Here is a 67,939-nt window from a genome sequence, read left to right as displayed (position 1 = left end):
TCTTTGGAATGTGGGAGGAAACCCACGCAAGCACAGGGAGAACATACAAACTCCGCACAGGAAGTCCGGTAGCTGGATTTAAACCCACACAGGAGGTTCCCAAGACCTTAGAACTGTGCCGCACACGCGCTAACCACTGTGCCGCGGTGCTGCCCCAGCATGAATTGTATTTCTCTTAATGTGGCAGGATAAGGTGAGGCACCTATTGCTTAAACGATTACCTAAAAATATAAACACACTATTTACATGAAAAAGGCAAATATTTATTCAACAATTGCTCAAGTAAAAAATAAAAATACACTTTATACATAAAAATAGCCAATACAAACAAATGTGAAGCGAAATATAATATAAAATAATAAATTATATTCTTACACAGAAAATCACACACAATTATAAAGACTAAAGCAAATTTTTTTGTATAATGAAAAAACACAAACTTAAACCCGGCGTATCTGTCTTTCCTTGGTGCAAAATCATTGACCATATTGTCATAAGCAATCTACTCCCCTATTTCGTGATTAACGCTGATTACAGCATGGACAGTCACATCATAATCGATTTTGTATTACATATTTTATCCATTTCACACAATTCATAAAAATGTGCTGTAATTGACTTGTATTATTAAGCAGGGGAATATTAATAACACGGACCACTCACTGCAGACATAACGTCATCCTGTTTGGCTTACAATCACCAACAGGTGGCGACATTAATGTGTATGTCTCCAAACAATTACTGCAGTTTGTAGATAAAGCAACATCCACCCGTTGATCACTGTAGTGCTACATCATGTTTGCACTAACATGTCAGGTAATAAGTTATAGGTAATAAACCAGATACCTAAAGTAGATTTAACTATGTTTTCAATAAATTAAAGGCAGGGTTGGGTAGGGTTACTTTAAAAGACAAAAGAAAACTAAATATGAATAAAATGATGACTCACAACACGTGGTAAGCTTTCTTTCCTGGCTTTGATCTCTTTGATCTCCGGCAAAACTAACATAAAATGCGACGGAAACAAAATGAAAATAAATCCAAACAGCCTGCCAACATCCTTTTTGCCGTTCCATGTATTCCGTTACCCCCCAAGCCTGCACAAAAATTTAGTAATTGTATTCATATTTAGTTTCTTTTGTCTTTTATTAGCAAATTTGGTATTGGAGTAATCCAAAAGTAATTAAAAGTAATCCAGTTAAAGTAACCCTACCCAACCCCGATTAAAGGATTCCCATTCGATATGACTTGAAAAGGAGTTGTCAATAGTATACAGTATAAAACAATGCTGTTACACGACTGAGTTAAATTCTTTTTTTTACTATTAACCAGAGACAAGATTAGGTTCAGAGCATTGGGGAGGTGAGCACCCAGAGTGTGTGTCAGGTTCTTTTTTTTTCACTTGATAGTTACAGATTCCACCATTAGCTAGTGCATCTTCTTAAAGTTTTTGTTTGCCAAATATCTGACAAGCAAAGCAGAAACCAGCATTTTCGTTTGGGAAATATGCAATCCATTTAAAAGCTTGAAATAACTGTCCTTGGAAGGCTCTTTTTTGTGAACCAAACTGATCCATTATGTAGCCGGACAACTGTTGAGGACCACGGTATCTATCCCCTTGGCTTTGGGCTTGCAAGGCAGACTGATTCTCTCCCTGAGCTGCAACTGTCCCTCTGTTTTGTCCTTTTTTAATAGTACAGTGGAACCTCGGTTTTCGAACGCCTCTCATTTCGGACAAATCGGTGTCCGACCAAAAATTTCGAGAAATTCTTGCTTCGCTGTTCGGTCAAAAATTCGGAGTTCGAACGCCGGTAATGCGTGAGTGCGTACGCTAGAGTGCAATGCTGAGCGGTGTACGGGTGTAGATCGTGTTGATCGCCCCCACCCCTCGTGACTAACTGTTATCACGTGCGCACTTGCCTCTTTTTGCTTTCGCTTTTAATATCGGTGAACGGAGTGTTTTAGCCCCTAACTATGCCTCCGAAGAAGGTCGGTGCAAGCAGGACAAGTGAAAAATGAAAAGTTGTTCGTACAACTATTGCCTTTAAGAAAGACATAATAGCTAAATATGAAAGAGGTGTGCGAGTTTCCGATCTTGCTAGGGAATACAGCATGCGCCTTCTGCTGACCACCACAAAGGTAAGAAATCCTTTTCAGTATTATTTTCTTTATCTTTTTTTTTACACGTTCGTGTTAGCGTAATCTTTCGTACGGAAGATTACAATAACGCGAACGTACAATTAGCCTGGGTTAGCTTTGTGAATACGTTGAACATTCAGGTAAAAACTCAGGGTGTTGGAACTGAGCCCAAAATTCAGGGTTTTGGAACGGAGCCCCCTTCCCAATGAAGTGCTAGCCACTTGTGGTGCTAAATGACTTGTAAACGACCTGATTTTTATATTTTTACACGTTCATATTAGCGTAATCTTTCGTACGGAAGATCACGATAAAACAAACGTACGATTAGCCTCGGTTAGCTTCATGTTTACGTTAAACATTCATGGTAAACATTCAGGGTGTTGGAACGGATTAAAACGATTTACAATATTTTTAATGGGAAAAATGATTTTGGTGATTGAACAAATCGGTTCTCGAACAGGGTTCTGGAACGGATTATGGTCGAGAACCGAGGTTCCACTGTACAGGTATATGGTTTATAGATAATCCATAAAAGCGGGAGGATATTGTGTTCCTCAGATGAGGAGAAAATGCACTGACAACCATATACAAATTAGGAGGAGGTTTTGTGTACTTCTTCATAACTACTGTGTGTAATAGACTTTCACCTGAACATGGTGCTTTTTTTACAGAAAAAAAACGGTGAATGTACATGCTGGTGCTGGGAGGATGATTGCCTGCACATACGCAACAATTTAGCTAGGCTGATTATCGTTGCATTCCATTTAAAGCAGTTAAAATGGGGACTAATATCTGTTGACGATCACAAAGTAATTATATTGGATGGTAAAAATAGTTGTTCAACATAACCACTGTATAACATTCTCTCACCATAATACGCCGCATCCTCCACACTCTCGCTATGCCGCAAGTGACATTAGCCGAGCGAAAGAGGAGTGGGGAGGAGGTTGAGCGCGGTGCTAGGAATCGAATGGACTAAACCATTTTAAAGCAGTAAAGTATTTCCGATGCTGCCTTGTTCACATTTCTGTTTTATTTTCCTTTTTTTAAAAGTATCTAGATAGTTAGATAGACAGACACAGATAGACAGATACGTTATTCATCCTCGGAAGGGGAATTCACGTTTCCAGCAGTATCCTCATGTTGAAAAATACAATAAAGTAAGAGACATAGAATACTAAAATACCCAATATAACGTGTAGAATAAAAAGCATTTAACAATGTTCCAAATAATAGACACTGTAATAAAAATAAAGCAAAGTATGCAAATGTGAGGTTAGGGTTTAATGTGAGGTTAGGGTTTTTACCGTTTTTCATAATGTTTAAGCCTTTCCTGCCCTTTTAAAAGATCGTTTTGAGAATACTATAATGTTTGGGGGTGCTTGGGTTGAATCTGGGGGGGTGCCTAAAAAACGGGTCATAGCAGGAGACAAAACTGTATTTCTTTTATTAAAACATGTCTGGATCATAATTCAGGATTGGCCCTCACACTTGCACCTGAAGTGCTTTCATACATAAGAATGAGAGAAAACACAGGTCAAAACCTTACACAAGTACAGGTCGAACGCTTGTCTTCATAAACACAGGTCAAATACGCACACGGTACCAAAGTTTTCCCAAAAAAACTTACACAAGTACTCCAATGGATACATGCTTGCGGCTCGTAGCTCTCCAGCTAATCTTCTATTTATTGCCGTTCTCTTGTCTTTTTTGCTTTCACTTTTGGACACATGTGTGGCCAAAAACACTTACAGTAGGGACGAACTTATTCGGTTGGGTGAGCGTCTAAATTTCGACTTTTCGGGCACTTTTTATACCGCCTATGATATACCGAGCGAACTTCAAAGAGACCCGGCATCCTTGTGGACAGCTATTCCTCTTAATAAACGACGCCGACGGCGCCGTGAAGAAAGGAAACAGAAGCGTGGTTGCCGTGCAGGTAGATGTGTGAAGCGTGTGAAGTCCAAGCAGCAAGATGGACGCGAGGATGTAACTAATTCCACCATTCATTCCTCGCCGGACAACCGACGCTTTAAACTCAGCGCTCACGAACGGCCACAACGCCGGGAGCTTTTGAAGATCTCGACAAAGACTACAAAGAGTTCAGCTAAGTCAAATGATTCAGCAAAGCTGAAATTTGGTCTGTTAAATATTAGATCCCTTGCTCCAAAAGCCTTACTTGTTGATAACATTATTCGTGATTATAAACTTAACTGTATGGGTCTTTGTGAAACGTGGTTGCGCCCGGATGAGTACTTAGCGCTAAATTATGCCTCTCCCCCAGACTACGAGAGTAGTCATTTAGCGCGCACGTTGAAAAGGGATGGTGGTGTTGCGCTAATCTCTGAAAAATCGCTCAAATTTAATCCACGTACCTCTAATAATTACAAAACGTTTGAGGCTCTTGTGATGCGGTCCTCTCTATTGTCAATTGACGTAATAACTATCTATCGTGCACCTGGGCCATACACAACTTTCTTAGACGAATTTGCTGAACTTTTGTCTGAACTAGTAACCTATGCAGACAAAATTATAATTATGGGAGACTTTAACATTCATATGAACTCCCCACACAGTTCACTTACTATTGCGTTTAGTTCTCTAATTGATGCATTTGGTTTTAATCAATTGGTTGATTTGCCAACCCATAAAAATGGGAACACGCTAGACTTGATTCTGACTCGAGGAGTTTTAACCTCAAACATTATGGTGTTACCGTGTACTACCGTTATCTCGGATCATTATTTAGTGACATTTGAGGTGCTAACTAAATGTAGTGTTAAAAAAGCTGAGGGATTTAGCGGACGCAATATAAGCACTGGCATAGTTTCTGAGCTCTTTTGAACTCCTTCCTGGAGCAGTTGCGTCCTTTCCTAAATACAATGGCTCGATTGACTCACTCATGAATGAGTTCAATACCACCCTGACTAGTGTACTGGATTCAATAGCGCCCATAAAACTAAAATCACGTCCTAAAAGACGCACACCTTAGTTTACTGATGAAACTAGAACCCTTAAAAAAGAATGCAGGAAATGGGAGAGAAAATGGCGCGCTACCAAGCTTGAGGTTTTCCATAAAACCTGGTGTGACAGCTTGTTAAAGTATAAAGCGGCCCTTGCCTCTGCAAAATCGGCCTACCTTTCGAAGGTGATTGCATCTCAAAAGAACAACCCCAAAGCCCTTTTTGACACTGTAGCATCCCTTACAAGGCAACAGACTATCGCAGATAGTTCGACACACTCTGCTCAGGACTTAATGGTCTTCTTCACTAAGAAGATTCAATGCATACAGGAAGAAATTGCAAAAGATATTGTTAGTACCACACGTATTAAAGGACTGAAATTTACAGATGCACGACAGGGTGGCTGCCCTGGGAAAATGGCCGGTTTTAGTGAACTGTCACTTGATGATCTCAAACAAGTGGTGAATGCGGCCAAACCGACAACTTGCCAGTTCGACCCGCTCCCAGGTTCACTTATTAAAAGTCTTTTTAGCGTCCTTGGGCCTTCAGTTCTAAATATTATAAATACATCACTCTCCTCAGGTGTAGTTCCAGCAGCTTTTAAGTCTGCCGTTATTAAACCCACACTGAAACGACCCAACCTTGATCCAGAAATCTTAAGTAATTACAGACCTGTGTCAAACCTACCTTTCCTCTCTAAAGTACTCGAAAGAGTAGTGGCACAGCAGCTGAATGCTTTCATATCTGAGAATAACCTTTTTGAATCCATGCAATCAGGATTCAGGGCTAACCACTCTACTGAGACAGCTCTGATCAAGGTAACAAATGATCTCCTAATGTCAATGGATTCTGGCGCTTCATCACTTTTGCTGCTGCTGGATCTTAGTGCTGCTTTTGACACAGTGCGCCACAATATCCTACTAGAACGGTTGGAAAAATGGATTGGTCTCTCAGGAACCGTCCTCTCGTGGTTCAGATCCTACCTCTCAGATAGGACGCACTGTGTTAAATATGGTGAAACGACATCTGAGCCCTTTAATGTTACCTGCGGTGTTCCGCAGGGTTCAGTGCTCGGCCCCCTACTTTTCAACATTTACATGCTTCCATTAGGTGATATTATTCGCAAGTACAATATCAGCTTCCACTGCTACGCAGACGACACTCAACTATATCTTCCGTTGGAGGAATCTTCCACACTAAACTGTGGAAATTTGGAGGCCTGTCTCACTGAGATAAAAGAGTGGATGTCACTCAATTTCTTGCGTCTTAACTCTGAAAAGACCGAAATGTTAGTCATTGGTCCTTCTAAATGCCGTGACTTATTCTCAAAAACTGCTGTGAACATTGACAAATGTCACATCACACAGAGTGACTCAGTTAAAAATTTAGGTGTCATATTTGACCCTGATCTATCCTTTGAGATGCATGTAAAGCAAATTACTAGAACTGCCTTCTTCCATCTTCGCAACATTGCTAAAATCCGTTCAATACTGTCTCAGTCTGATGCGGAAACAATAATTCATGCATTTGTTACCTCCCGTCTCGATTACTGTAATGCACTACTCTCCGGTCTCCCGAAGTCCAGAATCAAGTCTCTTCAGCTAGTACAAAATGCCGCAGCGAGGCTTTTAACTAGGACAAAAAAGTACGATCACATAACACCGATTTTGGCTAACCTGCATTGGCTCCCAGTTAGCCAAACATGTGACTTCAAAGTTCTCTTAGTATTGTACAAAATCATACATGGACTTGCTCCCTCTTATCTTTCAGATCTGATCTGCCACTATGTCCCGGTCCGAAGCCTACGATCTGAGAGTGCTGGTCTTCTGATGACCCCGAGAGCAAAGAAGTCTTCTGCTGGTTCGAGAGCGTTCTCCATCCGGGCACCGGTGCTGTGGAATGCTCTTCCCCCTGAGATCCGATCTGCAACCTCAGTGGAAATGTTTAAATCTAAACTTAAAACTCACTTCTACTCCATTGCATACGAATAACCTACTCCTCTTGTCGGTTGAAAATAGTTTGTGTAATATAGTGTAACAATCTGTGAAGCCCTTTGAGACTCTTCGTGATTTAGGGCTATACAAATAAAAATGACTTGACTTGACTTGACTTGACTTTCAAACACACTGGTCAAACATTTGTGTTCATAAAACCAAGTCAAACACACTCAGAGTACTCAAATTGTCTCATAAATACATGTCAGAAGCTTACTTGGCAAAAGTGTTCATTCACTTTAGTATGACATGTTTTTGGCATTTAAAAAAGATTGAAAGAAAAAAATGTAAAAAAATGAAAATGTACAAAAGCTGATGGCAATATTTGCTTCCGCGCAACTCTGCTACCTAAGGTTGCTATGGCATCGCATCAAAACCCACACTAGAGATGGTAATTAGCTTACTGTGATCCTTTTTTAAGCCAATGTGCTGCCCCTTCCGTGTAATATTCACTCAAGCATGTGGCTTTGCTAACCAGCGCTAGCTGTATGTATGCCAGACAGAGCGAAAAGAGGCCTGAAATGCCCTCAGAAAGTCTTGTGCCATCTGCTCGGATTTCTTCGCCACTCAGAGGGAGTGGAGAACTCGGTAGGTGGGGGTCTGTTTAAGAAAAAAGGACCGCCTGCTCCCACAGAACAATGATTTTCATGTGTTATGCAGGACCAGGGTGGGTAGTTGAAAACATGTCTGTCTCACAGTTTTGGGACATTTCCCCAAAAAAACAAAGAAGACCAGATAATGAAAATTCTGTATCTGAGTCACATCAGGAGGCTTCTGTTAATGGCAAACAGAGAAACCAGTTCTATCTTTTTAATGTTTAAAAAAATGGCCTGGAGGGGAATAGACGCCACTAGGATGTACTTGCCCACAACACACCAGGAAGTGGTGCCCTATGACCCTGGCAGTTGAGCAATCTAAACGAATGTATAGATTTGTCCGCGGCACAGTTCTGGGGTCATGGGATAGAATCCTCTTGTGCAGAGTTTGCATGTTCTCCCCGTGTTAGCATGGTTTTCCTCCCGGTACTCCGGTTTCCTCCACATTCCAAAAATATGTATGTCAGGTTAATTGGCCGGTCCAAATTGTCCCTAGGTGTGAATGAGTGAGTGAGTTGTCTGTCTCTGTGTGCCCTGCAACTGGCTGGCAACTGGTTCAGGTTGTCCGACTGCCCACTGCCCGGAGATGGGCACCCCTGAGACATTTCTCGGAATAAGCGGTGCAGACGATGGATGGATGTATTTAAGGATGTAGTAAGATGTACTTAGTAACTTCAAGATCTAACCGCGAGAACCACCAGGAAAAGTATGTGCGTTTCTGTATGTGAAGTGAAACTTTGGAATCCAGATACAAAGGAACAATATCGTCAAAGTACGGATAGGAAGATAAAGATATTTAGAGATTACAACTATTTTATAGCAAATGGATGAATAACGCTGAAAGTTTACCTTAATATTATAAATATTATAGTATTATAGTATTATTGTTATTATCATAACTTATTCAATGTTATTATTGATATTGTTATTATTGTCATTAATATTAGTGTCTGAAAGATATTTCGTGATAAGTAGCATAAAGTTAATAGATGGGTAAAACTAATTAATAATCTGGTATTTTTATAACTAAAATAATGATATTGATGATGATGATGATGATGAATATTATAACTGCCGTGTGACTATTATTGTTATCATTATTAGTAGTATTATCGGTATCCAAATATTGTTGGAGCAGAAGCCTTGTACAGTCAACAGATGGGTCAAACTAATTATTAAGCTTATTATTATAACTATTATCATTACTATTATTTTTGTTCTTGTTATTTTTATTATTATCAACTATGGCTATCCTTATTGTTTTTGTTAAACGTTATCGTTATTATATTGCTGTCACCATTATTTTATGCAAATTCATTACAATCTAGATTTAAATTTATAAACAAAACAATCAGTTGAATGACTATGTTGGTGATGATGGTGAAAATTAAATGAAAGCTAAATAGAGGTATAATCACATAGATATAACTTTTAATAAGGACAAAAAACAGACATCTGAACAACTCATAGTTAGGACAGACCAGTGGGAGTTTTGATGCTGGAGGTATCTGGCTCAGGCTCCCATCTATTGTATTTTTAATGCACAGATCAATTAGCTATGGGTGATCAGTTGTCACCATGAGCAACAATGAGAAGTATTACGATTATAATAGATATTCTTATTACATAGTATACTGACAATATATGGAGACAATAATAATGATGATGATTACGATCGTGATGAAATGAATGTGCCTATCCAGAACCTATGAAAATATGTATATTTGTGAGGTGTTTGTTATATGTAAATACACAGGAGATCTAGCTGTAAGACACAATTCTTAAGGAAGTCGAAAGGGTAGGAATAAATAATCGTATGCTTTTTCGTAGTACTTTTTGGACATGTAACGTTAACATTGTTTTTGTTGTTTGACTTATTGTTTCGTTTTATTTTACTTTTCTCATGTTCTGTCATGATATGCTAATTGCCCTCATCTGTGCTCACTCGTTCAGCCCCAGCTGCCACTCGTTCCCTAATTAGTCCTCCGCCTATTTAGGCACGTCATTCTCATTTGCTCCTGGTCATTCCTTCCCGTTTTGATCCCGATCTGTTTGCTGCATAGATCCCCGTTCCAAGCTCCATTCTCCTGTCCCAGCTACCCGTATCCTGCCCGATTCTGTTTTCTGTATCGATTCTTGATCCAGGCTCCGTTCTTCTGTCCCGTCTCCCCTTATCCTGCCCGTTTTCTGTTTCCTATATCGATCCCCGATCCAAGCTCAGTTCTCCTGTCCCGGGTACCTGTATCCTGCCCGATTCCGTTTACTGTGTCGATCCCCGATCCCTGGCTTTCCGCTCGTCCCGGCTACCCGACTCGTTACGATCTCTGACCACGCTCTCTTCTCCCATCCCGGCTGCCCGACTTGTTCCGATCTCCAACCACGCTTCGTTCGCGAGGGCTTCTCGCTTTCCTGCCTAGCGAGCACCAGATCGCTGTCTTTTTCCTCTCGCCCTGACTTCCCCGATCCCTTAATAAAGCTTTGTGTGAAACGTTACGCATTTGGAGCCCCTGCTTGTCGTGAAGCTGAATAAATTAAGCTTCATTCATTCATTCATTCAGTTAAAGCTAAGCAATATATGAAGACACTGTTTTTAGGCACTCAGTTTGACAATATATATTTCAAACTTCAAAATGTAATAAGGGTTGCTCACAAACGTTTATTTTTCATGAAATGTGAGAAATCCATTGATAGATAAGATACAATTGTGATTAAAGAAATTGTCTATACAGAAAAATGTTGAATGTCATTAAAAAAATATTTTTATGGGGGAAGACTGGTAACAACTTAACATTTTGATTACTACATGTTATTCTCTTTTCATATACATTGTGTATACAGTAGTTTATATTTTTCTTATTTTCGTTTGGCGAGTCAGGCTAAAAAGCCTAATGGGCTGCACGTGGTTCATAGGCAGTAGTTTGCCCACCCCTGATTTCGAGGGTCTGTAAACTCTTATAATTCTTTTTTTTTTTTTTAAATGGATACTGTGTAAATTTTAAAAATGGATTATATATGTCAATTGTATACCATTTTAATGTAACACGGTTAACCATTACCAAACATTATATAATTACACGGGCAGCACGGTGGCGCAGTGGTTAGCGCGTATGCGACACAGTTCTGAGGTGATGAGATCGAACCTCCTGTGTAGAGTTTGTCCTGCGACTGGCTGGCAACCAGTTCAGGGTGTCCCCTGCCCACTGCCCGAAGACAGCTGGGATCGGCTCCAGCACGCCCGTGACCCTACTGAGGATGAGCGGTGCAGATGGTGGATGGATGGATGTTCTTCTCTTTTGATATACAGTAGTTTGTAGTTTTATTATTTTTGTTTTGGCGAGTCAGGTTAAAAAGCCTAATGGGCTGCACGTGGTTCATAGGCAGTAGTTTGCCCACCCCTGATTTCGAGGGTCTGTAAACTCATATAATTCATTTGAAAGAAAAACAATACTGTGTAAATTTTAAAAATGGATTATATTGTAAATTGTCTTCCTTTTTAATGTAACAACATTAACCATTACAAAACGTTATATGATTGCACAAAGAAAATAGAAAACAACAAGAAAATTGCATGTGTTCATCACTGAACCAAAACTAAGAAAATGTAAACGTACATCTTGACAAGAAGTCAAACAGGACGTATCAAAACAATATCGAGAGCAGTGTAACTTGTTTATTTCTGAATATCTATTTCTGAAAATACAAACTTATAGTTTTCAGAGTAAATCAAGAAAATGGATATGTGCCCCAGATAATAAACCCAAATAAAGAGGAAACTATATAAAGATACTTTATATGTCCAATTGATCCTGAGTGAAATAAACTAAAAACAAGAGATTTGGCTATAGAAAGGAAAGGAAATTTGCATTCTTTGATAAGAAATTGAGACACTGAATTGTCCAAAACAATCAGCACCTGCCTGTGGATTTGCAACCATATACCCAATGCACAATGGCAGCATTCAAATCGTGCCACAATCCTTCCCGATTGTGATAGAATTTTAGAGAGAGTCCACTGCGTGATAATTGAAATCCATCAAAGAGGTCCACAGAAAATGAATTATTTATTTAGATTGCAGTGTGTTACATCCGCTATTTAAATATTGATTCTGAATCACTTCTGTGCTTAAATAAATCATGAAAATCATTTCTGAATGAAAAGGTGAGGCCATACTTAGGCTAATTAAAGTGTGAAATCTTAATTAGCTGCCTGTCATTTATGCACTTATCCTAACCTCCTGGTTTATGCAACCTATGCTTTTGAGGTGTAGAGCCGTAAGTGATTCCATTCCGTGAATTCCTGTGGCCAAAATGACACAGTTGTATCCATCCATATATAGTGGATGCCACAGTTGTATCCACTCATACATAATGTAAATCCACGCTTCTGGCAAGCCACATACAAGCACAACTTGTAACGAGACGAGACGCAGAGCACTTCTGGAGCAAACAAACAAGGTACTTTGTACAACAACTGTCAAGAACCGGAACAGGATCAGGACCCAAATGTGTGATGTTTCTCACACAAGCTTTTATATTACAGGAAATGGGGAGTCATGCACGTTAGGCAGCGGTCTGGCGTGGAAAAACAGGAAGCCTGAGACCGATGAGATCGATACCAATTGCCCGAGCAGATATCGGACAGATGGAGTGGATACAGGACGGGATAGACAGGACTGATGATAAAACAGCATATCAAAATTAAACAGGACAAACTACATGGGAACAAAAACTGGAGAGAATAATAAACAGGACAAAAATAGACGGGAACGAAACTGAAAGCCAATATTAAACAGGACAAAATAAACGGGAACAATACTGGACAGGAAATACCAGACATGGGGACTTGAGACTTAGTGACTTGGACTCGAGTCGACTCGAGTCGCTGTTTTTATGACTTGTGACTTGACTTGGACTTGGCAATCTAAGACTCGGGACTTGACTTGTGACTTGACTTGCCCAAGAAAAAAATACTTGGGACTTACTTGGGACTTGAAGGTGAAGACTTGAGACTTACTTGAGACTTGCACATGTGTGACTTGGTCCCATGTCTGGGAAATACCAACAGGAAACGGGACAGAGTCAGAACCCAGGTCTTGCGGGGCAGAAGTTTGTCGGCGGACTTACAAAGGAAGAGTGAGAGCACTGAGCTTAAATAGACGGAAAGCCAATATGTCAACGAGCCGCAGCTGGCGCCACACGGGCGGGGCCAATTGGGTGCCAATGCAACCGTGACAACAACAGGGCCAACAACAATTATTAGGTGCTTCTAATAATTGGCCACCACCTCTTTGACTTGCTGACAAGTCCCTTAAAACACAAACTAACAAGTTCAGAGACAGTTTTGTTTCCCAGGAAAACAATCACCACCCATATTAGACTTAGTCCTCAAAAATTGTATCGGTTTTCCATAATGTGCCTCGAAAAAGAAATAGTCTTTACTCTGGATAGAATGTTGCCACTTTGAACACAACCTTAATAAATATGAGCTGCGTAATAGTTTTTATGTAAAGTTTTTTTTTTTCATGTCAACATCCATCCATGCATCCATTATCTGCACCGCTTATCCTCAGTAGGGTCGCAAGGGTGCTGGAGCCTATCCCAGCTATCTTCGGGCAGTAGGCAGGGGACACCCTGAACTGGTTGCCAGCCAGTCGCAGGGCACACTGGGACAGACAATTCGCTCGCTCATTCATATAATTTGGACCGGCCAATTAATCTGACATGCATGTTTTTGGAATGTGGGAGGAAACCGGAGTACCCGGAGGAAACCCACGCGAGCACGGGGAGAACATGCAAACTCCACACAGGAGGTTTGATCTCACGACTTCAGAACTGTGCCGCACACGCGCTAACCACTGCTCCACCGTGCTGCCCTCATGTAAACAAAAATTTTATATTTGAAAATTGTAGAGATTCTAAATGAATAATGGTGAGAGTTTTTCTAATATTTGCTGTTGGTAATCTCCAGAATATGATTTAATTTTTGGTGCCATTTTTGTTCAGTTGTTTTTAATAAATTACCGGTATCATGCTGACTAATGTCCACCTTGCTGAAAAATAGGAGTGCGCATACGTCACTAGCACAAACGTCACTAATCCGAATTTGCATCTTCTCTTTGGGGGAATGTGATAGAACAGTAAAGAACAGAGCATCTTCACCATAAATAGAAAACCTATTTGAGTACCGGTAAGTTAAAAATATTTAATTGGGCTAAATCATGCCTTATCTTGTGAACACTCATGTCCTTATTGGTAATAAAAGCTCGTGGCAATTCTCCCAAGTAAACATTTTTATACAAGGTCCAAATTCAAGGCCAAACTGACGCAACAAAACGTCAGACTTGACGTTCCTGAAACCCGGGCGATAGATAAGGGTGAACTGGAAACGACTCCCAGGAACATAGCCTACCGAGCCTGGCGGGATTTGAGCCGAAAAGCAGAGCGATAGTACGATAGGTTTCTATGGTCAGACATGACCACAAAAGGCTAAGAAGCCCCTACAGCCAATGCCTTCACCACTAAACCCCAGGACCACTGCCAACAACTCCCGATTCCTCGTGTCATCATTTCGTTCAGCGGGGGATAGTTGACGAGAAAAAAACATACATGGATGTATTCTTTGGTCCAAACCGGAGTGCCGCGAGAGGCCGGCAAAGACCCCTACCTCGGAAGCAGCAAAAAGGGAAATAGATTCATAATGATTGCCGGATACACAGAGAGGCAAAGGTTGGGTACCATGAGAGACACTAGAGAGCACTCTGCCGTCCAGAGCAAAAACTTTAGAGAGTGCAACACAAGGGATTTTCGATTGGAAAACAAAATGAATGTCAATAAAGTTGCCGTTTCTTGAACAGGAAAAGTAATTGAATCAGCAGAAAGAGTAAGTGGCCGAAGCACACGTCCAGTGGCGTGCTTGGTGGGCGTGTGGCTCACCAGCGCCCCCTGCAAGACTGGAGAGCCTGGTCTTTTAGGACAAATTGGACACTCAAAGAGAGTGTGGCATGCCTATCCACAGTAAATTCATAACCCTACCCTGAGAGGACGGCAGCGCTCTGCATGGGTTTATCCCCAGAGACGTGGTGGCGAGCAAAGCCTGATGAGCTGCCCTGGCCTCCGACGTAGAAGCCGGATAGAAGAAATGGCTATACGAGCTGAAAGAACTAAATCGTCAATTCGATCTGGGGCCGGATCTAGATTTTCTGTTTTTAGGCGGGCCTGATCACTAAATGAATTCCGACTTAAATTATAGCTTTGTTTTTCACTTTTAGGCATTTTCATTACGCTTACTTTTAGTAGCCTACCCTACGTATTATAATCACGGTTTAAGGTCAACGCCCTATCTCTAGATGGATGCATCTAGAACTAACTCGTTGAGTCTGCATGCTGGAAGTCAGCTGTTTTACACGTTTACGACCCTCTTGCGGCTTAGGGGGTATTTGTTTTACATTTATCTTTTAAATATCCTAACTTTTGACATAAATGACTTACAGATTCACTTTTTCTTTTGACATCGTATGGAGGACCAGATTAAATCATCCTACAGGCCTGGTCCGGCCCGTGGGCCTTATGCTTGACGTGTTTAATATGTACTGTATACAGTAGTTGTTTAATACAAAAATACAAAAGACGTTTTTCAAATATTTAGGACATAATTAGCCGAGGACAGCAAGACAATGAGATGAAGTTGTATACCGCTTGTAAAGCAAAGGAGGGTCTGGTCTAGACACTCGTCGCGGTCTTTCCCATCGCAGGTTTAACCTGATTTAACGAGCAAGCCCCCTCCCATCCCCACTACACATGCGCTTTCGTTCTGCAACGTCCCCCATAAGTCCCCCCCATCCTCCATCAGGATCTACTGATGGGAATTATTTATCTTTTAGAGACCCGGCTCTTCCGGCTCGGCTCACTCAAACAGGCTAGATCTTTTTTTTTCTTTACATTTTTTTAACCAATAATAACGAAACATTGTGTACATAAATAATTAATTTTCAAAATATATTATAGCACTATATTATTATAGCCTTTATCGTTTCAATATACTGACACCATTCATATTGACCGGTCACCGGTGCCAGAGAGAGAGAGAGAGGGAGAGAGAGAGAGAGATACACAGAGAGAGAGAGAGAGAGAGAGATAAGAGAACAAAAGAGAGAGGGAGAGAGGAAAACATAAAAAGATAGAAGCAAGAACAAGAGAGAGAAATCAAAATAGACACAAAGAAATAAAAAGATAAAGAAAGCAAAAAGAGGAAGAGAGAGAAACAGTAAGTTAAAAGGAAGAATGACAGATTGAGAGAAAAAGAGAAAGGGAGAGGGAGAGAGAAAGCGAGAGTGAGAGAGAGATAGAGAAAGAGAGGGGGAGAGAGAAATATACAGAAAGGGAGAGAGTGGGAGACAGAGGGATGGAGAGAGACAGAGAGGGAAAGAGAGCAAGAGGGAGAGAAAGAGTGTGAAGGCTTAAGAAAAAGAGCACGGAAAGAGAAATAGAGAAAGAGGGAGAGGAGGAAACAAAGAAAGATGGAAAAAAGATGAAGCAAGAATAAGATATTAAAAACAGAAACAAAGAGAGAAAAAGATAGGGATGAAGAAAGCAAGAAAGAGGAAGAGAAATAGAGAGTAAGTTAAAAATAAGAATGAAAGGAAATGAATGATCTGCATTTATATAGCGCTTTTCAAGTCAAGACTTCCCAAAGAATGACAGATAGAGTAGTAAAAGAGAAAGAGAGAGGGAGAGAGAGGGGTAGAGTGAGAGAGAGGGAAAGAAAGAGAGAGGGAGAGAGAAAGATATAGAGAGTGAGAGGGAGAAAGGTAGAGAGAGTAAGGGAGAGAGAAGTAAAAGAAAGAGAGAGACAGAGAGAGAGAGAGAGAGCGAGAGAGAGAGAGAGAGAGAGAGAGAGAAGGAGAGAGAGAAAGAGAGAGAGAGAGAGAGAGAGAGAGAGAGAGAGAGAGAGAGAGAGAGAGAGAGAGAGAGAGAGAGAGAGAGAGAGAGAGAGAGAGAGAGAGAGAGAGAGAGAGAGAGAGAGAGAGAATGAAAGAGAAAAATATAGAAATAAATAGAAAGAGAATAAGAGGGAGAGCATTTCGAGTGGAGCTGGCTCCTGCTTGATGTAGAGCTGGCTCTCGACTTTCACCTCAAAGAGCCGGCTTATAGAGTCCTTACGTCTATGAACGACACATCACTACTAGGGACCAAGGAGGGCTTCTCTGCACTCGTTTCAGCAGCGTGCGCTGGACAGCACCACAAAGAAGGATAGTTGACACAAATCTGACAGACCATTGACACAAACCCCTCATTTTTCGCCCGAACCAACATCACAAAACGGGACAAGATTTTTGTGGACTAACCGTCCAACAGCCTCAACCGGAGGACGCGAAAAATTACAAACCGAGGCTTCTCAATCGCCCCTTTTAAAACACAACTGACACGATGGAAGAAGACATGGACGAGGGGCAGACCCAAAAAGGTGAGTCGGCTCTTCTAAATTTTAATAAACGTGACTAGTGTTGTGTAAAGTTTGGAGGGAAGGGCAGCTGTCGTTTCACTTCTTTTGTCCGTTGAGTGGTCGCACTCGACTGGAGAGCGCACGTCTGCATGTCTTGTGTTTTGGCTTGGTAGAGGGGTGTGAACCGAGGGGGAATTGGAGGGGGATGCTGCGCTCAACTGCCTTTGTTTGCTTGATGAGGTTTCACACTGCAACCAGGGATGGCTACATTCAATTGAAGAATGGTATAACACAGTTCTTGAATCTTTACCGTAAACGAGTTTGCAACTCAGCATACCCACGCAGTGTCCTCTTAATTTTGAAACAAATATTTCCCCCTCGTGATTTAGAATCTAGTATCAATATTGCCACTCACACGCCCCTGCCCATCAATGCCCAGACCCAGCTTATCTCCGAATAGCGGAATGACGCTTTACAAAGGAAAAACAAAACTGACCAGATGATGAAAGTGCTGCATCTGAATAAGATCAGGAGGCTTCTCCTGCTACTGGTAATCATAGAAACCAGTGATATGTCTTTCATGTGGGGGAGCAAAAACACAAACCCAAAACATGGCTTGGAGAGAGATGGCCTCTGCCAGGCTGTACTTGCCCAAGACACACCACAGGAAATTGTGCCCCTTCAACCGAAGTAGTTGAGGGATCCATGAACCGTGAGTTTTACCCATTCAATTGAAATTAATTGAAATTGATCCAGTTCAACCCTTGCAAATAAATTCCCCATACCTGCTTAACCCTGCACACAATATGCAAGTTAACGCACAGTCTTAAAGAGACAGTGTGTATTCTTACTGTATTACTCTTTTTTTTCTGTACAAAAACAAAATTTAATTCTTACAAAGATCAACAATGATCTGCCATGGGAACGGATAACATTTTGCTATGCTCTTTTTTCATGTTTTAAGTAAAATGACAAAATAATAACTAAAGTTAGCAAAATTCTGTGTAAAATTTGTACCTATTTTGTAATTTTTTTAGAGTGAAATCTTAAACAAACACATCGAACAAAACATGCTACTAAATTTGCTTGAATTGAATGGTCTATACCAGGGGTCGGGAACCTATGGCTCGCGAGCCATATATGGCTCTTTCTATGAGTATCTGTGGCTCAGAGACCAATTTGATTGCATGCAAAATTTCTCCTTCTCGTTCAAAATCGGGTTTGTCTATCCTATTCAGGTACACGTAAAGCCAAACCAAAGCTAAACGTGAAGGAAACACTTCGCAGTATATATAGGGCACGTTTTTCACTACAATTTACAGTCAAGGTGTCACACAAAAAAAGGGGGAAAAAAACTCGTTTTGGCTGTACAACGCTACAGAATCCTTTATTTAAAAGTTCACTATATAATCTGTGTTCAGTGTTCAGATACTTTATGATGAATCCACAGAACTGTAAATACGCCAAAACACCGGAAGAGAACTTAGTCATTTGATTGGGTGAGTGGGAGGGATGGATGGAGCTATGCAAAAAGTACAAGCATTCCCTCCCATCTCTCGCCAAAGGTAAGCACATAAGGCTCCCTATTCTCAGAATGTTGTGACGTTTTTACAAAATAAATGCTTGCATCTGGTTTTGAAACCAATATGTAAGAAAAAAAGGGTCAAAAGGAGTTTAACCGATCTTGAGTAATTGCAAGAAAGAGACAAGTTTAAAGTGGTCTGTTTGTTGAATTTGGGACAGGGGCTCTGGCATTATTCTCTTTTCATAATTTTTATCAAATCATCAAAAATAAATGTGCTGAAGACTAAGCTTTTGTCTGGGGCGCGGGTTAAGCAATTTAGTAAATTTGTCTCATAATATATGGTGTGGCTCTTTCCCAAAATAAAATTAATATTTTTTGCTTTTATGGCTCTTTGAGTCAAAAAGGTTCCCGACCCCTGGTCTATACTGTCATTGTTATCAACATTTTAAAAAAATGTATGCAACAAGATAAGACATGGCACTCCAGAGTGTAAATGTAACAAATACTTAAAAGGGAGAAATAAGAACAAATACTGGCAGGATAAAAAGGCAATAAATATTTACAAAATAGTGACTTATAGCAATAGTGCAATGATTATTTTTTTTAATGTACATTGTAACAGCAGTAAAACGAAACAGTAAAATAACACCTAAGTAGCAATATATACATGGTTTCACATTTGTTTAGTGTGGTGATGGCCCAGGAGAAGAAAATTTCTCTAAGCCTATTAGTGTCAGGACCGAAACGGAGACAGGATCCACTTGCATTGAGTTTCTCAATTTTATTGGAGGAAAGAGAAAGGGCTGCGCCCACAATCCAATGTTCGCTGGACGCGGGAAGCAAGAGGCTCTGGTACTCTGATTGTGCTCCAAACGCGGAAGTGGATCTTCCGTGGCGAGCGATGGTGGAGTCAGGTACAAAAAAGCGAATCGGTAGCCGGGACAGGAGGGCAAAAACGTGGTCGGAGTCGTAAGCGAGTCGTAAGCCAGAATAGGCGAGAAGACATAGTCGGGGACAAAAAGAGGTTGAAAGCCGGGACGGGAGAGCAGACGTGGTCAGGATCAAAAACTGGTCTAAGCCGGGGACAGACGGGAGCAAAGAACAGGACAGGTGAGATTCAGGGTCGAAAAAAGGCTTGCCTAGTGTTCACTGAGATTCGCAGATGGACTGACCACAGGGGATTGACAGGACTGAGTTCAAATAGTGACAGAGAGCCAATCAGAGCCCGCAGCGGGTGGCGCCAAATTAGAGGGCAAAGCTGAGTCACATCAGTAATCATGACAGTTAGTCCTTGTTTTAACTTAACCTGTAGCCATGTAAAAAAGGTAGTGGTGACCGAGGTCAGTGTTTTATTATGTTGATGGCTCTGTAATGTAGTTTCAAGCCGGCAATGCCCTCCAGACTGGGTAGAGAGCAGCCAACGATCTTCTGGGCTGTGTGGATTACTCTCCGTATGTCTTTCCTGTCCGCTGGCGTGCTCCCAGCAAAACCACATTGACATTGTATGCCAGTATGCTCTCCACTGTGGGTTTGCAGAAGGCCCCTAGGAACTTCTACTCCAGGTTGTTCCACCTGAGAACCCTTCAGGAAGTGGAGTCACTGTGTACTACTTCATGAGCAGATCATTAGTATTAAAAAGATCAAAAAAATCTAAATTATCTGCTGCCACCTATGATATGGATAAATGTTACAGTCTCTCAACTGATTGTTGGAAAAAAAGTAAAGATACTGAACAATGGAAATTATTTTTTATTGAAATTTCGGCATTTCCTGTGGCACACTAGACAAGGTCTCACAAGTGTGCCCTGGCAAATCAAGGTTAGGCAAATCAATCATACTATTTCCAATATTTCATGATTTTAAATGTATCCCAATAAATCTTGAATTCAGTGGTTTGAATGTAAAGGTCTAATTTGCAGTTGGGGCTGAATATCAAACTAAGTTGGTAATGGTGGCATTGAAGCACACTGAACACCAGGTCTGAGTTATACCAGGAATTATTATTTATTTTTAATCAAAGTAATTTTAAGTCAGTTATTACTCTTCATACACGGAGTCCTTTGAAATCAAATAAAATTATCCAGACTTACAGCTAAAAATCATATAAGAACTGTACTGTATATGTGCAGTATTTGTTTAATTGCCCATCCTTAAAGCAAACTCGAGCAATCAAAAAGTTGAGCTGCTCTAGGTCAAAGAACAACTGCATAAAACCTTACTTGTAGCTACGTTATTGATTAAATGATGACTATTTGTGTATGACAGTAAAAATATATTATTTTTAGCGTTTCCCATATGATTGTAAAAAATTGTAGACATGGGTCTTGAGCCTTTTTTATCATTCCTGTAAATATAAATTTACCTATACATATTTGGGTTGATTGTTGAAACATATTTCTTTGGAAATAAGCATCTTTTATATCATAGGGAGCTACTAAGTAACAACTGGGCTATCTCGAGTTTTCTTACAGAATCCATACACTTTGGACTAGGTTTATATTTTAGGTTTACAATCCATATTCATATTTAGGCAATCGTATTACTGGATGATGTGATGTTTTAGATATTAATGCTTAACAGCACTATCACACCCATATGATGCTCAGTAGGGCATCGGAATATTTTGCGTCCTTATCGCACGTGACCAATTAGCAGGTTATTGGTGCGTATTAATTTTAAGGGCTTAACCTACACTAAAATTACTCGGTACACTAATGTGGCCAATCCACAAAATGAATGGCAATGTATAAAGGAAGACAGACTGTTCTTCCAGTGCGTTTTCAGGTTTTAAGATGAGAAGAATAAAAACAAGATCTGGAGTGAGCACTGTGAAGTTTTTATTACTTTTCAACAAATAAATAATACATACAACTGAATATTCTGGGCTTTTGAGATTAGAATTCTTTCACAAGTGCAGTTTCAAAATGGCTGAAAATTCATTTTCATACCAATGGGGAGAAAATGTAAGTTAGTGGAAACTTTCCAATGCACCAGCCTCACACCAATCTTTCGTCCAGACTTAATGGTGATTTGATTCAAAGCCTTCTTTCCAACAACAAATTAAAACACTACTTAGAACAATGTAGAGATGATATAATGACAAGATGAACTAATAAATTATAGCGACAAGTAAAAAAAAACAAGAAACTAGATGACTATATTGGAATATGTAATCATAGAGTTCATTAATTGTCACGATGACTCATGAATTTCACCTGTGGCCGCTCGTTTGGCGCCAGTCGCTGCGGCCTTCCCGATTGGTTCCCCGTCTTACTTTAGCTCAGTCCTTTCACTCGCCTGTGGTCAGTCCGTCAGCGCACCTCTGTTTCTACAAGGCAAGCACTTTGACTCAGACTCCTGTCGGTACCGCTTTTTGCACCCATTTCTCCACCCGTCCGTTCCTAATTTTCCTGTTTGTCTCCAGCTACGACCTGTTTTTTGACCCCGACCACGTTTGTTCTCCCGTCCGGCTTACGACACGTTTTTGATCCCAACCACGTTTTTGCTCTCTGTCCCGGCTATCAAACTGTTTTTCCGTCCTCGACATCACCATCTCCCGCCCTGGAAGATCCACTTCCGCATTCGCGGATTACTTCCCACGTCCAGAGAGCACCGGATCGCTGCCGCTGCCTTTCCACTTTATCTCAATAAACCTGTGAGAAACGTTATGCGATTGGGTCTACTCTTTGTTCTGGACGTGAAATTAATTACCACTAAAGATTAACTTAAATGAGTTACGGATGTATTGCTTTAAAATAATGAAACGTATACAGCTGGAAAACTTACACAAGTGTGACTAGACTGCAGTGACACATTTTAATATTCTAACATTTATCAATCAGTCAAGCCCTAAATGGAACAAAGAAAGATTATAGGCAGACAGTGAATCATTTTGAACATTGTTTCAATTTGTATTATCGTGTTTTCAAAAGAAAACTCGAATAAAACGGCACCGGGTGTGACGCCACAAGTAAGACCTCTTAGCACAAAAGCCATTTCCTTCAAGTCTTCACATGTTGTGACAGCTTCTGTGACACAAGCTGTGCTCTTAGGATATCTTTAGAAGCTCCATTCAGATTTTAAATGAACTGTTGCCACGGCCAGCAGCAGTCATTGCCATTGTCGTCATCAACCACTTACTCACAATATGCCAACCGAAGGTGGGAAGAAGAGAGTAAAAAAACAAAAGAAAAAGAAGAATGCCAAAGTAAAAGTTACACTAATTACGATCAGTGTTTTTTGGCATAGTCTGAATGTTCTCCTGCATTGCTATAAGCAAGGGAGGACCGGGTTATTTGTCTTTCTGGCATGTCATGATTCTAAAGTGTTCAGTGGGCTCGCATTGCTATCCTGCAAAGCCTTTGCCTTGAACACAAATGTTCACCGGACCAAAAAACATGTCCTCACGCAAACCGCCAGTGCAGTCGCTACACGAGTCACGGTTATTGTTTTCTTCGGGTGACGACCAACTTTTGTCTTCAAGGTTTTACTCTGGTTAAGTGGTCAGATTTCCCCCTATGGTCTGGTCCGAAGCTTTCGCTTTGAAAATGCTGGTCTACTAGTGATCCCAAGAGCAAATCAGAGAACTGCAGGTTCGAGACCGTTCTCCATTCGGGCCCCGGTGCAATATCTGTGTATTATTTGTTATTGCAACATCTGTTGCAACCTGGTCATCGTGGAGGGGGGATTACCTCACGTGCGGTCCCTTCTCAAGGTTTCTTCATTTTCCTCATGTTGAGGTTTTTGAGTTTTTCCTTGCCCTAATGTAGGTTTTAGATCAGGGGATGGTGTAATAATAGTCTCTGGTTTGCAATCATCTGTCATCTGTGCAGCCCTTTGAGACTCTGTGATTAAGGGCTATACGAATAAACACGACTTGACTAGATCTGGATGCTTGTCATCTAATTTATTTTAAAGGATAGTGGGACTTAATAAAAGGCTTAGCTAGGTTGTCCAATCAGATTTTTTAGGTATTGCAGTGTTTCCCATATAAGTTTGTGATACACTGGTGGGTGGGCGGTCTATGGGGGTCCGGGGGCATGCTACCCCGTCAGAATTTTTTTAAATCAAAATACATCAATCTTGTGGATTGATATGTAGCAAAAATACACAGCATGTCATTTGTGATCATTTATATAATGAGAAATCTAAAAAATACATTTTTAACTTCACATTTATATATATTCAAAAATATTATTATATATTTTTTGATAGCACACGATTATGAGGCTATGGTGGGACCAATTAAATCCCGGTGGTCCACCAAAATCTTCATATGTATGGGAAACACTGTATTAGTATGTTATTTAAGTGAGAGGGGGATCACCCATAAGCTAACACAGAATACCTATCGCGTATCTAAACTTATGATAGAGTGAACAATTGACTAAATCACATTATCTCCAAAATATAATTAGGGGTAGCAACATAAGCAAACTAATCAAAAGCTAAAAATTTATCACGCTAGCAAATTAACCAAAGATAAGATTCAGAAAAGAATGAGTGCAAAAAAAGAACAAATAATAGTAATCATTGTGTAAACTAATAAGAAACTAATTAACATTTAGCAAAACCATAAGAGTGAACCAACACACATGTAACCAACTTGGAAGTTAAACAAAAAATGACAAGTAAATGAATAAACAAAGTAATGAGTGTGGAAAACCTTGGGACTTGGAAGTGAGAGAAGAAAATAATGGGAGATGGAGACTACTAAATGAGTGAGACAAACAGAAGGCATTCTTAATATAATTACAGTAATCCCCCGGGATACATCGTTAATTCGTCCTGAAGTGGGTGGTGTAAAGTGAAATTGCTGTATGGGGATAGAAACCTATTGTAAAAAGCATCCTGAACCCTGGGACCCCAGATAAAAAAACAAAAACAAAACTAAATACCATATGGTAAGGAGTTCTTATATGAAATATAAGTTCATATGATTAAATCCTGGTCTGATGCTTTATTTACATGTTTGTATGTTAAAATAGAATTGTATTTACCTTTGGTGTGACGTTTTTTAGCTGGTGCATGAGTGTAAGTGGGTTGATGCAGAAGGATTGATAATAAAACTGATTATAAAACTTCCACACGTGATGATTGTCTACCCTAAGAAGACTTGATTGCTTTAATCACCTCCTAATTCTTATTAAGTGTATAAATCTTTGATTGGTTACTGCCATATTCTTTACAGAAGGTAATGATGCACGCCTTCTTCATGTCTTTATTATCTCAAGATTTGCTTCCATTGTTATCTTCTTCTACCCTTTTTGCAAGAGGGGGCGCATAGCTAAACAAATTAATGTTTGTTCCACACTTTTTAAATTGAACACAAAGAGAGAAAGGAAGTGTGTGCAAGGTAGTTGGGCCAATAGCATACCAGCATCTTTACAAAGCCGTGATGCCAACCAATAGGGGTCCAGCATCTTATAAAAGGGCAACCAAAAGTAGACCGGCATCTTTGCCTGTGTTCTTACTGCAAAATGTAATGCTCAATTTTGTTGGTAACATCCAATGTTTTGTGAGATTGTTCACATAGCATACTAAATGCGACTTGATCTTATTTTGTGACCGTTCCACAACTGTCACATATGCGCACATGGGAACACGTGACATAACACGAAATGCACTCATTTTTGCGAAAGTACTCATGGATGTTAACAGTGGAGCGTTGTCCCCCAAAAATTAATTAAATCCAAAACCTGAATGCTGTCTGTGTGGTGGGATTTGAATGTAAATATTGCTAACTGTCACGAGAGGACACTAACGCTTTAAGAATGAACCCGAGCGACATGTTGAGAATCCGCGATGTTGGCTGGTTCCGTGAGTTACCAAATAAATAAGTGTTCATCTTCCATTACTTTGTGATTTAATGTCATGGTTATGGATTTATCTGTTTCATTCCTGCCTGGTTGAAGGCAGAATAGTCACCGTTACTGCCTATAGATGATGTGCAGGTCGCACGAATGCGTCTCGACAGCAGTCGCATTCCAAAACATCTGGTATGTGTCGGATTTAAGACCACATATAAAAGTGGCTTGGGTCTGGTTTTAAAAAAAGCAGGTATGGGCTGTTCAGACGGACTTTAACAGATCGGATACAGATAGCGTCCGTGCAAAAAAATCAAGATTTCCCTGCTGTACGACTAGCCTTTCAGGACGTGAATTTGTCATTGATGACGTGTGGTGAGTAAAATGCCATTAGAGGAACCAAGAAGCATCTTATATCATACATCGTAAGGCTAGGGTGCTGTAACCCACGAATTTCCTGTAGTTAGTTTAGCAAGTTTAGTAAACCCCAAATGTACCTAAGCTTTTTAACTTTCGCTGCAATTTAATTTATGCCGTTAGCTTTTCTGAACTTTTGCAACTAACTAACTGCCTAAAAAGTAGTATTTTGACAAAAAAAATAAGTGACCGTGTGAAAAAGAGCATATTAATTATAAAAACCGACAATTAAACAAGCTGACGGTTTCTATCAATTTTGCCATTCTTATATATCCTAGACGTGTACTCCCGTGTGTCTACGGGATATTGGGAATGCCTTAGAGAATAAGGAAGGTTTAACACTATTTTGAGCCGACACCGTTTATTATTCAGCCAAATGGAAAAAGTGAGAAGCAAACACCTGTTAGTGCCTGCCGAGCCAAGAACCTTCTCTGCAAGACTCCATTTGCCCTTCTGTTCTGTCATTCATATTTAATTACACATCCAACAAGACAGGAACAGACCTCCACCAAGGCGCCATGATCCAGTTCAGTGTTAAACATGTGAACGAGTCACCAAATTAACAAATGACCACATGAGCAAGCAAGTGCACATACTAATGAACAAATGATTTAGGTTAAGAAACATAACAAAAATAGCATCAGCATGTGTTTACTTTTTTACAGTAGCTTGAAATGCTTTTAACAATATTTTGATAATGATCGCACAGTGAAGTAATTTGCTGTTGTTTATCGTAGTATGTTGTTGCATCCCTAATGTCCACACAGTATTATTTTATTTCAAAGTCATTTCGGTAAAATTTAATCAAAGATATTCGCCAAAACGTTTTCTTTTTTTGTAAGGTTTCATGTTACTGAAATGTGTCACTGCATATAGTCATAATTGTGTGAGTTTTCCAGTTATGTAATTTTTTGGCCACTTTTTACCACGGAGAAGGACCTCTTGGAGCGCATCTTCCAAAAGTAAGTTAAAGTCAGCTTCATTTAACTTTGTAAAGCATATTGTTTTATGAAATGTTTATTTTTTTGTACAAAACAATACAGGTTACTTGCACAAGCATTAAACATACTTATATAAACCTTATACATACAAAATATAGCACTAAAGCAACTTACGAACCAATTCAATCTTGTTTGTATGTAGGGCACCGTCTGTACAAATGAATATTAGCCATTATGAAAGTGCAAGTGAGCTTTACTCCTAAGCCCAGACTACTGTGTTTTATCTGTTTGATGTATTTTATTTTGATAACAACCTCAAACTGCTCACTCCAGCGCTTGTTTTTATGCATCTCGTCTGGCGACCCGGATGTAGTTTTCGTACGTGAATAAATAAAAAGTCAGCCCTCCTTCAAAAAAATGTATAAACGCATGTTTAAACCAATGACGTGGTGATGGTTTAGCTTTGTAATAAATCTAAATTTCCAATTTTTTAAAACCAATCGTTTTATCTGATGCCACATGTGCATAGTAGTTCATTACTTTTTTTAAAGCTGTGATGAATCCAGTCTTTTTAGTTCTGGCTAATTAGCTAAGCTATCCCCCTGTGAATGGGCTGATTTTTTTATGACTTTTTTTTATGTTCTGTCACGAGAACAAAAAGTCCTCAGATGTATCTTGATGTATGCCCATGCTTCTGGCAAGTCATATACGAGCACAACTTATGAACACGTGATATACACTCTCAGAATGAGGAGTAGGAAACTGCACTAGCGGTCACCAACTTTTTTGAAGCTAAAAGCTACTTGTTATAACTGAATGGCACGAAAGGCTAACGCTTTGATAAACATTTCTTAAATAACATGCCATTACTATGTTGTTACCAAGTTATTATTATGTTATTAGCAGTTTGTAATATTAGAGGATAAAATAGGCTCAGTCAACATTTAAACATCATGTCAGTTAGAGATCAAATTTCCTAGAAAATCATAATAACCCATGGTTTACTTTCCAAACTAGTCTGCGGGCTACTCAGGTGGTTTTATGGGATTAACAAAACCCCATGTTGGAGACTCCTGAACTACACAAAGTCATCGATTGGGGTGAAAGGCACCGATTAAATCTTTTTTAATGTAAAATGTTGAATACGGAAGCAGAATACTTTTTTCACATTAACATCGCTTTTGCTCGGCCCTTTCATATTATACAATGTTTTTGAGCTTTGCGTTTTATCCAGCTTGGTCCAGAAATCCAAATTCCCTATCTTAAACTGAATAATGCTAGTAACAGTAGTTGGTTATGTACGTCAAATTTATATTTCCAAATTGGTAGCCGAGGAGCAGCTTTGCTTGACAAGGAAACGGGACACAGAAGAAAACCATAACATAGTATGTTATGGTATGTAACATGGCTAAGAAAAAAACCTAATTGCGATTTTTCTGAGCAGTATTGCATTTTCTGTGCGATTTTCAATTTTTTTAAAAAGGTTTTGTTATTTTTGTAAGTACTTAACAATTGGATGCATGACCTACCAGTACATACATTCTTCCACGAGTGGAGATGATATTAGGAGCAGAAAAAATATATGTATACTAAACACATCATGTCAAAAACATGTTTTATGATGAATACCTGGAATATGTCAGCTGGTTTTTATTTTCAAAGATTTTGAAGAATAAGAACCCAAAGGGTCGTTTTTATACCTCTTATGCAGTAAAGGGTTAATACTTGTGACATAATTTAACCCGCCTGCGAGCCGTCAGACTGTTTAGACGCAAAGACTTGTCTGTATGAGGTCACCAGTCATGCCTAGACACACCCTTAAAAAATGAATAAAATACAAATTTTTAGTATTTCAGATGGTGATCAACTTTGACCTGGGACCAGGTAAGCATTCGTGGTATTGTCCCAGCTGATTTCAGCTAAGATGTCCATGCTACACTCTGCATGTGATAGCAAAATAAAATTCAGGCGAGAATAAAAACCTTCTATTTCTATGTGTTCCAACTTAGGTTACTCAATATTAGTAGCACTTGCAGTAATTGTTTCACTTGGGCACAAAACCAGAGAGTGCTGCCTTCAAAATAAACCAAAACCATCCAGATTCTCCAAATGGTTCAACAACAACATTTAATTTACTTTGGGTACGTCTTGGAGGTAAACACATGAAATCACATCGCAATGTCAATTAGATTTCGGTTACTCGTGCAGGCCTAGTATGTAATATACCTTATTTTCTAGACTATTAGGTGCACACAAAAAACCCAAAGTGGCCAACATTTGAAAGTGCGCCCACTGCCCTTCAACCCGATGCACTTTATATACTGAAACACATGGTGGATTGGAAATGCATACAGTATTTATTCGTGTGCATTACTACATGACGTTTTAATGATTAATCAATCAAAAACATCGCTGACCGAAGTCGCAAAACTTTGTACTTGTCACGGTTGTAGCGCCAACTGCTCATTGACAGATTGGCTTTTCGTCTATTTAGGCTCAGTGCTCTCATTTCTTCCATTGTCAGTCCGTCAACGAATCTCTGTCCCCCAAGACGTGAGTTCTGACTCAGTCCTGTTCTCTGTTGTTTTTTCCTGTACGGTATTGGTCCTGTTCATTTTGTCCTGTTTAATATCGGTTTTCAGTTTAGTTCCCATCTATTTTTGTCCTGTTTATTATTCTCTCCAGTTTTCGTTCCTGTATAGAGTTTCCTGTTTAATTTCGATATCCTTTTTCAATATCAATCCTGTCTGTCCCGTCCTGTCCGATATCGACCATATCTGTCCAATATCTGTTCGGGCAATTGGTGTCTATCTCGGTCTCTGGCTTCCTGTCTTTCCACCGGACCGCTGCCTAACGTGCATGACTCCCCATTTCCCGTAAAATAAAAGGCTTGTGTGAGAATGTCGCGCGTTTGGGTCCTGATCCTGCTCTGGTTCTTGACAGTACTGTGCATAACAGGAATGAGACCCAGGTCACAGTGGTGAGGGGAGACAAATACTAAACACTATATCACATACAGATAATTTACGTAAAGGCATTAGCTTTTATTCTATTATCAGACTATTTATATTCAGGGTCCCAAAGACGAATGTTAGAGAACAGAAAAAAGCAGAATGTCATCCTGAAAGAAATAAATGATACAACCAAAGTCCAATTCATTATCAGATACACCAAAGAGTTGTTTCCCTCGTTGCCTTTTTTTGCGTTTGTTTATATCTTACAGGACGACTTTCTGTTTTCTCAACCCGCCAACTGTCTTTAGCAACATAAGTAAAAATTGTGTGATAATGACATAATATTCAATATCTTTTCATATGCTATGTGTGTCACTGGTAGTATTTAGGATTCAGTGCTCTCATTGCCGCGACCAGGGTTAGTTTATCATTGCGTTTTGTAATTTGGGTCAAGTGTCAGGACCAGAACGGAGACAGGACCAACTTGCGTTGCGTTTCTCACAAGAAAGAGAAAGTATTGCGCCCATGATCCGGTGATTGCTGGACGCGGGAATACTCAGATACTCGGATTGTGCTCTGAATGCGGAAGTGGATCTTCCGTGGCGAGCAATGGCGTTGTCGGGGAGAGAAAACGGGTCAGTAGCCGGGACAGGAGAGCAAAAACGTAGTCGAGGTCGGAAGCAAGTCGCAAGCCAGAAAAGGAGGGATGACGTGGTCGGGGACAAAAAGAGGTCGAAAGCCGGAACGGGAGAGTAGACGTGGTCAGGATCAAAAACAGGTCGAAGCCGTGGGACAGACGGGAGCAAAAAACGGGACAGGAGAGAGTCAGGGTTGAAAAGGCTTGCCATGTGTTCACTGTGGTTCGCAGACGGACTGACAAAAGGGGACAGACAGGAGTGGGCACAAGTACTGATCGTGAGCCAATCAGAGTCCGAGGCAGTTGGCGCCTAGGGAGCGGGCACAGCTGAGACACATCAGTAATCATAACATCAAGGACATTTTTGGACTGATAAACGTTGCACTAGCATATAATGGGCAACGGTTTCACACAAATAAATACAGTATTTCTTACTGTAATCTTAATTCCATGCACTTTATAGTCCGGTGCACCCTATGTCTAAAAACGATATAACAAAAGACTATAAACTAGTGCGCCTTATAATGCAGAAAATACGTTAGTTGATTTTATCTTCTGTAAATTTCCGGCTTTAGTTGCTGGATAGTTGCAATCATACTGTCAAACTAGAAAGAAGTGGGGCGTCTTCCCTGCCCTTAACCGTGCATCCCCCTTCCCCTGAGGCGAGCGTGTTTTTCAGCTACCACCTCCTCTTTCTTTTCCTCCTCGCATGTTTAATCAACCACTATGGTCGCCATGACGACAGCAGCGCCAAATCTGCGCCGGGGCCTTGAGAGCCGTGACCCACTTAGTGTACGTCAACAAATTCAGTGGGACAATAAAGTGAGTGAAAGGCATTAGCCGCGTCGTGCGGCCCCCTCGGGCCCTGAAAGCACCGCACAGCCTTCGTTGCTTTTTTTTGTTTCATTTTTGTCTCTTGTCTTTCCGCTAGCGGCGGATAGATCTCAGAGTGACCGCCCAAGAGTTTATTAATTTAAATTTTTTGAGAAGACTTTAGTCCAGGACGTAGCAGCTAAGGCTATATGTAAAAACTAAAGTGCCTTGTAGTTTATAAGAATATATAACACTTAACTGAGTAAAAACACAATGGACGTTTTTTTAGAGCGTGGCCCAAAGACCAGCAAAGGGATCAACGATTGGTCGAATACTTGGTCAAATATTTTTTTTCATCTTAAATTTAGCATGAAGTTGATTTAATTATTGAAAAAAAAGGGTACAATGAAAAATACATTTTTTTGGAACACACTGCGGATCCGTACAAAAATTAAATCTAAAATCCTAAACCAATTCGGGGCAGTTCTTGGTCAGTAGAGACATTAATCCATAAATAAAACTCTCCTTTTTTTTAGGAACAGAAGAATAGATAATTTATTAAAATCAAGTAATCAATTTTCTTATACCTGTTAACGAAGAACGGACTTAATAGCAACATTACAACAGTATATAAAACAAATATTATGTACATTCGGTGGTCAATGACGACGATTTGTTGCATTCGTACACATTACAATGAATTCCAAATCTTTGACAAACAATGAAAAAACTGAAGGGATAAAACCAGCCACTCCAAGCAGCCGAATTCAATCTTCTATCGGAAACACCACCTTGATAGATGCATTTGCTTCTCATGTTCACGTTTCACCAAATCATGGTTCGCAACGCCAGGCTGTTCTGCTCGTGTGTTTTTAATTACTTTTTAATCATCATTTAAAGAAAAGAAAATATGAGTGAACAGTTGAAATTGTGTCTGATAATACCTGTAGGAATAAAATGTATCATTGTACATTTTGATTCAACACAATCACACACGGCAGCACGGCGGCGCAGTGGTTAGCGCTTGTGCGGCACAGTTCATGTCATGGGAACCTGTCGTGGGTTCAAATCCAGCTCCAGACTTCCTGTGCGGAGTTTGTATGTTCTCCCCGTGCTTGCGTGGGTTTCCTCCGGGCACTCTGGTTTCCTCCCACGTTCCAAAAACATGCATTTCAGGTGAATTGGCCGGTCCAAAATTGTCCCTAGGTGTGAATGAGCGAATGAGTTGTCTGTCCCTGTGTGCCCTGCGATTGGCTGGCAACCAGTTCAGGGTGTCCCCGGCCCACTGCCCGGAGATGGCTGGGATGGGCTCCAGCCCCCCGCGACCCTAATGAGGATAAGCGGTACGGCTAATGAGATGAGATGAGACAATCACACACAAAATTAGACTACAACAATTCTGATAAATGGATACATGTATGGTTCAATTTCAGGTACCGCGGCCTCCCTCTGTGGAGTTTGCATGCTCTGCATGTGTGGTTTTCCTGCTGGCACCTCGGTTTCCTCCCACATTCCAAAAACTTGCATTGGCCAGTTCAAATTGTCCCTAGGTGTTAATGAGTGAGTGAGTTGTCTGTCCATGTGTCCCCTGTGTAAGATTTTTGGGTTGTTTTGGTGTTTTTTTAGCTAGTTTGGCATTTTCCCTCATATCATATTCTAAGTATTGTCTTTGAAAGTAGCATGGTAATTTTGCTGTTGTTGCTGTTTATTTATGTATTTATTTTTTTCGTTATTGGTTTGGGAAACAAGTTGGAAGGGGAAAATATGCATTTTAAATGGGTTTTGACAAATGATTCATAAATGAACAAATTGTTATTTCTTTCAAGGGATGCAATTTATCCTGTCGCTTTATGTGTGGGGATAACCTTAACCCTCGCAATAACACTGATTGGATCAGTGTGTGTTAGTGTGTGTGTTGTGTCCCTTTTGCCTGTCGGGTGTGACACTGACAGATGGAGGAGAAGTGGTAGGTGGGAGGGAGTCATCCTCTCAGTATTAATGCAAAGCTGTCTTAACAGGACTATTGTGCTTTATCACGTTTGGCTTGGTTGCAATGTAGCGGTATGCCAAAAGTCATGTTTCAGTCTTGATTACCATAAATTGCGGACGACAAGCCTCTATTATATTGCTACATTTTAAACACTACAGCTTTAAATAAGATGTGGCTTAACATTTATTTTAAATAGCGTCACAGAGGAAAACCACAAGCTGCTCTTTTCCACAACGCAGGCGCTTAGAATACAAAACAGACATTAATCATATAATACATAACAGGAGCAAAACAAGAGGTTTAACTGTACTTTATTGAATATTTACAATATACTCACGATATTTCAACATGTTCACCTAAAAATCAAGACCTTAGTGTATACATCTGAATCAAACAGCTGTTGAAGTTATCTAAAATGCTACACATATCCTGCCATTTCATCGCCGTCAATGCCAGGTCTCTGAAGTTTCTTTCAAATCCTTGAGGAACAATAACAAACGAATGCAACTTGGTCCCATTCAGCGGACAACAACAATGACTTTCACGTCCGTGTTACAGACTGACACTATTTTCCACAGTATGGTCATCTAAAAATATAGGGCTCACATTTTACGTGACATTTGTGTTTGTTGTTGTAATCATCTGTTTGGTTGGTCGCATGATCCCAAAACCCATGACGGTGAAGAAATGAATAACAACACAGCTGAAAACAGTGTTAAATGGACACAGGGATTAAAAAGTAAGAACTGGACGTAAATTATTTAATTTCTATAGCTGGTTAATATTGCACAATGTTCACCAGTGTCATTTCACACACCAATTCAATGTTTAGTTTTTTTTTTTTTTTTTTTCATATCATACACTATTTGTCCCCTGTAAAATGTGGAACTGGAGTCGTCCAATTTCGTTGTCACAATATATCCCTTGTTGTAACAATGACAATAAAGGCATATTCTATTCTATTCTATTCTAAAAATTGTTTATTCATGTATCCCGTGTGCATATGCCAACTTTTCATTTTCATCACTCATTCTTTTCACCAGATCCACTTAAAATGTATGCAACCTGATCTACGTTTTCTGTCTCATTTTTCTCTACATTCCTTGCCTCCATCCTTTTTTTCTGTTCTTCTTTTTCCCACTTAACCTTTTGTTTGTATTTTGCATTGATACTTTAATAATTATTTAAATTTGAGGCATGTTATCTTTTTTTCCTTCAAAATGTTCCTTCATGAACTTCTTCATCATCCTTTCCTGCTTGTCTGCTTTCCTTCTGTGCCGACTCCCAACTCCTATAGAAATTTCCTTTTCTTCTGTTGGTTCTCTTTTACTTTCTCATTCCTTATCTCTTTACCTCAGGCCCAGTTAAAGTTTGCACTCGCTGTAACTTTCCCTTCTGCTTTTCACACCTTTTTCAGGAGGGTGAAACCTTTCCTTCGATGCCCACAGCTTGCATTTTTACCGAAATATTTTGCCTCCTGATTTCCTCCTACCTACTTTCTTTCTTCTATCGGTCCTACTTACTATTTTTTTTTTCTAACTTTAATCTCTGCAAATATCCCCTGTGCTGGGTTTTAAATTTGTTTTTCGGACCACTCAACCACATGACCCTGTTCAAATCATGCAGCCAATTGCCAAACCTTGACTAGGGATGCAAGAATAAATCGATAAGATCGATAAACAAATATTATTCAAAGCGTTGGCAACAAATTTTATCATCGATTTAGAACATGAATTAGATGCAAATAAGAGGGTATTGTAGTGCCTAGTAACGTTTAGAGGACATCTTTATAATGGCTCTTTGATCAAGCAAAGGGCAGGTCGAGAACGTATTTTGATGCACGAATAAATGAATGAACGGCTTTTATTGGCATTATACAAGTATAATAAAATTGGAGTGCTCTTCCTTCCAGTGCAATTAAAACCAAATAGAAAGAAAAACATGTGCAAAGGGATAAAAATGCATGTTTTCCTCTTGATCTGACAAAGTACTTGCATTGTCTTCCGATGTTGCCTCTTTTTTGCACTTTATTAAAAAGGTATCATACATATATTTTTTTATGTATTTTTATTTTTTATTTATTGTTAAGATATCTGACAAACACTTAAATTTTATTATTGTTTTATAGAATATTCTGTTCTTATGTGCTCTGTTTTTCCATCCCTCCAAAAACGTAAATCATTATATTTGAATAAAAGTAAGATTAAAAATGTGTTTTTAAAAAACCTGATTCATCGATTAATCAAAAAAGTATTCGACCGATTAATTGATTATTCAAATAATCCTATATTGCAGCCCTAAAGGTGAATTAACTTCCTAAATTATAGCATTGTCTCCATTTTCCAACTAGTTGGTTGCTAGAGTGCAATGGTATTAACAGTCTACCCAATTGTGTCTCTTTTGTTGGAAAATACAGCAGTTTAGTAACTTAATTCAACCTTGATAGTCTTTAAAAACTAGTGAATTTGCTCAAAAATGGTATTAAACAACCCCCACACCTGATTCCTTTCCAGCCTCCTCATTGAACATTTGAGCTTTTTATCCATTCCTTAAGGTAACGTCATTCTCAGCATCAATAATAAATGCTGGATGCTCTAAGCGCACACTCGGCAGTCTGAACATTACTGATGCCGTATCCAGCAGCGGCGCCTTCGCTCACTATTTTACATTACTGCTTTACCACACTTGTCAAGCATCAGTAGGTTATTGACGACGTGACACCATAGCCATTGATTTTTGGCAATACTGTAAAGCAATAAGAAGCTTCGAGCTCTCAGTCACAATATAAACTAAAGACAGTGTGACATAAAGTCTTATTAAACTTGCTGTGGCCGGGGCCAAAAGGTCATTTATTGGCCGGCCGGTAGTGGTAAATCGCAGCTTGACAGTTTTGCTCCACCTGAAACCTTCCATTTGCACCGTGTGACACTAAAAGTCTGCTCGGCATATAATTTTACTGCCGATGCGGCTCGCTTTGAAATAGCTAGAGCCCATGAGGTGATCACAATGCATCACAGAGATTTTTTTTTCATTTAACATGACGTCTACACTTAGCAACAAGATGGCAGACAATTGTGTCAGCCACCTTTAGGTACATGTTATGCAAAATAGAAATCGATTTATCAATGAGTATTTGAGAAAAATTCATGTTTATATGATACACCAGCTTGGTGGCCTGAGGGTAGGGCGCCCAGCTCGAGACTGGTCGGCTGCTGGTTTGAGCCTCGGATGGGTCATACCTAAGACTTAAAAACATTGGTCCCCATTGCCTCCCTGCTTGGCGCTCGGCATTAGGGGTTGGAATTGGGGGGTTTGGTCACCTAATGACTCCCAACCAGATGTTGCACATCAAATTGGTTTCAAATGGACCCATGACAATCTCATTGTAAAAATGTGAATACCAATAAACTGACATTGAATAGTGCATGCATTTCTCCTTGCTATATAGATGAATACTGTATTTTTTATTTAAAAAAATTACGTAGTTTCTTTTACCACTAGGAGTCACTAAATAATACCCACTGTACCTTAAAAAACAGGATTTAAAATATTTTTAACTTGGAGAGGTTTGTATCTCATTGTGTTTGCATGAAGCATAACACAGGGATAGTGCTTTACTGAGTTTACTTTGAGCACTGGGCTACTAAATCTGATTTGTCAGTGGTCCATGGGCCAGAGGTTCCCCGTTGTCCTGTCTACACTGTACATAAAACTGAACAGAAAGTTTTATCATTTTGGAATAAAGCAGCATTTTGGACAATTCAGGCTACTTTCAAAATACAGTAATCCCTCACTACTTTGGACTTTGGTGATCGCTGGTTCACTTCTTTGCAGTTTTTGAATTAAATGGAACGGTCTCTACTTTCTTTCAATGCATTTTGCATTGTGTTTTGCAACAGACAGCAGACAGTCACGTAAAGTCAAGTCACGTTTATTTGTATAGCCCTTAATCTCAAGATGTCTCAAAGGACAGCATAGGATTACATTACACCATTGTGTGATCTCAAACCAACATATCACAAGGACAGGTTGTATGTGTGTGTGTTTGGTAGGCATGACTGCCTGTATGCATGACTGTGATAGGCTGGTGTATGGTGTCAGTCAAATAGCATGGCAGGCGCACAAGTCTATGAAGGCCACCAAAACAAACTGCAGAGCATGGCGGCAGCTAGCTATTAGCGTCTCGTTATATTAAAGAGAAAATAATCAATTAAATCAGACTCTGAAGAAAGCCAGAAGAATGCAAAGGAATGGTGATCACCAGCGGGTGCTTCAAGGATTATTACCAGGTTCAGGTAGCAACTGAGGTGGTATCGGGAAAGAAGGCAATTTTGAAGTTGCAGGTCCAGCCTCCCGCTATGGGTAGGCTAACAACTCTCTTAGGCTACCCCTGCCAAGCCTGTATCTCAGCAACACCAACAATGCTAGCGTGCAGCTAGTCAGCCCCTCTCTAAATCTCTTTCTTACACTGAAAGGAGAAGCCCTCCAATGTTGATATACTTTTGTATAACAACAATAAAGAAGATTTATTCTACTGCAATTCTGTGTTCCGTGTTCTTATCAGTAGATTTTTTTGTTGTTATTTTATCACAGTTGCATACTCTCAGTCGGTAAGGACGTCATCTCGAGGTAAGTTTGACCCAGTGTGGCTTTTATGAAGGGGTGCAGCTATCTTGACGATTTTCACGCTGCATGGGGGGTTCGGGCCCCCATTAACTGCCACAGTTGAGGAACTTCTGTTAAAGGCACTTATTTTGTTTTTATCTTAAATCAACAAACAGTCTACTGCTAGGATTTTATTAATGTATGTTTTGTGGCTAAGACAAGCAAGTCGTTACGATTTAGCAATTGTAAAGTGCTGTTGACACCATGAGCTGGTGTCAAGCAAATGCGATGGCGGGATTCATTTCCTGTGCGAGGCGCTATCAGCTGCCGGGGTCCATTATCAGTGTACCGCGATGAATTAACAAACGTGTCTATTGACTTCGGATACTTCCCCCAGCGGGATCAATCCGTGGAATACAAATGTCTTACTGATTCTTGCTGTCTAAAACATTCCTGGATTGTCAATCAAGGGAAACCGAGTCTCTTCATATAAAGTCATCTTTGTCCTCATCCAACTCCTCCTCTATTTCTCAACCTGTTTGGTAATTCTACTGAGGAGATGAACTGCATACCAAGTAGCTTCTGTTGGCCCTACTCCAGGTTGGCGTGGATGATTATCCTGCATGCCCACTGTATTCTGGCGCCTCCACTGTTGGGCTGCACTGTGCCTCTTTTGGTTGCTTTATTTTTAGATTTTTTTCCTCCAGGAAATGTATTCTGCTATGCCATAGCCTGAAAACTACAGCCCAAAATCATTACCATATCCATGTCAGACAAACACAAGGGCTCGCGGGATTGCATTGAAAAGTACAGTGGACCTCACAATCATGAGTCAAATTACAGTAATATTGATCAGGAATAGTTTCAGGATTAATGAAAGGAAATGACCTGAAATCGAGTGATATCAAACTTGTGTCACAGTCTGCTGTACATCATCACTCCTCATTGCTGTGATGAGTACTAGCACAGGGTGTGGTACGGTGCAGTATATGATTAATAATTTCATTTGCTGTATCACTGTACAAAATGACACGGTGTGGGAATATAACCTAATAAACAAAATACTTTGTCATTTGTGGCCGACTTGTTGTCGCTTGATTTAAGTGGACAGTGTGTAATATTTAGTGCCCCCTAATAGTACTAAAAACTTCCATGCAGCTAAAATATAACTGAACTTTAATACAAATATTAATTTTTATAAAAAAACATCATAGGTCGAGAAATTTGTATTTATTTTACATAGTGAAAGCCTAACCTAAGGTTGCTGCTATGTTTAGTTGGCAACTTTCTGCTACGCTGTGTTCTGTGGCACATTAGACAATACAGTGGCATTTAGTGCTAAAATCTTAACTCACCCCGGGGGTTTAAATCAATATTTTTTTCAATGAATGTTGTTTCGTTGCCAATAGCAAACGCTAGATAATACACATTGTCCATTTAAAAAAATTCTAAAGGACAACAAATTACCGTATTTTTCGCACAATAAGTGTCTCCGAAGTATAAGCCCTACCGGAAAAAGAAATGGTATTTAAGAAGGTTAATGAATGTATAAATTAAAATCGTAGTATGACTCACATTTTGGGGGGAAAATGTATTTGATCAAATCCAACACCACGTCATCTTGACAGGAAATTTAAAATTAAATCGAGAACAGGCCGAATGAGTCCATACGGTATACAAACACAACATGACTGACATGCCTGTTTATTTCAGTAACGACGTCACATATAAAATGTTATAGATTTCTCTAGCATAAACAACATGCTTACTAAACTACCAGCTCTACTCCAAATCATTAAATCAAATGAAATATTCATCATCTGTGTCACTTTTACCAGTGAACAACTTCTCCAACTCGGAAGAAATTATAAGCTGCTTTGCGTTCTCCTTCTGTTTCCAGAAATGTCCACCCACGTGAGGGCAAGCTTAAAATAATCAACACAGGCCTGGTAAACCCTCTTGTGGTTTAGTGTGAAAGTAACATGTGAAGTTATATACATTACTAGTCATAAAACAATAAACAGTAAACAGTATGTCACAAAAGTGAGTACACCACTCACGTTTTATTACAACTTTTAACAGAAAACCACTGAAAAAACATTGATTTGACACAATGAAAAAACTAGGTGAGAAGTACAAAGATGTTTGTGTCGTGCCTAAAGTCAAGCACGGTGTTGGGAATGTCATGGTTTGGGACTGGATGGGTGTAACTGGAGATGGGGAAATACATTTCATTGAGGAAAACATAAACTCAAGAATGTACTATAAAATACTGAAGCAAGGAATGATCCCCTCCCTCCAGAAACTGTGTTGCACAGCAATATTCCAGACTGACAATGACCCCAAATACAGTTCTAAAATGACCAAGGCTTTTCTAAATGGTCCAAGGGTAAAGGGGATGGAATGGCCAGGCATGTCTCCCAATCCAAACCCAATGAAACATATTTGGGGCATCCTCAAGCGGAAAATGGAGAAGCACAATGTCTCGAGCTTTGTCATGTTGTAATAGAGGAGTGGAAGAGCATTGCAATGGCAATTTGTGAAGCTGTTGAGAAATTCATGGCCAGGAGTGTTAAGGTGGTTCTGCAAAATGAAAGTGACCACACAAAACATTGAACTTCAGGAATTTTTAATTTAGGTGTACTCACTTTTGTTACCAGTGGTTAAGCTACCAACAGCTATATGTTAGGTTTTGAGGAGAAAAATCAAATTACACTAAGTTTCATTATGTCATTTTTCTTCAGTATTGTTCAATTAAACATTATGATAAAATCCCTGCAGACAAGTGAGGGGTGAACTCACTTTTGTGACATTCTGTGAATCGCACCCCTGCCTAAATTATGAAAAAAAGCTTGCGACTTATAGTCCGGAAACTACTGTATTGCCTCGGGACTCCTCCCACGTGCTTCAAGAAGACATATTGCAATTGAGGAAAATCGGTTCTTATCCATGCTTATAAGCCGACTCCCCCACATGTACCAAGAATATCCTGTGATTGATGAATCACGGGGTTGAAGGTCCTGGTTGGGAATATAAATCTTAGGCAGCAGTAAAAATGTCAATCTGCAAAATGAACAAAAGAACAAATTGAAATCAAAAAGCCAGAGAATACAGGAGAAGAACTGAGCTGGCCTTTGAACGGTGCCTGGCTTTAAATACTCTTGATGGTCATAGAATACACTTGTCAGGACTAGTATATCAGCCACAAAAGGAACTGTGGCCTACTTTTTCCGTCCACTGAATGGATTTTTTGTGTTTTGCACAGGCGCCCGCTGACAGAGCTTTAAATTTGGGGGATTGTAAATGGCCAAATTGTGTTATAACGACTGACAGAAGCTGCAGCATCCTCTTTTCTTTTAGTCCCTGTTGACGATCCCCCCTCTCTTACTATTCTTTTATCTATTTTTTAGGATGCATGGAGTGCTGCATCAAATGCCTTGGCGGGATCCCCTACCCGTCTCTCATTGCCACCATCTTGCTTTATGCCGGCGTGGCTCTGTTCTGTGGATGTGGCCACGAGGCTCTTTCTGGAACCGTCACCATTCTGCAGAATTACTTTGAGGTCGTGCGCAGTCCAATGGATGCATTGGACGTTTTTACCATGTAAGTACAAAAACATCACTTATTAGGTTAATGACCCCGCGACCCTAATGAGGATAAGCGGTACGGCTAATTAGATGAGATGAGATTAGGTTAATGAGAGGAGAGTAGAAAATGAAAAGAAATCTCTATTTATTTTTTTCATAAAGTGGCTGTACAAAATAGAATGATCTGGAGATGATGTATAGTAATCCTAAAAAATCTACCTGCATGTTGAAAGATTATTTAGTGCATTTTATTGACAAAATGTAATTTTTCAGCATGCAAACATAGTGTTGCTCAGCCTCATATTTCTTAAAGTAAAATCACAATTTACGGGCAGCACGGCGGCGCAGTGGTTAGCGCTTGTGCGGCACAGTTCATGTCATGGGAACCTGTCGTGGGTTCAAATCCAGCTCCAGACTTTCTGTGCGGAGTTTGTATGTTCTCCCCGTGCTTGCGTGGGTTTCCTCCGGGCACTCCGGTTTCCTCCCACATTCCAAAGACATGCATTTCAGGTGAATTGGCCGGTCCAAATTGTCCCTAGGTGTGAATGAGCGAATGAGTTGTCTGTCCCTGTGTGCCCTGCGATTGGCTGGCAACCAGTTCAGGGTGTCCCCTGCCCACTGCCCGATGATTGCTGGGATGGGCTCCAGCCCCCCCGCGACCCTACTGAGGATAAGCGGTACGGCTAATGAGATGAGATGTAAAATCACAATTTAAGGCAGGGGTGGGCAAACTAAAGCCCACGGACAAAATGTGGCCTGTGAGGCTTTTTCATCTGACCTGCCAAATGAAAATGTTGAATATAGTGGAAATGTGTATAAAATGGTTAAAAAAAAGTACAACTGATGAAAATGTGTTGGTTTGGTGCCACCCCTTTCCCCAGTGTCCCCGATATTTGAATAGCTGGCTACATTTGTCTTTACCTGCTATTTCTTATCATTTATGTCTTTTATTTATCAAGGTATTTATCAAATTTAAGGGGAAAAAACCCTCATAAGCTAGTTGTGTTGCATTTTGAGTTTTTCAATGCAGATTAGCAAATTTTTCCATTATCTGTACCGCTTATCTTCAGTAGGGTCGCAGGGGTACTGGAGCCTATCCCAGCTATCTTCGGGCAGTGGGCAGGTGACACCCTGAACTGGTTACCATCCAGCCACAGGGCACGGAGACACAGACAATTCATTCTCTTATTCACACCTAGGGACCATTTGGACCAGACAATTAACCGGACATGCATGTTTTTGGAATGTTGGAGGAAACCCACGCAAGCACGAGGGGACATGTAAACTCTGCACAGAAAGGGTGGTAGCTGGATTTGAACCCATAACCTCAGAACTGTGCCACACACATGCTAACCACTGTGTTGCTGTGCCGCCCCATAAACATTTATGCTACACTTAAAAAAAAGACAAACTTGCCCAAAACACACCAAAGGAGATGGTGCCCCAATGACTCTAGTGGTTAAGGGATACAACCAACCGACCGACCGACCGACCGACCGACCGACCGACCGACCCACCAACCCACCAACCAACCCACCAACCAACCCACCAACCCACCAACCAACCAACCAACCAACCAACCAACCAACCAACCATCCAACCAAACAACCAAAAACCCCTTTGGTTCAATTCTAAATTTTGAGATCTTGAACTTTACGAGCATATCATACCTTTGTTTTGTTCTAGGATCGACATCATCAAGTACGTTATCTACGGCGTGGCCTCTGCCTTTTTCGTCTATGGGATACTGCTGATGGTGGAGGGTTTTTTCACCAGTGGAGCCATCAAAGACCTCTACGGAGACTTCAAGATCACAACCTGCGGACGCTGCGTCAGCGCTTGGGTGGGTCATGGCATACAACCATTTAATTTATATCAATAAACATGATTCTAATCAAAATAAACCAAATATAACTGTTTTTGGAAGGAAATAACAGCAAGAAATGTGAAATGTCAAGGGCTGATACATGGCCCACTCCCCAGGTGGCCGCTTATCCGACAGCGCACCGTTCTTGATACAAAAACGTACAGATCTGTGCTAATAACATCGCTAACTGGATAAAGTTCACAACTCATCCTTCGGATCTCTGAGAATATGAACGCAAATGAAGCAAATACACAATATTGGTATTAGACGTGTTCCGGCTCTGTAATTACTTTGCGACCCAAATCATTCAATTACCAAGACGAGACAATAATGGAAAATGTCACGTTGAGGAGTCGGCACGTAACGAGATTATGTGGGCCGTGAAATTAGTTTGCCCATCTGCGTCTTCTCGGCTTCAGAGGCGGTGCATGGTCTGATTGTCCTATCCAATTTCTCTCTTTGTTTTTGTTTACAACGTTGCAATTACCCCATACATAATGCTAATAAACATTTTGTGTTTTTTGCAAATGCTTTGCATCATTCTGCCTATCTTGTAATTTTATTGTTACGTTTATTACAAATCAAAATTCCTAGGTAGCCAAAAGTTTTTTTTTTTTTTTTTTTTTTTTTTTTTTTTTTTTTTTTGCGAAAAGCAAACTTTTATTCCTGCAATAATATGCACTTGGTTTTCAGATTCAAATGGTGCTCACATGCAGTGACGTGCAGTGAGGTGTGTGTCTGGTCATATTTACAAGTAAATTAACCTGCATCTTAATTATCATTTGTTTAGCAGAGCGAGAAAGAAAAATATAAACTGTAACATAGAAAAAAAAAATGTTTTATTGTCTCAGCTTAACTTTAGTTTATGGTTTAGTTGACACTCCAAATGAGGACAGAAGAAATCAATGCGTTTTAAACTTGCAAGGAGAACCTTGACAGAGCCCAAAACCTCAGATAATAAATCCCAACCATCTAAAAGCCCTCTCCTGAGCCTTTTCTCCTTATAAAATCTCCTTAGTTACAAAGGCAGATCCAGCCGACAGTTGTGGATGCAGCAACGTGATTGGTTGATAGTGACAATTATGTTAATAATTCATAATATTTAAAAAAAACACTGGCGTGCAATAATAATCAAAACAACAAACTAGCATTCCCATGCAATCTCCTTTGCAGGTGTCCAATATAAAATCAAAATTGATTTATCACTTATAACTAAGGTCTATGCAAAAAAATCGTCAATAAATAGGTAACCCTCCATTATTAAAAAAAAAAAGTCCATGGAGCGAGAAAGAAATAACTGAAAGGCTTGACTTTCTGTCAGCTAGCTAATACTAACTCTAGTTTTATGGTTTGGGGCTGAGGTGTGAACCAAATCAGAGTCCTTGGTCTCACTATCACCCACTGCCATGAGGCATGAGAATTGCGCACCTCACTCGCCACTTGCAGACACTCAACACAGAAATGTGTTACATACTTATTGAGTTATTCAACATTCATAATATAATGTGAAATTTCAGCGATTTTTAAAAAGAAAATCTAAAAATTGTGAATGTAGGTTTTATGAGAAATAACTTTAACACTGGGTAAATGTAACCATTTAATATATTTTCTATTTTATATTTCCATTAAACAAGTGAGGCTGTGCCTCCACCGTTGTCACTGTTCATATGTAAATACCAACATTATTGTTGTGAGGTAAATACTGAACTAATTTCTGCCACTATAGAGCATATTTGTGTGTTTGTTTGGACTCTGTTTTGTATCTTCAGTTGTGATTATTCATTTGTGAGATGAAAAATGTAGAAAATAAAATAAAAATCCATGAGTATACTGGCTGACACAAAATAGAAATTAATGCAAAAAAATTATCAAGTGATTGATCGTTTGGGGGGTTTGTCTAAAGACTAATAGTTCTGTTAAATATGTTTGTTGTTTTGTGCAAATAGGACCAGGTATTTGCATACTAAGCAAGAAAACCGTAATGTGTTTCAGTTCATCATGCTGACTTATATCTTCATGCTGGCCTGGTTGGGCGTGACGGCCTTTACCTCCCTGCCCGTCTTCATCTACTTCAACATCTGGAGCATTTGCCAAAATGCCACCGTGCTGGAGGGCACCACGCTTTGCCTGGACCCTCGCCAATACGGTAATGCTGGACAACATCATTCTCAAATTCTATTAGCTTCAATGGCACGCGATATTTATAGTGCAATACCGTTTACATTTCAGGTATTGTGGCTATTAATGAAGCAAAAACAGTGTGTGCCGGATCCGAGAAGTTCTACAAGATGTGCGAATCAAATGAGGTAAGTATGACTGATTTTCGCGTAATTAAAAAGCATCAGCCTATTAAATAATACAGAAAACATATCTCATAGTATATCACCAAAGTCAGTGTGTACTAAGAATGCTTAGTATGATCACCTTATTTTCTGCTGTCATATCTTATTTTTTATTTCAATATCTCATCTCATCTCATTAGCCGTACCGCTTATCCTCATTAGGGCCGCGGGGGGGCTGGAGCTTATCCCAGCCATCTCCGGGCAGTGGACAGGGGAACCCTGAACTGGTTGCCAGCCAATCGCAGTTGTCCTATGGACAATTTGGACCGGCCAATTCACCTGAAATGCATGTTTTTGGAACGTGGGAGGAAACCGGAGTGCCCGGAGGAGACCCACCCAAGCAATGGTTGTCTGTCTCTGTGTCCCCTGCGACTGGCTGGCAACCAGTTCAGGGTGTCCCTTGCCCACTGCCTGAGGACAGCTGAGATGGGCTCCAGCACCCCCGCGACCCTACTGTAGACAAGCGGTGCAGATGATGGAGGGATAAATTTAATTGGACCAATCGCTGAAGTATACCTAATGCACCCAGGAAAAACATTTTAACCGGTGTTGAGAAGATGTAAAAAAATGGCAAGGTTTCATCCTCAAGACGCCTTTATTTGGTTGAACTATGAGTTTTTTAATTAATTAAAAAGATGACTTTTTGGGGAACTAAACGGGGGTTTTATTGCAAAAGGTAAACACGGCAATGACTGTTTTTGGAAAAATTTGGACGAAGTGAATGGGTTAAATACAACCTGATACATTCACTTAACTACAATGAAACAAATATTTAGTTTATAACAAAAAAGCCAAATGGAAAAATACTAAAGTGTTCCAAGAGACATTGCTTAAAAAAACACTATTATTTCATACCCATTTTTAAAATAGTACCTTAAAGCACTGATGCCAAAGTCACCGGCCCTATCTGGCCTGCGAGAAGGATTTTTGTTCGGCCACTGAGATGATCTTGACTCATTATGGTATCATACACCACTAAACGTGTATTTGTATTCACTGTACTTTCCCTTGCAACTGATTCTAGTTCAGCAAATGACATGAAATTGCTTTTGCTATTTTTTTCATTGATGTGATTTCAGACAACTTTATCCGGAATATAAAATATAGGCTATTGATATTGTGTCAAAACCAGAACAGGAGGAGGACCCAGATGCGTAACGTTTTCACACAAGCTTTATTTTACGGAAATGGGGCAGTAGTGCGCTTGAACACAGATGCCAGTGATTCGCCGATCGCTGGGCGAAAGGAGTAAGACAGAAGTCCGGCGTGGAAAAAACAGGTAGCCAGAGGCCGACGAGATCGGTACCAGAAACAGTAGCAGATACCGGACAGACGGGGTCGATACTGGAGACTGGAGTCAGATATCAAATAGGATGAGAAAGACGGGATCGATACCCGATACTGGAGACTGGAGTCAGATATCAAACAGGACGAGATAGACGGGGATCAGTACCGGACAAAACATACGTCTCGCGGGTGCAGAGGTTCGGTGACGGACTGACAACGGGTGAGCGAGAGCACTGAGCTTAAATAGGAGGGAAGCCAATCAGGCAACGAGCCGCAGCTGGCGCGAAACAGGCAGGGCCAATTAAGGGCAATGGGCAACCATGACATTTTGCCTGAATAATACCTACTTTTTTCATTTGAAATTCATATAATGGCTATTTTTATATCAAGAAAATGTGTCTTTTGTGCGTGTTGAAAATTAAAGATTATTGACGGAGGTGTAACAGAGTTGAAATTTGATTGTTTTGAATGTTTTTTTGAATTCTCACAAAATCTGTGTTTTTGTTGTATTACTGTTAATATTCCGGTACCTCATTCAGTTGTTAAGTCATGGGCGTCTGCGACTGTTCTTTTCGTTTGGCACTTTATGGGCTTCAGCGCTTGCCGTAGCTTAAATAAGTTTGTAAGCGTTGAAGATAATTGCAGTCGTGAACAGAAGCCCCTGACTTTTGTATTGTTTTGTTTATTGAATGCAGGCAATAAACCCAGAGATTGTGAAACCTTGTGTCGTGCATGAAAGAGGGTCGCTACAGAGGCATAAGAAAATATTGTGATATTTAACCTCAATATCTTTGTTAGCTTTTCAGTAGGTTCAATTAGGTTGACTAGACGTATGTGTCATCTGAAATGTTTTCAACATTTGTTTAGTCCTGCCCTCTGTTTGTAGCTCAATTTTTTTATTCCATCCATTACAAAAAAAAAGAACCATGATTTAATTTTTGTCTCCCTCCTTGGCTTGAAAGAAAAGGGCAATGCAGAATAATGTTAAATACATGGATTCATTGATGCAAAACATTACATGTGTGTTTTTTCTGTTTGTTTTTGTGTCAGCTGGACATGACATTCCACCTGTTCATCTGCGCCCTCGCCGGAGCAGGAGCTGCCGTCATCGCTATGGTGAGATTCAAACAGACATTCATTCAGGACGTTTTCCATTTCGCTCACCGTCACAGATGGTTTTCAGAGAAAGACCTAGACTAATGGTCACAAAAACATAGGCGGGATACTTGTAAATGAACAAAAATGGACAGTTTAAAGTTTTCCTGACTTGCTGTAATTGTCTCACAGGGGAAGCCCACACAATTAATGGATAAGGAACAAACTACCTGGGACTGACTGAAATGTTAATGTATCTACTGTATACCTATTTATCTTTACTATATTTTTAATGGAGGTAAATAAGGGGCAAACATGTTTGTTGTGGCGGCTGGGCAATAATTAGGGCAGAAGACGACCGTTAATCTGCGTGAAGCGTTTTTGCGCAATGAAATGTCTGCCTTCTCTTCCTTTCTTTTGAACGGGTGGGGAGGCACAACGACGTCGTCATGGAAACAGTGAGAAGAAAAGAGACGTGGTAGTCACAAACTGGCCTGTTATATAAAAGTGATTTCTGAGAAACTATTCTTTTGGCAGGAGAAATGTGCATTAATTATGGGGACTGTAAATTGTTAATAAATAGGGATTGGATTTGCGGGAATTCATTATAAAAGTAAAGTGTACAACGTATAACTTACGTATTTCGAATCCAACTCCACAAAAAAATAAATGTAATCGTCCATTCGCCAGAATAACTTAATAAAGATGTGAAAAAATAGATTATAAATGGTCTTGTTTGTGAAATAACAGTCACTGCGGTCCAATATTTCACTCGGCTCTGCGTTGCTATGGAAACACCCACGATCACAGCCGATAAAAGACTGCCACCTGTAGGATCCTGTTGGAAACAATAAAAGTTTCAAATGTAGTCAGTTCCTTGAAGTTTTACTGCATAAAGTTTGCAAAATGAGTTGAACAATTACTTTTTATCTTTTAAATGTAGGTAAAGCAACTTTCTGGAATAGAATAAAGTAGTAGAAATTGAATTGAAATGGTCTACCAGTGTAGTGGGAAAGATAACACTTTGTAAGGGTTAGAGCTTAGAAACGTATTTATTTACCGTCACACGCTTTATTTTTAAAAAAATTATACTTTGTTTTAAAATCTCTCAGGATAAAAAAGAGACTACACTACGAACTAAAATCTCCCAAATTCACAATTGCTTAGTCAAAAGTGAAGTCATGTTCATTTGCATAGCCCTTAATCACAAGGAGTCTTAAAGGGCTGCACAAACCACAGACTATTACAGAACACAGACTATTATGACACCATCCCCTGATCTAAAACCTACACAAGGGAAAGGGAAAACCCAAATCCTCAGGATGAGGGAAATGAAGAAACCTTGAGAAAGAACCGCACCCCATTTCAGACTGAAAATAAAAAAGGGAAAGTTGTCTGTAAGGGCCGCCGCTTCCAGGGCAAGCGGAATTTGGAGTATTTTTTCACCGAAATCGGAAACAACTACGTCTGCCTAATTTGCCAAGAGACTGTGGCTGTGTTTAAAGAGGGACTGTCAGACGAAACATGCTGACTACAAAAAGCTAACTGGGAACTGGGAATGGTCAAGCAACTGGAAACTATAACTGCGCAGCAACGCTTTTTTCACAAGTCTTTGTGAGTCAAATGAAAATGCTACAAAGGCGAGCTACGAGGAATTTATTAAAGACTGTTCAAAAAAATGCCTGGCTAAATAGTCCATCTTCACACATTTTCAGCTTACCAAATCTGGCCCGCTTACTGAGAAGTTTGGACATCCCTGGATTAAATGTTTGTCCTGGAATTTCACAAACAATGCTGACTATCTAATTTTATTTTTTAACTGTTAATTATTTTCATTGATCCTTCAGACAGAACGAACTCCTCTCTTTTACAAAGGAATGGTTGAATGGGAATTGAACCTAGTAGATACTATATTCCCCTTGCCAAAGACTTCAATAATACTATCCCAAACAACAATAATATCGTAATCAAAGCTCTGATGGCAATTTGAAAAGCTATCTGAATTGGCATAGCAATAAAACCAGTGGCCTCACAGCAATTAATGTACTACTTGAATGACAATAAAATGACTGCTGCAATTACACAGTCAACAGTTTAATGAAATGACAATATAGCCTATATGTAAATTATAACGTGGGATTATAAAAATAATGCAATATATAAAGGAAGTAAACAGAAATGCGAGTAAAAGTGCCAGATATGTCTCTGGGGATAATCTAAGCCTGCTTGTTGCCTGGTCTGGAGCCGGTGAGATGTAGAGAATGAATCACCATGGTAACTGAGCCAAGATAACCTTCTTTCATGCAACCAACTTGAGGCTAAATTCAGTTATCAATCAGTTATCTTAGTTTCCTACAATGCCCCTCACCCCCAGGTGAAGTAAAACAAACTAGATGCATTCTCTAATTCCTCCCATTTTCCTGTAGATCCACTACTTGATGGTCCTGTCCGCCAACTGGGCCTACGTGAAGGACGCGTGTCGGATGCAAAAGTACGAGGACATCAAGTCCAAGGAGGAGCAGGAGCTTCATGACATCCACTCAACTCGCTCCAAGGAACGCCTCAACGCGTATACATAAAAAGCCAAGTCGGGTGGGGGCACTCCCCGGTAGGCGCGGGGGAGTCGCTTCCTCGCCAATGTCATTGGTGCGTCACGTGAAAACGCGGTTTGCGCTTGGGGTCCCCCTCGGTCGCAAACGGCATTTCAGCTAACAACAAGAAGCCCCTTTACCTCGCTCTTGGATGCTGTTTCTTGTCTTTGGAATTTCAAACCAGTCATTTAGTTCAGAATAGTAGTTGTAGTGTAATTGTGTGTAGGGTTAGGAGTCGCGCGAGTAGTAAACTTTTGTTTCCATTAGGTCAATGCTTTGGCATATGAAATAATTCATTTGCACTTTTACATTTTTTATCTTTACTCTTAACCCTCCTGTTACATTTTTTCCAATATGACATCTGCATCGTGAAACAAAAAGACCAAAAAAATAAATAGTGATCAATCAGAAATGTAATACTTCCAAAAAATAGAACATTTTCGATTGTCTGTTTCTCTTAAACATCAAAACATAAAAAATGCTCACGGATACGAGTTGCTCAGTATATTTTTCAGAAAATGATGCCAAAATTAGAATGAAATAACAAGTGTAGGGCTTTTATATTGTTTAACGGCAGCATAGGAAAAAAAATCTGGATGTGAATAAACAAACATTTGTGGGTCAAAAATGTCCCGTATTCACTTTGGAATATAAGTGAATTAGAACAAACAAGGCCACCAGATTGGTTTCCCCCTTTACTTTTGTTCTATACTTTTTCCCTAGATAATTCATATTAATAAACAGAAATATAGAGTGTTTAAAAAAATATATATTCTTGGATGCATTAATATCACATAAAGTACATGATTAAAAGAAATTTTAAAAAGAAATACAAAAAATATTGATGTTGAAGATCATAAGATGCTGAATAAGACATTCAAAAGCAAATCGTGCAAAACACCTTCAAGCTTATCTTGGGTCAGAGTCTCCAGCTATACACACACATTGTACAAAATGATCTCCTAATGGGTTAGTAGAGTGAAATTGTTATGATTACCAATGTGAATCACCTGTGCCTGCTCATTTGGCGCCAACCGCTGCGGGTTCTGATTGGCTCCCTGTCCCTATTTAAACACAGTCCTGTCAATCCCCTGTTGTCAGTCCATCTGCGAACCTCTGTTTATACAAGGCAAGCCTTCTTCGACCCTGGCTCCCGCCTGTCCCGTTTTTGCTCCCATTTGTCTCTGGCTTCGACCTGTTTTGATCTCGACCACGTCTGCTCTCCCGTTCCGGCTACCACCCATTTTGATCCCGACTACGTCTACTCTCCCGTCCTGACTCACGACTCATTTCCGACCACGGTTTTGCTCTCCCTGTCCCGGCTACCTACTTGTTTTCTGTCCCTGACAGAGCCATCGCTGGCTACAGAAGATCCACCACCATACTCGGATCACAATCCGAGTGCAAGAGCAACACCGGATCGTGGGCGCAGCCCTTCCTCTTTCTTTCAATAAAACATGTGGTAAATGTTACGCAATTGGGTCCTGATTACATTCTGGTCCTGATAAAAATGCATATATTTATTCAAATAACTATCTATTAATTTTCAAAGGATATGATGTTTTTTGAAATACTCTCTATATTTAAAAAACTGAGACCAGCAGCTTGTTTTTTCATTTTACTTTTGTTTTAGTCTTATTTCTTTACATTCTCTGTATTAGAAAATATAAATATTTTCACAAATTTGCTCAAGATGTGACCTGCAATTTAACAGGAGGTTTAAGAACACACTCAGAGTGGCAGATAATTTTCTTTTCTTCACGAGGAGGTCAACAGGGGCTTCTTTAAAGGTTTTCAAGCACATTGTTCATCTCGTGTGTGATATCGATGTACTGTATGTATGCAGCTGATGTAAAATACAAATAAAGAAAAAAATACAGTAAAATGTTTTCCAGGGATAAAAACCACTAATCACAATACATAAACTACTTTATAGTTTAAGGAAAAAAATAGTGACACAACAATGGATACAGAAAGCTATTGATGACTTGCTAGGTGAGCCAAGCCTGTCGAACAGGGAAATTATTTTTTGATTGATAAACATTAATAGGATTCAATTTGATTAAAAAAAATGATCATGTATCTCTGAACTGTGAATGATACCAATGTCACTTAAGCACATGTTCTACTACACTGTTTTGATTATGACTGATGTCGGCGAATCCCTTTTCTTTTCCTGCAGGTTCTGCAGTGTATATAGTGATCTATCAAAGCATTCCAATGTGTAATAAAGCACTGCAACTTTAGATATGGATGAATGGTGATCTACCTAAAGAAGACATATTGTGCATCTGTGTTACTCTTTATAAGGAGCAGTGTGTAATGTGGCACCTTGTGGTAAAAAACAAAAACAAATAAAAAACATCCATCCATCCATCAATTATCTGCACCGCTTATCCTCAGTAGGGTCGCGGGGGTGCTGCAGCCCATCCCAGCTATCTTTGGGCAGTGGGTAGGGGACACCCTGAACTGGTTAATAGCCTGTTGCAGGGCACAGAGACAAACAACTCACTCGCTCATTTACACTTGGAGACAATCTGAACCGGCCAATTAACCTGAGAGGCATGTTTTTAGAATGTGGGCGGAAAATTGGAGAGCCCGGAGGAAACCCATGCAAGCACAGGGAGAACATGCAATATCCACACAGGAAGGTTTGAAATCAATAAACAATATTGATTTTAAAATTAAGCAAAATACATCAATGATATAAATGTACAGATACCCAAAAACTGGATGTGCAAAAAAAGAAAAATGTAGTATTTGTGTGCTTTTTAGCACTCGATTGCGACATTAGTGGTCAAATCATACACACTGTTCCTTTAAAACAGTATGTTTAGAAAGGGTGTCTGAGTTTGCCAAAATGGGGAAAATATTCCAAATTTATCATGTAAATTAGCCCGATTGAGACGTTGACTTAGATTGAGATACTGTATATGCTAAAACTGCAGCTCTGCTTACTTTTTTGCTTTCACAACTTTGCTTTGTTCTAGGGAAGATTATGTAAATTAGCTTTACTTTTACATCATAATACAACCAAATTCAAAACACATAACCACTGTAGACCAAAATTGAAAAGGGATTGATTTTCCAGACATTCCAAAGATCAAACAATGTCTCCAATATGTCTTCTTTAAGTGTTTTTGATAATAACCACTGACAGTCAAAGAAGAAAGAAGCCTGACAACTGATTGGCTCTTGAAAAAGAACAACAAAGTATATCAGTGTTTCATAAACGTGTGCGACTATTTTGTGTACTCCGAGCTGGAAAAAAATATACTGTTAGTAAAGACTGTGATTTAGATGTTATTTGTGGCATGGACATGCATCAATCTAGTGCAATGGACTCAAAAAGTTACTTTCATCTCACATCCTTTTTTTTTTAAAATGTCTTTTCAGTTCCTTTGCCTGTCTTGCTGGACCAGCCCGTTTGTTTCGACGTGCAGTATTAAGTCTTTCCTTATATCGATGCTTCATGCTAGCTATGTAGAGACGTAGTCGTCTGAGTTGTGATTAGTTTGTGTTGAGGAATCGTCCTAAAGCTTAATATTTGTACCGACATGGCTTTTTCTGGATTGATCCTGCGTTCTCTTTTTCTCCTTGTATTTGACTTTTTGTACTTTCACTACCGATGCTTCGTAGCAGGCTTTACATTAAAACATGGGAAGTGGATTAGGGGGGAGGAATGGGGTCTGAATTTGTTTTGTATACATCCATGTGCCAACAGCTTGAAGTGGCTTTTTTGACCTGTATGATCAAATTTGCTCGCGTAAATAAAATTCACTTGTGTACTTGAGGTGTTTGCTGATTAGTTTGATTGTTTAGTTACATTATGAAATCGCATTGGGTTCAATAATCTTCTGTTTTATTTCTATGTACCAATACAGTTTGCAACCCCATACCTCGGCGAGACATGAGGAAAAAATATAATGAATGCGTATCTCACCCTTTTCATACATTGCTGCAATTTTAAAAATATATAATTTTGGGGGGGATTTTTTTAGTAAACTTTCTATTAATGCAAAAAAGGACATCAATACTGAGATAAGACTTCTCAGAAAATCAAGAAATTATGCATTTTTAAATGTTTATTTAAAAAAAATAAAAATTACATGTACATTTTATATTTATTTTTTTATCAATAAATGGACAATTTACTCAAATGTGTCAGAACCCGAACAGAGGGTGGACCAAGACGCGTAACGTTTTCACACAAGCTTTATTTTACGGGAAGAGGGGCAGTCATGTGCAGGAACACAAACGCCAGCGATTTGGCGATCACTGGGCAGAAGGGATCAAAACCTGTCAGGAAAGACGGGATCGATACCAGATACAGGATATACGAGCAAGATATTCGACAGGACAGGATTGATACCGGATACAAGAGCAAGATACCGGACAGGACTGGACAGACTGGATTGATACCCGGACAGGACAGATACTGGATACACAAGCAAGGATACAGACAGGGCAGGACAGCCGGAATCTAAACCGGATTCACGAGCAAGATACCAGACAGGACGGGACAGATACTGGATACCGGATAGGACGAGACACGAGACAGACAGGATCAATATTGGATACTGGAACAAGATACCAGAAGAGGACAGTATAGACAGGGTCGATACCAGATATTGGAGACTGGAGCAAGATACCGGACAGGACGAGACAGGCGGGATCTATACTAGATACTGGATCAAGATACTGGACAGGATGAGACAGACGGGATCGATACTGGAGACTGGAGGAAGATACCGGACAGGATGAGACAGGCGGGATCGATACCAGATACTGGAGCAAGATACTGGACAGGACGAGACAGACAGGATCAATACCGGATACTGGAAATTGGAGCAAGGCTATACTTGCCCAAGATGGTGCCACTATGACCCTAGTGGTTAAGGGATTCAACCAACCAACCAACAAACCACCCAACCAACCAAACATCTGGCTATTTACTCCTAGCTCGCTATCCTTATACCTTTCTAGCTAACTATCAAGCTACCTTTAACTAGTTTGATATAATTAATAACGTAATTATTAACAAAAACTAGCTCTCAGCTTGAAGAAGCTTGGAGACCCCTGGTCTATACCAATGATTATTTATTTTCCAAGAAGCCGGTTGATTTTTGGCCTTTTGTCAGGGATGGGGGCTGTGAAGTCATAAATCACATCCAAAATAACACTCTGTTGCTAGACAGAACGTTTGGCACGTAGCGAAGATTTACATAATATTTGCTTGTTTATTGAGTCGTGTCAGATGGTCAACCAGATGTATATGTAGAAAAAATGTGAAAATTTGTATTCGGATTTAGATTTGGATTGCGTCTAAAAGAAGGTAACAAAATATACATAAGTAAGAGGTTTGCAAAGTTAAGATTAATTAAAAACATGACTATTTGTCAGAAATATCACAAAATTGGGCATTGTTGTTGATTAAGAATTATATGAGTTTTCCTGTTATATCCGTTTGAATACTTGTTTTTTCATCACAGTATTAATTTAGTTGTAATCAATACATACTTTCCTATGTGTTTGTGTAAAACTTTCCCTCCTGGTTGTGTATTTGAGTAAAACATTTTCTAATGGTTTGCAGCTGGACCCTTGAACACTCTCAAGTTTCAATGAGTTTATTCATTTTAAAACCCCTTGGTAAAATTCCACCACACTCAGAGACTGTTCTCTCTTTTAATTCAAGCCCTATGGAAAGGGAAGTAAATTTAAAAAAATGTCAATTTACGATAACATTGTCTGCCCCCCAGTTAATCTATATACACAATTCCAAATACTATAGAAGTATGTGCAATAGAAATTTAAAACAACCACATTTCTATCCTTGATTTTGAGTAAAAATTACATGAGTTATTATTAGGCTCTGGTAACAGACATTACCTGATAAAACCCAAATTACAGGTGATCCGCAGTAGTCACATAAGGGGAGCCCTTTTCGGAAAGGGCCAATTAGCGATTAGTGAGCTTGCGTGACCCTTACAACTCAAATAAATCCCCAGCTAATCTGAGCAAGGCTAGGGGTGGGATGTGCGATTAGCATCTCACAGGTGAGCTGTACCGCAAATCCGTCTGCAGCCTACCAACATTTAATGAGTTTGAAAGTGCTTTTCTTTGTCGAATGTTCGATTTTGAGAAGGAATCCTTAGAACCGGTAATGAATCCCGATGTCTTTTTTCCTGATCCTACCTCCGAGTGACAATTCTGGGGTCCCTTTTGGTCCACAATGCATCAAATCTTCCGGACGTTTGTTTTGATCTGTTGCTTCAACACAGCTCGGCCCTTCTGTCCGGCCCAGTGCACTTGTGTTTTCCATGGACGGAACGAGGGAACAGGAACCAGGTAACTTACTATTTATTAATTGTTCATAGTTTTGGTTATCTTACATCATTGACAAGGTCAACAAACCTTTTTGAGTTAAGGCAGTGATTTTCAACACGAACCAAAGAACTCATTTTAAATTAAAAAATCTTGAAGCACACTGTTTGTTAAAACTTCTTTTTAAAGGTGCTGTCCAGAATTTTGCAATTTTCTACTCACTGATGCCATTTCCTGACTTACCATAAGTCATCATTGCAGCCTTTGTCAAGCTGCTTATGTGGCGCATGCAGGTACATGCATTTCTTTGACGCACTCGAATAAACTCTTCTTTCTTAATTTTTTGGGGGGTTTGTGTTGGCGTTTAGGTTGAACTTTGAAACAGTCCTGAACAGCTCTGACAAAAGAATTGATTTTAGTTGAGCATTGTAAGCACGTACTTAATAGAGAAAATATTTTACTTAAAAATGACACACCCTGCCTTTAAACAAATTCCGTGCAACTGTTTTTTTTTTCATGTTATTTTTAATCTTAAAATATCTTGTGACTTAAATTGACAGTATCAGTTTTTTCTGATCGTTTGTGGTCATCGTGACTCAGGATGTAATACAGATAATTTTTTCTGTTCATGGTTTTGCTGTAATTTGGATTTTGACCTACATTAACCTGTTTTTCAGGTTTTACTATCTTTTCATCTTGTTTTTTCTTAAAAAAATACCAAAACAAAACTTTGAAGGAGAAAAAAATCTGCCAGTGAAACGGCAAAATGTTTATTAATATTTAATTTTCAATAAGAAAACGATTATGTAAATCAAGAAAAAATACGTGCAAGATTTTTTACTTAATTGGATTTATTTTGTTATTTTTTTGCTGATAATAATAAACCAATTCATCAAAAATAATAAGATTTTAAAAATATTTCTCAATACTTCGCCCTGAACGGATAAACAAGTTATAAAAAGCAAAAGGATAATAGTAATCTGCTGCCGCCGATTGATTTGGATGAATTTTCCCTTTTTTAGCTGATCACTGGAAAAAAGACATATTACAGAACAATGACGTGCTTTTTTGAAAAGATAAAATTGGGAAATGCGGCACATTGGTTGAAAAACACTGAGTCAAGGTTACAAATTTGCCTGTGGTAGGTGAACATTTGCAAAAACAAATATTCACTAAAGAGGAAATGTGTGCGTTTATTTTAAAACTAAATACAATTTGAGAGTTTTACACCTAGAGCACACACCCTCACGTGCTTTAATTAATGTAGTCCGTAAGGTTTGTTGCTCCCCTCCCAAAAAAATCTCTGTTTATTTGTTTTCATTTATTTTCTTAATTAATAATATAGATTTGGTGGATGCACCAACATACTTTCGTGAAATCACCAATCCACCTTTATTATGAACCATATCTGTGAATTAATTGTTATTACAACATCCATTGTCGCCTGGTCATCCTGGAAGGGGGATTACCTCATGTGCAGTCCCTTCTCAAGGTTTTTCCATTTTCCTCATGTTGAGGTTTTTGAGTTTTTCCTTGCCCTCGTGTAGGTTTTTGATCAGGGGATGGTGCAATAATAGTCTGTGGTTTTCAATATTGTGTGGTCTGTGCATCCCTTTGAAACTCCTTGTGATTAAGGGCTATACAAAATAACATGACTTGAGTTGCCTTCTTTTCCCTGATCAACTTTGTGCAACTCTAATTATACACTCTCAAAACAAGCAAACAAAAGCATTAAGTGTGATGATACATATTATTTCCACCAAACTGATTAAAATACATTGACAATATTAAAAATGCTCGTACTGATTATGCACATTCATCGCCGTGATATGCTCCCATTAATCCCATAGAAAATCCCACATTGGAATGTTTTTTTATGGCTACTGTATGTAACTAGAGTATGTTATAATTAGGGCTGGGGGACATTATAGCTAATAATGTAAATCTTAGTTTATTTGAATAATTCCGCGTGATTATTATTTTGACCAATTACAAATGAAACAAGAAATCGAGCCCAACAAACTTTAATTTCTGGGAGCATCAAGGTAAAAGCATCCTGTTCAAAATGTCATGACAAGAACTATTGGAATTTGAAAAAGATTCGTCTTTATCGTCATTGATAACATAGTGAACATTGTAACAAGATCAAACTCTAGGATAGACATTTAATAAAGACTTATTAGAGAAGAATTGGATAAGGAAAATGGCAGGCAAAGTAGGAAAATATGTTTTACAAGGTAGTGCTTGGAGACTGGCCTAATTTGAAAAGAAGGGAAATTACATTAATAAGCACAATTACATGGGTTTTAACGTAAATAAACATTTGCAGCTGATGCACTCTATCAAGCATTTTTCAAACTGTGCAAAGGTATTATTAATCAGCACCAGTTTTTAAACTAGAAAATTAAGGGAATCAGATTTATTGTCAGCCAAAGTAATTCTACAAAAAAAGTATGAATAAAAGGGTCATAAGCAGCTCAGCATTTAAATTATTTTTCCAAGTCCAGAATCAATGGATGTTCGGGGCTCAAGAATACGAGTACAATGTGATACAGTCAATTGAGCATTTAATTTTTAAACTGTGTATGTGGAGAATATCCGCAATAAAGATGACTTTCTGTCCAAATATGTAAGGCATTAAATACTGTTTTGACCTTAAATGTCCATATTATAACCTTTTTGTTTGATCTTTTACTCATCTTTTTTACTCTTTACCTCCCAGCGGTGAATTTGACACCCAATGAGACAGAAAACTAAATTTAAAATTCCACTCACAGTGTGAAACGATTGAGATTTTCCATCATTGTTGGCAGCATCAACAAAATTGGCCAGGTGTCGTTTACCAATTTGAAATCCACGATCTTATGATGGTCCAAAATTCTTCATATAGGCCCATTGTGAAAAGGCCTTTCTTACACACTAATTAAAGAAATGTATACATATTAAGTATATGTTAAGAACGCCCACCTATGTTTAAAGAGTCCGTATGCTTTTTTTCCTTCTGCTTTTATTTTACTTTTGGCGAAGCTGTTCAGAGCAGAACACATCAAATAAGAGGAAAGGGGGAGGGGCGTGCTGGAGAGTGACCTCATGCTCGGACCTGCAGGTTATGTTTTGCTTCTACTTTTAACTGTAGAATGAAAATGGTGAAAGTAAAAAAGGCCTGCTTCAAGTATAGTAATCCCTTGTTTTTAATGGGGATTGTGTTCCATAAACTTCCCGTGATAGTCAAAACCTGCAAAGGAGAATACTTATTTATGTTTTTGTTTTTCTAATCACCTATTTATCACTCGATAAAAGGACCCAAATTACTGGTTCAAGTATTTGTTTTGCGGACAAATTGTAATTTGTAAATTGTCTAAAATAATATTGCAGTTTTATTGCACAACTGTGTACACTATGGGAATCATCCACTTTAATGATATTTTGGCGAGAAAAATTGCATATACCTTCCGGTTACGTCCTATAGAAACCGTATATTTTTCCACGACCAAACAATTTTGAAAAAGCGCCAGAGAGCCACGAAGGAGTGCCAAAGACCTGCATATAGCTCCAGAGCAAGTTTAGTGGGTCCTAAACTCCAACTTTGTTGGCAATATAAAGCATGTTCCTCTGTTTAGCGAATCAGAATGCATAACACAATGCACAATAAAAATCTGTAAAGTAGCGAAACTGCAATAAGTAAACCGCGTACATCAAGGGATTACTGCAGTCCAAATCCTAAAGCAAACCCCAAAAAAGATGGAAAAAAACAACAACTTTTTTTCAAGAGCGTCAAAGAAATTCATATATATTCATATATATATTCATATCATGAATGAACTGACAAAGACAGCAATGATGACACAAGCCAGGAGATGGCAGCAGCAAGTAAAACGTTCCAAATTATGTACAGTTCCTCTAGGTATCTCTGCTGCTTACCATGTGTACTTCATTTAAATACAGATTTTTAATATTCATTTAGATCTGTGCTCTGCAATGACCCGGACATGTCAGACATCCCCGTCAACGTCCCGGTGGACACCGTCAAACTACGGGTGGAGAAGACAGCAGTCCGCAGAGTGCCGACTGAGGCATTTTACTACCTGACAGAGCTCCGCTACCTGTGGATCACATACAACTCCATCACTTCGGTGGACACGGGTAGCTTCTACAACCTCAAAGTGCTCCATGAACTGAGGTTGGACGGCAATTTGATCTCCGTGTTCCCATGGGAATCCCTCAAGGAGATGCCCTTGCTGAGGACCTTGGACCTGCACAACAACAGGCTCATTAGCATACCCGCTGAAGCCATTCCTCACCTTGTAAAGATTACATACCTGGATGTATCCAGCAACAAATTAGCAACCCTGCCTTCAGATCTTATGGATATTTGGCCACCTTTTAACGGAGAGCCAGTAACATCAAATTCCTCCAAGAAGGTGGTGCTGGGTAAGTTCAAAATATCGTGTCACGGCCAGGACAGCTCAGTTCTAATTACATCAGCCACTTTGTCCCTTCTGTCAACTACTTAGCCAGACAAATTTGTTCCAGTTACTCACACATACAAACATCATGTCAAGAAGAATTTAGTTACCAGTAATTCTGATAATAAATTGGATTCAGTGTTCATTATAATTGTCCACATTTATCACTCTTGCTATGTGGAAAGCATTTCCTGCAAAATATGATGTATTCATTTCTGATAAAACTTACTATTTTTGTATTAAATCTTGACTATTTTAATTTCTTACATTTGTGGTTGCCTGAAAGATATTCTGAACACTTTAAATTTTACCACAATTTTGACACGCAAACGTAATCTATTGACGTGGCAGAAGAGTGGCCACACCCAATAAAGGCCATGCTTAGATTAGGTGCACTGGTTGACACTGTTAGGAAAGTAATCTGGTTAAGGGATTTCATATGCACACGGTATATGTTTTCTATTGTGTGCTCGTGCAGTGGCTTGTTGTGAATACACAGTTCTTGAACACTAGTTGGATGTGATTAAAACTATGTGTATTTCACTATGTTAGCTCCAGTAAAAAGAGAAATGTGACAATTTTACACATTCTGGCAAGAAAAAGATGTATCTTTGTTATACAACTCAAATCTTCCACACTATTCCAGAATTATAATTATTGAATTGAACTGAACTAAATTCACTTTATTGTGAATAATAACATAGTGAAACATTGTATGCAATGAAATTCGACTTGGCACTCTTAGGTAAACACGGAATGAAGACCTTAAAGAGAAAGATGAGATAAACACTATCGGGATAAATAAGCAAAAATATTATCAACGTAGTGGTTGGAGACTAGCCTAAGTTTTATGAATAGTGCAATAAAAATTAGTGCATTGGAACAATACTACAAAAAATGTACTGAAAAAACAAAATTCTTAGATGCGTTGCAAGATACAGAAGCTGCCTTATTTACAAACGGGATAGGTTCCTGACGATCGTTCTTAAGAAGAATTTGTTCGTAAGTTACTTCAGTGCTATATTTTGTATGTTTAAATGTTGTATAAGTATGTATGTTTAAGGCTTGTATAGTTAACCTGTATTGCTTTGTACTAAAAAATAAACATTTGATAAACAACTAAAATAATATGCTCTATAAAGATAAATAAAGTGAAGTTTATATTACTTGTGGAAGATGGGCTTCAGGAGTTAAGCTTCTTCCTCCGTGGTAAAATGTGGGCGAAAAAAAGCGATCCAACCATTTTCTCAACCTTTGCAAGCTTTCTTATTCCACTTTAATTTCAAAAGAAACGGCTGATATCTTCTTCACACTTTACACCAACCATATTGAATGGATGCACGAGATATTAAAAAGTAAAAACGTCAAAGTTCTTAGCGCGCTAGAGATACAGTATATGTCTACACGCGAACTAGGAAGTAGAAGCCAAATTTCTACTTTGGGTTGGATGCTGGGTGACATCTCACAGCGCCACGCGGCGGAAAGAAGCGCTACAGTCCTGTCGTGTACTCAGAAATAAAAATCTAACTTACAGGAATATCTGGATATTTCTTGACATCCCGAAAAAATTGTTCTTATCTCCCGTTTTTCGGAAGTTGAATGGTCGTAATTAGGGGAGCGTCGATATATTTTTACAGTTTTGTGCGGTTGTTTAGGGGGGTGATGGCCCTGAGGAGGAAACTGTCTCTGAGCCTGTTCAAGACATCTAAGATGCGTGCTTTTGCAATTCAAGACAATAAAAGCCATGTGTTGAACGAAACACGTAAAAATGTAACTGTGTAAATTGCTTGAATCCAAAATAAAACACATGACTTAAGAACTGCGGCATTTCTAGTTACATTTCGGCACATTTATTTGGTGGTTTGAATACAAACATGTGCGTTTTCTCGATTTCAAATAGGAATTATTCTTACGTCAAGTAGGCCAAGGCCAAACAACATCCTAATCACTCATTGAATAGTACAGAACTGTCAGTTTCAGGAGAGCTCAGAAAACGGTGAAGGACATTTTCCATCCAGCACGTTACTTGGTAAATCTGTTGCTCTCAGGTAGACGATTTAGGATCAAGTTTAGAACTAATGGACCGAAGAGCTATTTCCACCCTGGGCAATAACTATCCTCAACACAACAAAATAAAAAAAGTGGTTACCATGCTTGGACAGGTTTGTTGAATAATTACTTGACAAGGGAAGACTTTTTTTGTTATTACTATTTTTTTATTTTAATATTACTTATTTTTTAACTTTTACCCATAACTTATTATTTTAAACTGTGGTATTCTATCTTGCACTATCAGACTGTACTTTTAATTTTTGTTGTTGTGCATTTAACATGTTACAAAGACGATAAATCCTCTTCTATTTTGGAATAAAACCCAGATTTTTCATGATTCCTATATCCAGGCCTCCAGGACAACCCTTGGTTCTGTGACTGCAAGATCTCCAAGTTGATCGAGATCTCCAAAATGGCAGTCACGCCGGTGGTTCTGATGGATCTATTCCTAACCTGCAGCGCACCCGAGAACCTATCTGGAGTCCTCTTCCAGCGGGCAGAACTCGACAATTGTGTCAAGCCCTCAGTCATGACGTCTGCGACTAAAATCACATCACCACTGGGGAGTAATGTTATTCTCCGATGTGATGCAACAGGGTTCCCAACACCAAGCCTTTTCTGGGCTCGCTCTGATGGATCATTGGTCAACAACACGGGTACTTTGTTACATTTTGTATTTTTGCACATCTCATTATGACAGGGGTCCCTAAACTCTTTCCTAAGAGGGCCACATAGCTTGTTCCCATTTCTGATGTCAAAATTGGTTTTAAAATAACACAAATATGGCTTCTTTATTGTCATAAACTTGATGTGAGAATTAAATGTTTTGACACCATTTTGAAATAATTCGACTGAGATTTCAGTCAATCATTTGACCCTCTAAATTGCATGCATCAACGCTGCTTGAACAAAAAAAAAAATTTTGAAAAGGGAGAGAGAATTCAAATTTGTTCCAGAGTGAGGTTGTAAGAGGTTCTCTCTTAGTTTGGATGTGCTAATCGCTGCACAATGGAAAAAAATGATGTTATAATTATCCCACCTGTACAATTTCTGAACAGAAAAAGAAAAAAACACTGGTTCTTTTTTATTGACGATTGTTGCTTGGCTCTACAGTACAGGAGTCACCAGGGGACGGCATCAGATGGTCTATCATGAGCCTACAAGGGATCCTACACAAGGATGCCGGGGACTACAGCTGCAAAGCCAAGAACGACGCCGGTGACGCGAAGGCCACCATATCCCTTTCAGTGGCCGGAACTATGAGTACCACCATTTTTCCCGATGCAGGGACAGTACCTACAGGCCCAGAAGGGATATACAATGTGATTACATCCTCGACCATGACAGTGCCTTTGGTCCAGACGACCACAGTTGCGCTGTTGGGAAAGCCCAAAACAACTTCCAGTGATCAAAAGGGTTCGCTCAAGCCTGCAAAGATCCCGCAAGGTGGTGTTGGGGGCAAGTTCGTGTCGGATGAAAAAAGTAATAAAAGAGGGACGTCCAAGTCAGTCAAAGACTTAGAGATCGTGGAAGAAACATCTGAGAGTGCCGTTTTGGTATGGACGGCAGAAGGTCTACCCAAGAACTCTCCCCTCACTGTTGTTTACTCACCTTATGGCGAAGATGTTGAAGATGACTACAAAAGAACAGTAGAGACAACGGCAGGCAGTGGCAAAATCCTCCTTGAAGAACTCTCACCTGGTATTAGATATTCGGTTTGCCTTGTGGCAAAGGGCAGCGCCGCCACAAAAGACCCTTGCATTGACTTCTACACACTGGATGATGTAGAAGACGGAGAACAAAACCAATTTTTCATCATCATCAGTTGCATCGCTTGTGTATTGGCGTTGCCGCTAATTGGCTTGCTGCTCTACAAAATCCTCGACCTTTCCTGCAAGACGAGTGACGCTGCGCCAGATGAAGAGGAGCTAGGAAAGGAGAGTTATGTCAAGTTCGAGACCATTACCATGAAACAAAGGACAATGAACCCTCACCCAACAGAGCTCTGGGCAAGGAGGCCAACTCATGAGTCAGAAAGGCTGTTGCTGTGCTCTCGCTCAAGCATCGATTCGCAGATGACCTACAAGAGTGACAGTTCCCGGTCTGAGTATCTTTGCTGATACCAGAAAACCGTACTTAGGGAAAAAAATGATGTATTTAAATGCCTTTAATCCCACCCATCACACATATCAGTTATTGTGGGACAGTCAGCTGGCAGCAGGGGATGAATTTGAAATCTGATTGGGTAACAAAAAAAATGTAATAGCTACCAGCAGTACTGACCTTCATATTAACTGAAACATTTGAATATTATTCACATATGGAAAGGAAAGCAACCAAAAGAAATGTTATATCCTTTGAAAAAAGAAAAGAAAAAACAATTTCTATGATGTTGAAACCAGTGTTTTACTGCTCTCACAAATTGGTTCCTATGGTATCCATTTTGTAGCCTTATGTTTGTATACAATTTCTACTTGCACATACAACTAAACACAGTTATTTTTCTTGTGATATTTGATGCCAAAGTTTAGGTACTCTATATAAATATCATATTCTAGTCATTCCTGTGTAGCAAGTTCCTTTTGCCCACAACATTCAAGCACGCCTTACACCAAAAAAATATTTATAGAATCTGATTAATTTGTAAGGTCGCCACTTATAGTATTTTTACTTTTCTTATGTATATATACTCTTTGTACATTTCCATTTGTTTTATTAAAATCCATCACTGCTGAAATGTAGTCAAGTTACTCAATTATCAAGGCAAGAAATCCTGAATTTTGTAGAAGTGGTAGCGTTAAACCAGAATTAGAATGATCCGAGATTATGATAAATGGTTTGTGGAACAAAACGGAACAAGAACATATCTAACCGCAAAGCTAGTTTGTATTTTCGAAGAAAAAAAAATATGTATTTTTATTTCCTTGATAATAGAATACATGTGACTTCAACTTTTAGAACAAATTTAAGATATCCTTAGGGCAGAAGTGGACAAACTTTTTGATTGAATCCAACAAAGAGCTGGGGCCAGGAGAACAAAAGAATTGAGTCTTGATCAGATACAGCTTATATCTTAATATTTATTGATGAATACTTACACATGCAGAAATTTTAATGTACATTATATACTTTATATTTGTTGGTAGTTTAACACCTCCTGATGAAAAAAATAAAACCTTCATTCATTGCGAAACAATATCGATTTAAATAATATTTTAAAAAAACTGAACTTTAGTGTAAACATGCATTTTTTCAAAAACTTGTTGGTCAAGAAATTTGCATTTATTTTAATTAACATGAGCGGCATCAAAACAACATTTTTGCTTAATATAACATAACCATGATATATTATGATTATATTTTTAACATTTCTGTTTGGCGGTATGGAATAAAAAGCATGATTGGCAGTATATAGCCCACAGGGTGTAGTTTGCTCACCCCTGCCTTAGAGACGAATACAAATTCAGGCACCCCCTGAGTAACAGAGCAAAGAGACTGGGAGCTATTCTTGAAGCTTTTCAGAAGCAGCCTCTTCGGAAAAGAAGAAATGTGGCTTCAGTGATGCTCGAGACAGCTTTAAACCAAGACAGAGCAAACATATTAGCAGCTTCATTGTTCATCATCCGTCATGGGCGGAAGAAGAATTGTGAGAAAAGGTCATCGCCTCAGCCACGAAAGGACTAAGGGAGCTACGTAAATCTTGCAGTGCTCGTCTACCACATAACTGCTGACTTGGGAGCTGACAATGACTCGCAGTCTTGACAGCTATGAATAGTGTTTGGGCCCTGACATTTGCTAGTTGTTCTCCACACAATTAAGGTTATTAAGCTGAGACGTTGCCGTTCCCTAGAAATGTATTCATTCCTGGCAGGCACCAATGAACCTCAGAAAGCAAGTCTATTGTCTACGGTTTAAGTAAGCGCATATCATTTAGGAATTGTTGGAGTTTACTAACCTTAAATTTTACCTTGATGGTTCCCACGTTTGACTCGTAGTTTTTGATGTTTGAATCTCATACCCTCCAAAGATACTCATTTAGTTACAATCATCGGTGTGTATGTGGCTGATGACTAGAGGTAAGATCCAGCCTAAAAAATCTGGCCTGATCCAACCCAGGACCGCGGGTATTAAAGCTCGAACCAGCTCGACAGATCAACTTGATCGGAAGGTCTAAATTGTCATATTTTATTTGTTAGGAGGAGACCTTCTTTTTTTATCCACCATTGTTCTAACTTTATTCTTCTTAGTGGCGTAATCTATTGAGCAGATCACGTACAAAGAAAAACAAATCACAATGAAAGGTGGATATTTTTTAAAAAAACGCTCAGCAAGAGAGAAGCCCGGCCTGAAGCCAAACATAATGATTGACATTTTAGGCCCTATGTAGGTAATGCAATTAGGGTTTGTCAAGCCGTTTGTGAACTTAAACCGCAACCTTAGTTACGCACTGGCAGACACAGGCAGAAAAAGGCCCGGGCGACTGTTTCGACAATCAAAATGCAGAACA

General features: G+C 39.4%; 2 protein-coding genes across 2 annotated transcripts; both read left to right on the top strand.

Annotated features, from left to right (window-relative positions):
* Positions 1-16,799: 16,799 nt before the first annotated feature.
* gpm6aa (glycoprotein M6Aa) lies at positions 16,800-54,383 on the top strand. The gene is made up of 7 exons (XM_088344594.1): positions 16,800-17,154; positions 41,232-41,424; positions 43,095-43,251; positions 45,268-45,421; positions 45,505-45,581; positions 47,955-48,020; positions 50,426-54,383. The coding sequence occupies exons 1-7, from the start codon at positions 17,118-17,120 to the stop codon at positions 50,576-50,578; spliced, it is 837 nt and encodes a 278-aa protein (XP_088200720.1). The 5' UTR covers positions 16,800-17,117; the 3' UTR covers positions 50,579-54,383.
* Positions 54,384-56,331: 1,948 nt separating this feature from the next.
* On the top strand, positions 56,332-66,158 carry lrit3a (info leucine-rich repeat, immunoglobulin-like and transmembrane domains 3a). The gene is made up of 4 exons (XM_088343998.1): positions 56,332-56,938; positions 60,879-61,345; positions 63,783-64,088; positions 64,546-66,158. Exons 1-4 carry the CDS (start codon positions 56,823-56,825, stop codon positions 65,550-65,552), a joined length of 1,896 nt encoding a protein of 631 aa, XP_088200124.1. The 5' UTR covers positions 56,332-56,822; the 3' UTR covers positions 65,553-66,158.
* Positions 66,159-67,939: the final 1,781 nt, after the last annotated feature.

Source organism: Urocampus carinirostris, chromosome 9 (assembly GCF_059441175.1).
Source record: "Urocampus carinirostris isolate Australia breed hairy pipefish chromosome 9, RoL_Ucar_1.0, whole genome shotgun sequence".
NCBI classification, from domain to species: domain Eukaryota; kingdom Metazoa; phylum Chordata; class Actinopteri; order Syngnathiformes; family Syngnathidae; genus Urocampus; species Urocampus carinirostris.
This window is presented reverse-complemented; position numbering and strand designations above follow the sequence as displayed.

Bases quoted from the DNA above. Each gene is read 5' to 3' on its own strand.
- gpm6aa (XM_088344594.1), top strand. From the start codon at position 17,118: ATGGAAGAAGACATGGACGAGGGGCAGACCCAAAAAG. The intron at 41,425-43,094 runs GTAAGTACAAAA...GTTTTGTTCTAG, and splicing joins GCATTGGACGTTTTTACCAT to GATCGACATCATCAAGTACG. The intron at 45,422-45,504 runs GTAATGCTGGAC...TTTACATTTCAG, and splicing joins CCTGGACCCTCGCCAATACG to GTATTGTGGCTATTAATGAA.
- lrit3a (XM_088343998.1), top strand. From the start codon at position 56,823: ATGCATCAAATCTTCCGGACGTTTGTTTTGATCTGTTGCTTCAACACA. The intron at 61,346-63,782 runs GTAAGTTCAAAA...TCCTATATCCAG, and splicing joins CTCCAAGAAGGTGGTGCTGG to GCCTCCAGGACAACCCTTGG. The intron at 64,089-64,545 runs GTACTTTGTTAC...TTGGCTCTACAG, and splicing joins ATCATTGGTCAACAACACGG to TACAGGAGTCACCAGGGGAC.